Genomic DNA, 71535 nt, shown 5'->3' on the forward strand with positions numbered 1-71535 from the left:
CATCCTGTTGTTAATCCGTTGCCTTCCTTTGGTAAACAATGTCAAACCCTTGTCTTCTAGTAATATGGTATTGATGTGGGGTTTTTAATGCTAAATCCTAAGGGCTGAACGGGTAGTATAAGGTGGACATTTCCCAGAAAACTCACCCCTTGTTTTTCATCTGATTTTGATATTCAGTATCTAAGTCATGTCCAACTCTTTGTGACGCCATGGACTGCAGCATGACGGGCTTCCCTGTCCTTCACCATCTTCCAGAGTTTACTCAAACTTATGTTGAGTCGGTGATGCCATCCAAACCATCTCATCCTCTGTCGTCCCCTTTTCCTCCTGCCTTCAATCTTTCCCAGCATCAGGGTCTTTTCTAGTGAGTTGACTCTTCCAATCAGGTGGCCAGTTGTTGGAGCTTCAGCTTCAGCATCAATCCTTTCAATGAATATTCAGGGCAGATCTCCTTTAGGATTGACTGGTTTGATGTCCTTGGTTTAAGTCCCTAACCCAAGACTCAGAACTACAGCCCTGTCCCAGAAGGAAACACATGATTGACCTCACATAATTCATTCAGACCAAATCAAAAATCCATAGGCTTTTCACCTTTCTTAAGATGGAAGAGACTGCGGACAGGCAAGGAGGGAGGTGAGGAATGCACTGTTGGTGGGGACTGAAATTGTGAAGTCTTCTGGAATGCCTCCACCTTCTGACACAGACATTTCTCTCTGGAATTCATCCAAATAAACACAGATCCAAGTACACACACACAGATAGTCATCATGGAATTTTTTGTAAACCTCAATGTCTATAAATGGGACCAGTGACTAGCAGTACAGCCAGGACACTGAAATGCTATGTGGTTGTCAGGATAAAGTAGACCCATGTGAACTCTTACAAGTCCCAGGATCTACTGAGTGAGACAGGCAGAACAGAGATGCGCACCTGCTCAGAACAGAGATGCGCACCTGCGCAGAACAGACACTCTAGGGGGAGGGCGCTGGGGGCTGGGGCAGGCGGGGCTTGCTCTCACGGTCCAGCCTTTTATACTGTTTGAACTTTTACCTTGTGCATGTGTCACCTGAGAAAAGACAAAAAACCAAAACCAGTCCTCCTCCTCCAGAAACACAGGCTTCTGCACGCATTCACCTTCTTGCAACAGACCTTCCAGACCATCCTCTTCTTCCCAAGTTGTAAGACAATTCCAGGCAGCTCAGTTACCCAGTTTAGAAGGGGAGTTCCTGCATCTTATCTTCCTGCCCAGAATGGCAACAGCTCTGCCTGGAAGCAGGCTGTGTTCAGCACCGCTGTTGCTGGATTTAAACAGCAAAGTAGGAACACCTAGAAGTTGAGGCTAAAATATTTACGAAATTCAGTATGTCAGTTTCTAATATTTACGAAATTCAGTATGTCAGTTTCTGTGGGTGTCAAAGACAGTGAAGACGTAAGACAGTGAAGGTGGGGATGAGGAAGAACCTGAAGACAGCTTAAAGCCACAGTGGTGGAAAGAATGAGGGAGGTGCTGGGTTTTACTAGAAGAAAACAGACTGAGTTCAGGAGTCTCACCAGTAAAAGTTTATAGTATTGCATTTTGATTACAGGTGTGTAAATAAAAAACCTTGAGTATTACCCTCTGGTAAAAATGCAGAATCAGCTTCTATCTAGATGAAAACAGGAAGTTTGGGGACAAAAAATGGATCATACGCTGCCTGTGATGAGAATGAGCCAGACAGGATAGGAACTACCAGCTCAAGAAACCCCAAGACTCTGGGAGAATCTTCCGAGGAAGAGGTCAGGGCCTCCCTGGTATTTCTCTGGAACAGCCCTTGCCCAGGGGTGTGGTTTTGAGAAGTCCCAAGCCCACACATCACAGGCACTTCCGGCACGTGCACAAGTGGGCAGAGACCTTAACTCCCCTGTGGCCTGCCTCCCTCGCCATCGCTTCCCCGTCTCCTGCAGTCTTCACAGGGCGGCACATGGCCCCTGCTGAGCAGAGGTGGGCAGACGCTGGAAACACACTGAGAGGTCAGAATTGCGGGCCAGTGGGGCAAGATCATGGTTCTTGTGCCTTCAGAAAACCCAAAGTCCCCGAATAAAAGGGGATAAGGAGTGAGTTGGGGGAAATCGAACCAGAACTTTTCCAACGGCCATTACAGAAAACTCAGCGACTCTGGCCTTGGTCTTTGACCCTGAGTTGTTTGAGGACCACAGCAGTATGAGGCTGTGACCAGGCAGAGGAAGGCATGGCGTGCCCAGGGGCTCGGTGACCCCCTCCTCCCATCTGCCCCAAACCGGAGACCCTGACAGGGCGTGGTAGGGCGAACAGAGGGGAAGCAGGAAGAGCAGCAGCCCTCCCCAGGACCCTGCCACAGTGGCGGCCAAGGCCACCACCAGACCAGCACGGCGCTCCTCACGCACAGGACTCCTAAGGGGGCTCCTCTGGAACGCAAACGATGTGCTACCCACGTCAGCAGTCTGCCCAGTCAGACCTGTCCACGCCTTAACCTGGACTCGAGTTTTTGTGGCAGGAAACCTCGCCATCTACTGCTAGCTAAGGAATTATCCAGCAGGGAGAATTTAGGTGGTGGACAGGGAAGCTGAACAGGAGGATCTTTCTCCCCCGAGCTGGCTGACAGTGCCACAGCCAAGAAGACTGGCCGCTCAGACCACCACTCACCTCCCTGACCTGAGGCAGGGAGCTCCTCAGCGCCAAGCCGCCTGCTGATGGCAGCCCCATGGAGATCCCCTGGATTGGAGCTCCTGGGGGAGCACCAGCCTGGGAAGGGTCCTGTCTGCCCCCCAGCCCTGCCCCTGGAGCCCCTCCAACTTCCACACAGTGCTGGAATTCACCACATCTTGAGAAGCCAGGAGCCGAGAGAAGCAACTCAAGACTTGGCATCCTGGTTCTGTCCTTTGCCCAAGAGTCACCAAAAAAAAGTATGGTCTCACAGCAGGCACAGCATGTTGTTTCTTTCAAAAAATAAATATTTATCAACTTAGGGTGGAAGAGTCAAAGAATCAGTCTCTCTCCCACGAAAAGCACAGATATCCCGTGAGTCAAACCAAGGTAAGTCCATCAACCCAGAAATGAAACGCCACCCTCAGGAGCTCTGCCTTGAGGGGCAGAGGAGCTGATCTCTGGCTCCGGGCCCTAGTCCCCCTTGGTGATCAGGTCCTCGATGTAGGCATCCAGCTCGTCGTCTGTGTTAATGTCTAAGTCCTGGAACAGAGCAGGGCAGGGTCAGCCAGGGCTCACGGTGGTGGGAGGCCCGCCTCCCCAGCCTTCTTGCAGCCCAGGCCACGCCCTCTACTCTTCCCCCCTCCACCCTGTTGGGCCACCCTTAATCATCCATCCCCTCCCCGTCCTCCCACTCCTGCCCACCTCCCCCCACCCAGGTCCCGCCTGCCCCAGCCTCACTCGTAGACTCAATACATCCAACGGCTCGGTCCCACCACCCACCCCGGGTTGTTCCTATCTCAGTACAGGTGCCCCCTTCCCTCTACGCAGGGACTCAGACTCGAACAGTTGCCCTTGTTCCCTGTCCTCCCCCAGACGCTTCTCTCCCTCCTCACTGGCACCATCCAAGGCTCAGGCCTCCAGAATCTCTCACCCAGATAACTGGGAACCTCCTCAGTGGAGTCCTGGACTCTAACCTCGTCCTCTCCTACAACCAACCAAAGTAAGTGTCTTAGGCTGCACACGTCTCAGCACCACAAGGTCCAGGGACCTCCCACCTGGCCCAGGGCCCTGCCGTGGGCCCTGCTCTTCTCTGCCTGCAGCTCGCCCCCCCCCAGCACGTCTGGCTCTGCCTTGCGCCCAACCTCCTCCTCAGGCTCTCCTGACACTCTAGTACAGTCGCGCGCTCCTGCTTTTCTGTGGCACTCCCACCATCAACAGTTGTCTCCTCCCCTGCTGTGGCCCGAGAGCAGGGCCCCTGTTGGTCACCAGGGGTCACAGGACAGGGCTCCCCAGATTCCTGCCCAGAAGAAGGGCTGAGACCACAGGACATTCCCCGCTTGTGGGCTACCCACTCCCACCCAGGCGTCATCTGGAAAACCAAGAATGTCTTTGTTTCATGACTCCGAGGCGTCTCAAACCAGGTTGCAGGTCACCGTGTCTAAACAAGGGCAAAAGTCTGATACCGTGGGTGTGGCTGGGACGAGGCCCAGCAGCCGCACCACCTCCAGCCCGCCTGGTCAGGATGCTGTGCCGCCAGGGTTGGAACCACACATTCCTGTGAGTGGGGAGAAGGGAGCACGAGGTACCCAGGCCCCCCCCGCCCCCGAGACACCAGGTGGTCCGCTGCAATGAGAGGGTGGCCTGGCTCACCTCCTGCACCTTTTGCAGGAGTGCCACGATGTTGGTCCTCAGCTTCTGCAGCTTCTCCTCGGTCTCACGCAGCTTTCTCTCGGAGGTGCGCAGGCTCTCCTCAGAAGCCTTGGCCCGCGAGTCGGCACGGCTCTGGTAGGAATGGCACAGGTTCTGGAGCCCGACTTCATACTGCTTGAAGTACTCTTTCTGTTGGAAGAGAAGCTAGCGGTAAATGCGTGGGCTCACAAGGGTCCCCAGGGCCCTTCCAGACAGGCACTGGTGTCCCCAGCTGGCTCGGCACCAGGAAGCTCAGTCTGAATGGATACCACACCCAGGAGCCAGTGGCCCTGCAGCTCCAGAGAGGAAAGACCTTGAGGCCAGCCTCCCAGGGCTGCCTCGAGGGTGGAGACGGGCTCACACACAGAAAGCAGTTGGCAAAGAGCTCTGCAAACTGCAAGCCGTGAGTAGACATGAGGCATGATCCTCAACCCCTCTCCTTTTAACTCAACAACAGCACTAACGAGCGACCCACGTCCAGGTCACAGCCAACAAGTATGTGTCGCGCTCCTACCAACAGCAGACAGCCTCATGTTTGTGTAGTGTATTTACACAGCACAGAGCTTTTCACCATCTTCTCCAAGCACCTGAAACCCCAGCGGTGGGGTAGTAGTGTTAACCAGCAGCTTGCTTCTCTAGACAGGAGCTTTTTCAAAGTAGCAGAACACTTGTTTTGAGTGAAAGTTACATGGTATCTCAATATGAAAAACAATTTGGGTGTATCTCTTTATGTTTAGTTTATTTTCAAAGTTATTAGGATTTACTCATGAATCACGAGTGAGAATGAAAGGGCCATCTTGATGAACACAAACTTAGAACCAGCAGTGGCTGACCACCACAGTCTCGCCAACTGTAGCATTTACTTACTTCTGTGACGACCTATGAGCTACCCAGCACTGAGTGACTCCTCACTGCTGTTTTTAAAACGTGTTAGAATGATTTATTTACAATCTAGAATACTAGTAAACCAAGATGGCAACAGAAACTTCAAGTTCTGCACAGAAAATAATTACCACTTGGCAGCTCAAAATAAATGTTCAAGCAGGTGCCAAGAGCATTGAAATTTAACATACAATGTCATGAGCCTAACTATGATTCCTGTATGTTTTTTGCATTTTTTCACTTTTAAGCCATTACAGATTCACATGCAGTTATGGTACTGTTAAAGTACATATTTGAATCTAGTATTTGCAGGGCACCTGAGGGTTTCATGCAGCTCTTTTGCAGCATGATGAGAAGTAGGATGGTCATTTACAAACTGACACAGACACAGGGAACATTACAGTTTTGCTGTGTCCCGAACGTGAAAGAATTAAAAGTTTGAGTTATTTTAGGCATTTCTCTCAGGAGGCTATTAAGTTGGTGCATTAGTGGCACCTCCTTTCACAAGCATGAGCCGAAGGACTATTTCAGGCTCAGACACTCCTGCTGACCGTGCTTTGGCCTGGGTCATGCTCACTGTAGAAATCCCACTGCACCCAGGCTTTGCTTGTTTTGGCAACAGCCTGAAGCCAAAAGCAACAAAGCTGACAAGAGGATGGCAGGCCAACCCAGCTGGCCTATCAGCAGTTTGTTCCGAGGACCTGCAGAGGACGCCTGCAGCCTAAACAAGGGCGAGCACTGAGGTGGAGCAGCTGCCTGGGAACCCTGGGAACTCGTCACCCTGGAGAGCAAGACCCTTGTCCTCTCAAAGTGTCCTGGTTCAAATCTTGGCTCTATCACAGCAGGCTATTAACCTCTCTGAGCCTGAGTATCTTCCTAGCCTCATTTCCTTGAAGTGGAATGGAGATAAAACTCCATGCTTTTCTCTCTGACAGACTTTATGGAGCACACAACAGGCCTGGCAGTCACAAGAAGCACCAAGGTGGGTGGGCAGACTCACCAGAGGAAATGATATCAGCTCATCTGAGTTCATAGCACTCAGCTCCTTCTTAGAGATGGGGAAACTCGGAGGCAGGAAGTACCGTAAACAATTCCTGAACAAGAAGGAAGGTGGGACAGGAAATCAGAACAGCACAGAGGTGGTGGGGAGCCACCACGTGCCGGAGCAGGACAATGACACACCGAAGAATCTGGACGAGGAGGTCAATGGTCTCGTGGTTGGTGCTGGGGGCGGTGGTGTCAGGCTCGATAGGGATGCAGTCAGAGGTGGAGGGCTCCGCCGAGGCTACAGCTTGCTGGGCCACCGAACCCCCCGCCGGGGCCGCCGCTGCCTCTTCTCTGCCCTCCTGGTGTGTGTCTGGGCTCTGATACTCTGGGGACGGGGGCTTCATCAACCGCACATCGTCACTGCCTTTCTCCACCCTAGGGAGAACCCAGTGTTCGTCACACAAGTTCCAGGCTCCCAGGCGGGCTGCCTGCCCCTGCCCTGGCCAACTGTCAACCCATCTTCCTGGAAGGGGTGTTACCAGCGGTCTCTTGGTGTTGTGTCCGTGGGCACATAGTCAAATTTCACCTTCCACCGCACTGCATTCTTGGCCACCTCCACAGCTGTGACACGGCCTGTGTACCACTCCCTATTCACACGCACCTCCACGTGCAGCCCCTTATCTGAGAGTGGGAGCAGGGCTGGAGTCAGAAAAGTGGAAGCACTAGAGCCCCCCACCCAGCCAGGGCCACCCAGGCTCACAGGGACAAGAACCCCGAGAAGCTTGATCCCACTACGCCAGGGACGTGGGGCCCAGCCACCCTGGCCGCCTTCCCCCCTTCCCCCCAATGAGGGTGCCGCAGAGCAGCAGGATGAGTGACGGCCAGAGGCGAACACCAGGGAACTGACGCTAAAAATAAACATGAGGGTGTGCTCTCCTCAGAAGCCTTCTCCGAATTAATACTTGAAACCACTGTTGAATGAGCACCCAGAGCCAAGAAAGCCTCCAAGAGCCTTCGCAATGAGGTGCCGCTGACCAAGGGACCCTTTCCCACTGCCCCAGAGGCTCCAGGCCCCTCCTAAACTTACCTCTCTGAGCGCTCTTGAAGTCACCCGAGTCCTCTTCCCCAGAGCTGTCTGAGAGCTGCAAGGACAGTCTGTTAGAGACTCCGCCAGTGCCCCTGCAGAGCAGACCGTCTGCCCAGGGTCATCGCATGCCACCTCAGGCAGCCTTTTAAATGCCCAAGCTTCGTGGAGAGCCACTATCTCAGTATCTACACACCTGCCTCCAAAAACCTCGATGAACCAGAGGAGGCAAGGGGCAGAGTGGCACAGATCTGCGTGGCCGTCAGCTCAGGCCTGCGAGCAGAGGCAGAGTCCATCTCAAGACCCTCCCCAGGCACTGGGCTTCTAGTCGGGAGTACGACTGCGAGTCCCTCAGAGAGGGCCTGGGCTTCTGGTCAGCTCGTGTCAGGCTGCAGAGATGGGTAGGAGGCTGAGGACCTACCTCGCTCAAGTCCTTCTTTTCCTCCTTCACAGCCAACTTGCCCCGCTTGGACCTCTCCTTCCTCTTCTCAGCCTCTTCCTCTGCTTCTTCCTCATCAGAGGCCCCGAGGCTCCGCTTCCGACTGGGAGTGGCCTGCTGCAAAAGCAGCAGGAATGTCAGGGACTCTTTCAGCCCCTCAGGTGCTGGAAGAGCCCATGTGGCCTAAAGGAGCCACTCAAGAGGGGCCTGTGGGTCTCCGTGCCCACCAGAGCTGGGCACCCAACACTGCGAGGGACATGGCAACCCCCAGGCCCAACACCCACGAGGACCTCCGCTCAAAGCAGGGGCCTCTCGTCCACACCTCACGGAGCCACACCCAGCACTGCTGTGCCACCCTCTGCCCACAGCAGGAGAAGCCAGTGGAGGTGACTCAAGTCTGTGGGGTGCCAAACCTCGGAGGGCTACCAGAGAACTTCCTGGACAGGGGACCAACAGGCTCTGTGCCCCCCACCCAGTGCCTTCACATCCCTCTCCTTGGCAGGGGCAACAGGGAAGCCAGATTTCCACCAAGCACCGCCCCCATGCAACCAACACTGCCCCTCCATCCCTGTACCACTGTGGGCGGCGCTGAGGGGGTCACAGCAGCTCACCGGGGAGAGTTTAGTGGGCAGCTCTGGCTTCTTGACCACTGGAGTCTTCAGAGCTCGGGGGGAAGGGACCTCCCGAGGGCTCCTGGAGTTGGACTGGGGAGATGGTAACGGTGGCTGTACCGCTGGGGTGGCCCGGGACGCAGGCCTGACCAGAGCGTTGGCAGGCTTCCGGGGTGCCTCGGGAGGCTGGAGCAGCCGGGAAGTGCTGGCCTCCTCCCGGGCGGCCGGGGCAGCAGGCTTTGGGGCGTTACTGATGACAGGAGCCTTCCTGGGCTGGCTGGCTGGCCTGGGAGCTTGCAGGGAAGGGGGTCTGCTCGGGGCATTCTTGATCACAGCAGGTAAAGGAGGTGACCGAGGGCGCTGAGGTCTACGTGCAGGTTCCTGAAAGAGGCAGAGAGTGAGAATACCAATCCCAGCATGAGACACCCAAGAAGAGCCCCCACCACCCCAGGGCTTCACCTCAGAGGAAGGTCTGGTGGTCACTTCCAAAGGCAGTTTCTTCAGGTCAGCCTGGGAGCGAATGGGTGTGGTTTTCTGCAGGGTAAACAGGATGAGGAGGCTGTCTGGTGCTTGGAAGTCAATTCTTTTTGGAGCCCTCTCTATCTGGGACAGCGGGCAAATAAAGACCATCTGGACCACGGGCCTACTCTTACAAGCCTTCCATTCTCACTGAGAAGACAGAAACTCACAGAGAGTAAACCACCAGCAAATTACAGGATTCTACATGATTATTCCAGCAATCGAGAGACTGGGGAAAAGTATCAATGGACTAAATTCCTACAAAACAAGTCAAAAAAGATGGGAGATCCCTGATGGACAAAGCCAGAAAGGACCCATGGGATTCGGCAGACGGAGGAACACACACAATACGATGAGAGCACCTGCCTGACCAGAAGCCAGAAAGGAAAATGCTTTTGTAATAAACATGATAAAAGGTTGAGGCCACACAAGTATCTTAAAAACCCTGACTAATCAATTAAGGAAAAAACAATAAGCAGTTTTGAAAAGGAAAACATGAAAAAAATGGTTCAGTTTTAGAAATATGAAATTCAAATTATAAGATGTATATCTTTTTTCAAATTTTCAAAAACATTTAAAAAGTACTTGTAAAAAAGAAAACCTAAGATATAATACATCTTCTGGAAGATACCTTGGAAATAAATCCACAGAATTTTTAAAATCCTTTTACTCTTTCAAATTCACTTCTGGAAAACTATCCTAAAAAAATAATTAGGCATTAAAAAAAAAAGTATGGCTATGTGATTTGACACAAAAGTCATGATCTCCATATTTCTAATAAAAAATACATGTATTTATGCTAGTGGTCATAAAAAGCTGGATATGAAGTTAATGGTTACCTCTAAAATAGGATATTTCCTGAAGTTTCAAAACATCCCAAATGAATTGGACCTCTTTGTCCTATACAATTTTTTTTCAGAATAATCAAGGCATAGGAGAAGGGGGTCTTGGGAAGCTCGGGAAGTGCTTATGGGTTCAAAAGGAGAGTGAAACTAGCCTGAGGGGACAGAGGAGCTACTGAGAGGCCCCGCCCATCTGCCCATCTGCCCACTGCCCACTCACTTGCAGGGCCTCCAGCTTCTCCTGCTGCTGGCGAATTTTTTCTGTCAGTTGCTTCTGCTTCTCTTCCTGTGTCTTCAGGTCCTTTTTCAATGTCCCCAAGGGAAACTTCTGCTTCTGCTCTGAAGCCTCACACCTGTGGAGAGAAAGTGCTAGAGCAGGCACGGCAAGACGGTTCCAGGTAGGGCAGGGTCCTTCCTCCTCAGCCAGCCTGTGCTCTTTCTCATCAGAGCAACCTCAGACCTCCCAAATGCACAGAATTAATACTCACTGCAGGACACGCTTCTGTTTCTATTTCCAGGCACTTAGTATGCACGGCAAGACAGAGATGTAAGGATAGAGCAGTGACCTCAAGCAGCAGAGTGGAAGGGTGGAGGAAGCTCACGGGGTGCGGGGGGACGCCCCAAAACTCGTGAGAAAAAGCACTCACCGGTCCTGCTCAGGATCAGGGTTCATGGAGCAAACCCAAGTGTCAGGGTAATCTCTCTCCACAGAATTCAGCTGAAAGGGGAGTGTCCGCCACTTCAGACACAGATCTGTGACACAAAAAACACCCCCAAGTGTCAGCCATGCCCACCGATAACAGTCAGGCTCCTCCCAGCCAGGCCCAAGGCAGAGATGCCCCTGACTGTCCATGCAAAGATCCTCAACCTGGCTCCACCACTGCCTTCCTAACAGAACAGTCACTCTTCCCAGGGACAGTGATTCCAGCAAGGATGGAAACTTTATTCATACACCCTCAGCAGCCCCAGCCCTCTCCCACTTCCAGCAGGATCGTGGCTCAGTCATCACTCACACTTCTACCCATGTGGTATCAAACTGGGTTAGATGACTGCCTGCCTCATTCAGAGGGACACATGGGCAAGGCACAGTCCCAAGACTGAGTTCCCAGGGCCATCACCAGACAGACTGATATACCCGGGGAGACAGAAGTCCCTGACTGTCAGCACAGTGTGGAGACCAGCACGGGGCCACGACTGAGAGGAGCCGGGGAGAGGGGCTGCGTGACACCCAGCTCACCACACTGGATGGTGGTCGGGATCTCCATGGATCGCCGCCGTTTGTAGCGCAGGTCACTGGATGGGGGCTGGTTCCAGTTGGCAGAGAGGTAGCCAAACTCATCCCAGAACTTGATGATTCCCCGCTGGGCTGGAAGGCAAACAGCCAGTTGTCGAGTGAGGAGTCAAGTGAGGCGTCAGGCCCCCGGACGGGGAGGGCCCCGGCTGGCGGGGGGCGGGGGGGCGCGGTGCTACCAATGGCGATGTCCTTCCAGTACTGCGCCAGGTGCTCCCCCATGGCCCGCAGGAGGTGCCGGTACTCCTTGGCATCCGCAAAGTCCTGCTTGTTGTGTGTGGGCTCCAGGACCAGGTAGGGCACATCGACGACCCCGACAACCCCGCCACACGCCCTGCAGGAGACGGAGGGAGGCACCGTGCTCAGCCACTGGCCAAAGCCCACCCACCACCTGTCCACAGCGGAGCCCGCACCGGCAGCACTCACATGCCACCTTCCAGCTGCGGGCCCACTTTCTCGTACATCTTGATCAGGCGGCTACAGTTGTAGATGAACATTCCATCCAGGCCCCGGTGCTCAATGTTGACCCCAAAAACAAAGTTCAGCTCCTTGGGTTCCTTAAGTGCTCTGAGAAGGCGAAAGATAGACTGAAGCAGATCAACCCCTTAACACACCACCTCAGTGTTTACAATTAAGCTGAAACTCGAGACACTCAGAAGTTTTGCCTTTGCATTCAATGTGCAGCCTGTTAAGACTCAGTAAGGATACGCACTCTGCAGTCACTCTTAGTTTCCCCTAATTAAAAGCAAATGACTTTGGCTTTTGGTATCAAACAGGAATGGATTTAAGAATGAAGTAGATTCTGTGAAGCTGCTGCAAATCTCTGCAAAGATAGCTGTACTTTGGAATAAACACAAGGTAATCTGCAGACAGAGAATCCGCCTGCAATGTAGGAGACTCAGGTTCAATCCTCAATCTTCGGGGTTGGGAAGATCCCCTGGAGAAGGGAATGGCAACCCACTCCAGTATTCTTGCCTGGAGAATTCCATGGACAGAGAAGCCTGGTGAGCTACCGTTCACGGGATCACAGAGAGTCAGACACAACTGAACGACTAACACTTTCACTGCAGTCTGCGTGAACACTCCACCAAGGTGACGGTGGTTAATTCTAAAGAGACAAAAACTCACAAGAGCAATGAACATGTGAGAGGACAAGCATCTCTCGTGGGATGTTAACAGAATCATGGAAACTGAAAAGCAGATAGACAACCAGTGGACGGACTCAAAAGACAGAAACTGGACACCTAGGCCTGTGGGGAGGAGGTCAAGAAGCAAGCAGGACTCACATCCAGAGCCTGCAGAGGCTCCAGACGCACAGGCAGACACGGAAATCATGCGATGAGCATGACAAATGCCCAGTTTAGATGAAAAGGAACAAACTCAACCTACAGCATTATTCTATATCTGTAACCAGGGATAAAAATTAAGAGTCGGTATCACCAAGTGGGAGACGTACAAGGAACTTTACAACTGTATTTCTTACACATTCTACATTTTACAAGCTGTATATGATGAGCACTTCATCCATGCTTTCAATGAAAAGACAAAGTAAAAAGGAAAAGAAGAGGGCAAGGACAGGGAAGGTGGGGAGAGAGCAGAGGTGAGAGAGGGAAGGGGAGGGAAGGCGAGACAGTGCCCGTGAGGACAGGCTGGTGCTCCACTCACGGTGCTGGTTCTGCCCGCTGAGTCCTGGCTCAGGAGGGAGCTGAGCCAGGAACCCCTCCTCGGAATCACAGCGTTAAAGGCTTTCTCAAGGGAACCATGTGTGACAGAAGGCAACCGAGCAGGGTGGGGAGGGAGTCCTCGAGCTCTTTGTCAATCATCCACACAAAAGTACATGGTTATACCAGACCCGCGGGCAGCCGGGCACTCACCGCTGCTTGGCTTCCTTGATCCGCTTCTTGACATCGGCTTCCCTGCGCAGGGTAATGGCTGTGTTCTGGACCTGTCGCAACATCACCTGGAGACACATGCCAGCACCAGATAAGGAGAGGAAGGCCTCTGGGCCACAGCTGGGAATGCCACAACAGGCCTGAACTGCTCACTTTGAATCATGTGGACACCAAGACCAGACCTGGAAATTTAGCTTTCTGCAAAAAAGGGCCCTCACTAGGGACAAGTTCAAAAGCTCGGCTTCATGTGACTAGACTTGCTGACATTAAGGAAACAACCCCAACCAAAGCCACAGTCTACAGAGGCGCATATGGCAGAGAAGGGGCAGAGACTGCTTCGACCATTACTACTGTGTGTGACCTGGGCAACTGACCTTCTTCCGTTTCCTTCTATGAACTGAGGATACTATAACAGTGTCCTCCTCGTTTGGCGAGGTGCCATGAGTGTGCCAACAGTGACTACAGAAACATCAACATATCCCATTTTACAGCTTTAACGCAAGGGTTCGTGATTGACAGGAATGGAGCCAGGTCAGCAATGCTGAGTCTCACCCTGGAGTCCCGCGTGAGGTCTCCACCCAGGCGCACTTCCAACGTCCGAGCTTTGCTCTCTGCCTCCCGTGCCTTCTCTTCAGCTGAAATCCAGAAGAAACCATGATAAGGACGCAAAAGGTCAAAACTCTCAGTCAATTCCCCCTTAGTGTGCAGTCCCCATGGGACAAGATGTTCAATACTGTCCAGGAACACAGGAGTGCTGGAGCACAGACTTGCTTGGAAAGTCAAGGAGGATGCGAGGAAAACAGACATGTTTTCCCAACTCTACAAATAAATCAGATAAATAAAAAACCGCCTGAGGCAGCAAAAATTAAACCCTCAGTAGGAGCTGCAAGTTTCCAAGGTCCTCAGCAAATCACTCTCTGCATGCGGCCAAGAAGCTCTGCCAGCATGAGAGACCTTGAGATTTTCGCCCTGGAGTCAAGAAAACCAATTTCATGAGTATCTGCGCCAGAGGCCAGCATGGGATTCTTCACTTTGGGCAGATGAGCTCAGGAGTTAGTACTGCTTTAGGTAAGTGCAGGAGTGAAGGAGTAGCCTGGGGAGAAAAACTGCTGAGGCGACTGGAACGTGGAGGGAGGGTGCAAGAGGAGCCGGAGCAGAGGTTCAGGACAGCCCACCCCTGGGTGCTGGATGGAGCTTTTGCCTGGATCCCGCTTTTGCCACAAGTAAGTCCCCAGACAATCCTGCCAACCCTCCTGCCCAGGGGTTCATTACCAATCCTCGCCACATGCTCAGCTTTCTTCACCTCCTGCTCCGCGCGGGTCTTGAACCGGCTTGATGTGTACTTGTACATCCTGGGGGACAGGTGGGTAACCTCAGGGCCCAATTACCAGGGATCCAGGGCAGCAAGGGTCCTGGTTGCCCAACCCATGAGTCAAAGCCGGGTTTCTTTTAGCAAAAAGACTCAATTCCCTACTCCACTTGACCTCTGCCTCCTGCTCCATCTCAGAAAAGCAACCTTCCTGTACTGACTGAGACAGCCCCCTGTGCCCAGCTGAGCACCCTCCACCTCAGGAGGCACACTCAGCGAGCCCCCCCAGCCAGCTCCATCCCTCCCTCAGGACCCAATAAGTTTCTCCACAGTAAATCGCAAGCAGTTTAGAGGCCCCAATGCAGTCAACACTGGCAGCCGCTCATCCACCACGACTCCAGTGATGCCCCAGAGACACTTGGTCAGGCCCCATCCTAGGCCTGAGGGAGCATCAGGCCCGGGTGGGCAGGCCCCTACCTGGGCTTGTACAGGCAGCAGGAGAGCCGCTTGGTCTGCACCTTGTGCCCGTGGATGAAGATCCGCATCCGGGGGTCAATGTAGAGCACGGCAGCGTAGGCACGGAAGGAGCGGCGCTCCGGCTTCCTGAGGTGCGGGAACGCAGTGTCTGTCCCCGCCCCACTCCCGGCCACTCCAGGGCTGGCTGCACAGCCTCCCCTGAGGCTCTCCACCTTGCCACTTCCCACCTCAGCTTCTCCTTCCCCGTGTGGGCACGTGCTCACGACGTCCCCACTACAGACTCGGCAATTCCGTGCCCCTCTAAGGCCTCTGTCTCTTCCTCAGTTAAGGAGCTGGGGCAAGGATCTGGATTAGCTGAGGAGCCGTTGTCATCCTATTCATCCCTTCTGCCTTATGGCAGGAAGACGAGGCATTCTCAGATTTACCAGCTCTAAAGCTGGGGCATTCAAGGCACGTGCTCACCCCTTCCCCCTCAGGTCACCTCCCCTTTCCTCCCTCCCCAGCCACACTCACGTGCCCTCCGGCGAAGTCTCTGCCATCTGGATATCCCTTGGATTGGAGATTATGTCCAGCTCTGGCTCTCCGTTATCCATAAGTTTGAGGTTGAAGATGATTACCAGCGTTCCTAGGAAACAGAAATCCTCCTAAGGTTCTGCCAGGCAACCCCAGCCAAGCCCACACCACTCGGGGCTCTGGCACACTCCGATGCTAGAGATGCAGGTGCAAAGCTTCCTTACCGCTGTCCCCAAGAATCTTCATGAACTGAGTCATCACCTCCTCTTCATTGTGGAAGGGAGAATATTTGTAGATGAGTTCTGTCTCGATGGCAAACTTCTCCACGTTGTCTGTGACAGGTTCCCGGGTCCGAGCGTTCCAAGTGGGCAACGGGACTATCACCTTTGGAGTAAGCACAGCAGATGCTTTGAAGGAAGCCCCAGAACAGCCTTCCCCCCAAATATACATCCATCTTGCCTTTTCCCACAGTGGCTCCACATTGGCCCAGAGTCCCCAGCCAGGTGACAGAGGCTCTAGCTTCTGCCCCTTCCCAAGGCTCAGCCTCAGTTACTAGGTCCTCTGGGTACATACGCTGGTTGATGGCCCAGGGGCCTCTCCATGAGCAGTTCCCTGCTTGGGATGTCCTTGGTCACTCCCCCAATTTGGTAATAATTCGACTTTTTCCCCTAAGCAAAATATATTTCCAACTATCTAGTGAAACTCCAATACTTGGGCCACTTCATGCGAAGAACTAGCTCATCTGAAAAGACCCTGATGCTGGGAAAGATTGAAGGCAGGAGGAGAAGGGGACGACAGAGGATGAGATGGTTGGATGGCATCACCGACTCAATGGACATGAATTTGAGTAAACTCTAGGAGCTGGTGATGGACAGGGAGGCCTGGCGCGCTGCAGTCCATGGGGTCACAGAGAGTCAGACACGACTGAGCAACTGTACTGAAGTCAATCCAAAGGTACACACAGACACAACTTACACCTCAGCAATTCCACCCCCGTTATCTACCCTAGGAGAAATTCCTGTATATACTCACTGACATATGTGTAAGAAAACCAGAAATAACCCACGGAATGGATAAGCTAAACTATAGCGTATTCACAGAACGGAATTCTGGGCAGTGATGAAAATGAACCACCTACAGCTACTAGCATCAACAGGGATGGATCTCACAAACTCAACAATACTTGAAAGCAGCAGAATACAGAATCAAAAACAAACCCTAGGGAGGGAGGCCCGGGAGGGAGGGGACATGGGTGTACCTATGGCTGATTCTTGTTGATGTATGACAGAAAACCACAAAATTCTGTAAAGCAATTATCCTTCTGTTAAATTAAAAAAAAAACAATCCTACAGTATGGGTTCATTTATAGAAAATTCATAACTAGGAAACTAAACTACTATTTGAGAAGGCATACACAGGTGACAAAATTATAAAACAAGGAAGCGATCATCACCAAAGCAGCTTCTTCGGAGGTGAAGTCAGGAATGTGGTGGGTGGGGGGCACACAGGGACCTCCAGCCTCAGTCAGTGACGGTGGCTATGTGAGTACCTGCTTTATGATTTACAGTGTTAATTGCTGCTGTATAGCAAAGTAATTCGGAGAAGGCAGTGGCACCCCACTCCAGTACTCTTGCCTGGGCAATCCCATGGACGGAGGAGCCTGGTGGGCTGCAGTCCATGGGGTCGCAAAGAATCGGACACGACTGAGCGACCTCACTTTCATTTTTCACTTTCATGTGTTGGAGAAGGAAATGGCAACCCACTCAAGCCACTAACCCACTGAAGCGACTTAGGAGCAGCAGCAGCAGCAGCAAAGTGATTCAGTTACATATCAGTTCAGTTCAGTCGCTCAGTCGTGCCCGACTCTTTGCGACCCCATGAATCGCAGCACGCCAGGCCTCCCTGTCCATCACCAACTCCCGGAGTTCACGCAGACTCAAGTCCATCGAGTCTGTGATGCCATCCAGCATCTCCTCCTGCCCTCAATCCCTCCCAGCATCAGAGTCTTTTCCAATGAGTCAACTCTTCGCATGAGGTGGCCAAAGTACTGGAGTTTCAGCTTCAAAATCATTCCCTCCAAAGAAATCCCAGGACTGATCTCCTTCAGAATGGACTGGTTGGATCTCCCTGCAGTCCAAGGGACTCTCAAGAGTCTTCTCCAACACCACACTTCAAAAGCATCGATTCTTCGGGGCTCAGCCTTCTTCACAGTCCAACTCTCACATCCATACATGACCACTGGAAAACCCATAGCCTTGACTAGATGGACCTTTGTTGGCAAAGTAATGTCTCTGCTTTTGAATATGCTATCTAGGTTGGTCATAACTTTTCTTCCAAGGAGTAAGCATCTTTTAATTTCATGGCTGCAATCACCATCTGCAGTGATTTTGGAGCCCCAAAAAATAAAGTCTGACACTGTTTCCCCATCTATTTCCCATGAAGTGATGGGACCGGATGCCATGACCTTAGTTTTCTGAATGTTAAGCTTTAAGCCAACTTTTTCACTCTCCTCTTTCACTTTCATCAAGAGGCTTTTTAGTTCCTCTTCACTTCTGCCATAAGGGTGGTATCATCTGCATATCTGAGATTATTGATATTTCTCCCGGCAATCTTGATTCCAGCTTCTGTTTCTTCCAAGCCAGCGTTTCTCATGATGTACTCTGCATAGAAGTTAAATAAGCAGGGTGACAATATACAGCCTTGACGTACTCCTTTTCCTATTTGAAACCAGTTTGTTGTTCCATGTCCAGTTCTAACTGTTGCTTCCTGACCTGCATACAGATTTCTCAAGAGGCAGGTCAGGTGGTCTGGTATTCCCATCTCTCTCAGAATTTTCCAGTTTATTGTGATCCACACAGTCAAAGGCTTTGGCATAGTCAATAAAGCAGAAATAGATGTTTTTTTCTGGAACTCTCTTGCTTTTTCGATGATCCAGCGGATGTTGGCAATTTGATCTCTGGTTCCTCTGCCTTTTCTAAAACCAGCTTGAATATCAGGAAGTTCTCGTATTGCTGAAACCTGGCTTGGAGAATTCTGAGCATTACTTTACTAGTGTGTGAGATGAGTGCAATTGTGCAGTAGTTTGAGCATTCTTTGGCATTGCCTTTCTTTGGGATTGGAATGAAAACTGATCTTTTCCAGTCCTGTGGCCACTGCTGCGTTTCCAAATTTGCTGACATATTGAGTGCAGCACTTTCACAGCATCATCTTCCAGGATTTGAAATGGCTCCACTGGAATTCCATCACCTCCACTAGCTTTGTTCGTAGTGATGCTTTCTAAGGCCCACTTGACTTCACATTCCAGAATGTCTGGCTCTAGATGAGTGATCACACCATCGTGATTATCCGGGTGGTGAAGATCTTTTTTGTACAGTTCTTCTGTGTATTCTTGCCACCTCTTCTTAATATCTTCTGCTTCTGTTAGGTCCATACCATTTCTGTCCTTTATCGAGCCCATCTTTGCATGAAATGTTCCCTTGGTATCTCTAATTTTCTTGAAGAGATCTCCAGTCTTTCCCATTCTGTTGTCTTCCTCTATTTCTTTGCACTGATCGCTGAAGAAGGCTTTCTTATCTCTTCTTGCTATTCTTTGGAACTCTGCATTCAGATGCTTATATCTTTCCTTTTCTCCTTTGCTTTTCACTTCTCTTCTTTTCACAGCTATTTGTAAGGCCTCCCCAGAGAGCCATTTTGCTTTTTTGCATTTCTTTTCCATGGGAATGGTCTTGATCCCTGTCTCCTGTACAGTGTCACGAACCTCATTTCATAGTTCATCATGCACTCTTATCTAGGCTTAGAGCTGAAATAGATCTTAACTCTATTTCTCACTTCCACTGTATAATCATAAGGGATGTGATTTAGGTCATACCTAAATGGTCCAGCGGTTTTCCCTACTTTCTTCAATTTGAGTCTGAATTTGGTAATAAGGAGTTCATGATCTGAGCCACAATCAGCTCCTGGTCTTGTTTTTGTTGACTGTATAGAGCTTCTCCATCTTTGGGTGCAAAGAATATAATCAATTTGATTTCAGTGTTGACCATCTGGTCATATCCATGTGTAGAGTCTTCTCTTGTGTTGTTGGAAGAGAGTGTTTGCTATGACCAGTGCATTTTCTTGGCAAAACTCCTTTAGTCTTTGCCCTGCTTCATTCCGCATTCCAAGGCCAAATTTGCCTGTTACTCCAGGTGTTTCTTGACTTCCTACTTTTGCATTCCAGTCCCCTATAATGAAAAGGACATCTTTTTTGGGTGTTAGTTCTAAAAGGTCTTATAGGTCTTCATAGAACCGTTCAACTTCAGCTTCTTCAGCATTACTGGTTGGGGCACAGACTTGGATTGCCGTGATATTGAATGGTTTGCCTTGGAAACGAACAGAGATCATTCTGTCGTTTTTGAGATTGCATCCAAGTGCTGCATTTCGGACTCTTTTGTTGACCATGATGACATATCAGTTACATATACCCAGATTTTAATATGCCCTGTCATATGTATGAGCTTTAATCTTACATCTAAGTCATCTAAAAGATCCTACTCTTGTCAATTACACCTCAATAAAGCTAGGGGGGAAAAGTCCTACTCGTTCTTCAGAAACCCTGCAGCAAATGCCACTTCTCCAGAGGCATCAGCTGAACCTCCCGCAGCTGCCAGGGAGCCCTGTGGCCTGGGATTCCCTCCCCAGAGGGAACAAGTTCAGGCACCCCAGCAGGGTCAAAACTGATGCCCACCCTGTGGAGAAGGGGACTCTGTGTCTTAACAAGCTCTGTGGTGATAAACTGTTAAGAGTTCTGAGGCACTTCACTGGTTTCTAAGAACCAACCCTGGGGCTGGTTTGGACACATTCCTACCCAGCTGAAAATGATCTTATTTTAAAATCTTGGCTGAGTTCACACTAGGGTACAATCCAAAACAGTGACCTTCTAGCACCAAGTAAGGAAAAAATTTCAACCTAGCTTTTTGGCCAGGGGAATTGAGCTCCACTTGCGTTCTGAATCTGTGCCTCTCGCCACACCTCCCATCCTTTTCGGCCTTCCCAGGTGACAACCGTGTTGCTTTCACCTGCGGGCACTTCACCACTTCTGGCATCGCCTGCCATGGGGACACAAGCTCCTTTTCTTTCCATGTTGCCACTCTCTTGGTTTCCCCTGCACACCAGGGCCTCAGCCGTACACGAGCCCTCCTCCTTCCCCTTCCCGTCTCCAACCAACTGGCCACCAAGTATGAGGCCCCGAGAGACGACGACCACTCCTATTGATCCAACCTCCTGCTGGAGTCCCGCCAGGTTACAGACAGCCACGGCCTCTCAACACCAGTACCCTGATCTTTCCAATCCAGCCACCAAATAGCCAAACTGATCTTTCCAAAGAGAATCTGACACTGTCACACCCTTGCTTAGATTCCCTTTAGTGGCTGCTGTTAATAGTCTCACACACTTCCCAAGGCCGGGAGATCAAGTCCAATTTGCCCTCTCTGTTCTTCAGAGGCTTCTACCATCTGCCAAGCCCCGAACCCACTCTCAGGACCAGGACCACTAACGTGCACCCCTCCTCCTGCCACCCACAGTCATTCACGAAAAGACCTGAAGAGCCCAGCAGGGGCTGCATCCTCCGGCCCCTCCTTCCCAAGAATGCTCTCCTGCTGCGGCACCTGATTCACTGAAAAGGCAAACACGCCCTCTGGCTCACCAAGAAAACACACATGAGCTCACACGAGCTCATCTACTGCAATTCAGCCTCACTTCTAAACAAGGCCAGGGCCCGTCTAAGCACAGCCAGCCAACATAGGTGAGAGCCACTGAAACTCTGACCAAATCCACCTGCTTACATGACAGACATGTTCTCTGCAGACCCTCTCGGCCCCCGTTCTCAACCTCTCGCCTCCATTTCTCACAGCAAAGGAGGTGAGAGTCCAGCCTGAGGCTGGGCAGGCCAAGGCTTTCCATGATCCTCCAGTGAGCGGGTGTGGACCTCACCAGACACTCTGCAGATATCTGAGCCACTAGGCCCAGAACCAGCTGGGTAACGTATGCTTTTAATTACCAAAAGGTTTCAAAATCAGAATACTCTAGAGTTATTAGGCCTTCCTTTTAGCGTAACAATAATCAGCTGGGGCTGAGTGTCAGCTGCCACTTACCAAAGAACTTATACTGAATTCCATGTGTTCACTTGCTTCACCCAGGCCCCTGCGGGTAATCAGACTGCCTCTCTGATACCGACGGTGAACAGAAAATGCACTCAGGGCACATGCCACAAAATCACCATCACACCGGAAAGACAGCGCTCTTCCTATTATCATCACCAGCTGTGGTCTCCACCCGTAGTGGGGGAGGCCCCAAACACTCCCCTTGATGAAGCAGCTCACTGGAGGGACACCCCCGGCCCACACCCCAGGGCCAAACTCAAGCTGCAGACCTAGGAGAGAGAGAAGCTGCAGGCCTAGGGGAGAGAGAAATGCACTCCTTGGCTCCTGCCACGTGCAGCCTCATTCTTAGAACAACTGTTCCTGAAGCTGTGAGATGACACCTGCCTTAACCCCTTAACCAATGCATCCAACTAATCCCCTAACCGGGGGTGTGGCTGCAATCCTGAAACCCCAACAAGCCCAGCATACAAGTGACCTGCGAGAACAGCCTGGACAGAACCGGGAGACATGGGATGGTGCCTGGGAATGTGAGGAAGGGACCCACCTCATCAATGCCTTCCTCCTCATGAAAGGTGCGTGACAGGAAGAGGCAGGTCATGGTGTCTTCCTTCTTGGTGAAGAGGATGAAATCCTTTCCGATGCGCATCGAGCCCCTGAAAGGGAAGCAGACAAGGATTACTTTCCCAGGGAATCAAAAGCTCAACTGAAAGAAGAGCAAATCCCTGCCCTGGATGTGATGAGCTGCCTTTGGAGGATTTCCCCGAAGGCGCCCCTGGGGCCCAGGGCCCCCCGCTGAGCACCACAGCCTCAAGCCCCTTCCTCGCCTGGGACACCCCTCCTCCTGCCCTTCACGGGCCCAGCTCTCCTTACCACCCTCTCCACAAGGCCCCACCCCACTAGGCTCTCTCCTCTCTCACCACCGAGCACCAGCGCCAGCCTGTCGCTTCTGTGCTCTGGGCACCTCCCAGCCACACAGGCTTCACTCCAGTAACACCTTCAACACGTCGACTTCCACGCTGAGCATATCCAGCTCTCACCCTGTCCTTGCTCCGCTGACACTAACTCCCCCATCCACTCGTCTAAGGACAGCACTGTCAGGAGAAAGGAACAGCTTCACAATGCCTGTGCTCACAAGTCCTCCAAAAACCAGGGTGACCTCGAGGCTCAGCCGAATACAGGGCTAACCAGGCAAGGCATCATTGCTAAAGAGTTTCAAGGGGGCCTACCACTGGCTCATGGCCTATAACCACAGCCAACCTGGGTCTTGAATTGTTATATCTACTTATGAAGCCACAGGTCCCTGCTGTAGGACCGAGTGGTTTCTGAGAAATATGCCTCGAGGCTGCCTTCCAAAAGGCAGAAGTCTGAACGGAATCAACTGCTCCTTCCTCAGCTTGGCCGAGTTAATCCTTCTGAGGAGGAGGCAAGGACACACCTTTCCCAACAATATGGAACAGGGTAAAAGCGTGAAACACTGGCGGAGGGGTGCCCACCGAACAATGGCCACGCAGTTCCTATCTCCTGAGCAGCTTCTGTTACCCCATTAGTCCTCTAAGACCCCAGGGCGGTGATGGTGGTGGGAAGCCTTATTACTCTCTTCTGTGTACAAACACAAGCTGGGCTGGCATGCCAAGCACACGAGTGAGTGCCACGACCCATTTCCCCAAACATTCGGGAAAACTCCAGGACACTATCCAGAGACACCCTGGGGGCTGCCAAGTTCTGTCTCTCCTTCTCAGTTTTCTGAGGCGCTGGCAATGCTCCCTCCCCCAGACAATCCCTCGGTCCTCCTCCTGCCTCCCTGCTGCTGCTGCTAAGTCACTCCAGTCGTGTCCGACTCTGTGCGACCCCATAGACGCCCTCCTACCAGGTTCCTCTGTCCTTGGGATTCTCCAGGCAAGAACACTGGAGTGGGTTGCCATTTCCCTCTCCAATGCATGAAAGTGAAAAGTGAAAGTGAAGTTGCTCAGTCGTGTCCGACTCTTAGCGACCCCACGGACTGCAGCCTACCAGGCTCCTCTGTCCATGGGATTTTCCAGGCAAGAGTACTGGAGTGGGGTGCCTTTGCCTTCTCCTCCCTGAAGCCTACTGGAGGCAAAATGGGGCCCGCTCCAGTGTTCTTGCCTGGAGAGTCCCAGGGACGGAGGAGCCTGGTGGGCTGCCGTCTATGGGGTCACACAGAGTCGGACACGACTGAAGTGACTTAGCAGCAGCAGCAGCAGCTTGCCTTCTGTCAAAGCCTGCCCATGCCCTAATTTGGCAAAACCTCACTTTTGTGCCTCTTCCCTCTATCTTTGATCCTGACCTTGGAGGGGAAATAAATAGCAACCACTCAAAAATGCCACTTCTCTGCCGACTTCTCTGCTTCTTACCCCTCTTCTCACCACAAATCACTTCCTCCTGAAACTCTCAATTTCTAAATTCATCTCAAAATGAATTCAGTCTGAACACTAGATGGCCCCATCTCAATGACTCCTCCCCAAAACACATTCTACTAAAATATGCTGATGACAACACTCCCAACGTCTGTGTGTTTTCCTTCCTGGTCTTCTAAGTACTTTCAGACTCACATTTCATCTGCTCCTGAAACTTGCTCAGCAAGGAAGAATGTCAGAGATTAGAAACCCATATTCTACAGCAGGAAACAGACATTCAGAGAGGTGAAAGGGCTTGTCTGCAGCCACAGAGCTGAAGGAACCACATAGGGGGAGGCTGCCTACCATCAGAAGGGAAATCAGGGCTTCTTACATCTGACATATCAGTGGTTGGAAGCTTAGATGACCACACCAGAATCACCTAGGGAACACATCGGGGGAAAAAAAAGGTTCCCAGACCCTACCCCAGGTCCACCAAATCAGGCCAAAAATTTAGCATGGAAAGATTAAAGAAGGAGAGAGAAAATCAGAAGTGAGAAACCAGGCTAGGGCACCCACAGCCCTGAGCGACAGCACGTATTTCTTAACCCACTCACATGTGTTACACCCCAAGTTACAAAGGAGGACACTGAGCCTCAGAAGGGTAAGTGACTGATGCCACATCTGAACCCTGGTTCGTCTGACTGAAGCAAGGCAGACAGCAGCTCCGGCCTTGCCATCAGAAAGACGTGGTGCACACCTCAGCTCTACACCTGGGCATTTTCACACCTTTGGGCAAGTCACTTCATCCAGATAAACCCTGCTTCTCGCATCTGAAGCTGAGAATCATGGTACTTACACCTCACAGGGCGTGCCTAAGGACTGAACTAAATCACCCAGGCGAAGTTTGCAGCAGTGTCCAGCACGTGCTAAGCGCCTGACACTTAGAGACGAGTGGGAAGTCCAGGTATTAGGTCTGTGCTGTCGGGGGAGGCATCGTCTTTCTTCCGCACAAGCCTGAGCCTGCTGCACAACTGATGCTGCTGCCCGGCCGAACACAACACGTTTCCACAGCAAGACCAGAACCATGACTCAGAACTCCATCTGCACAAACTCTAATCCCAATAAATCTTATTCCATCCAAAGGTATGTACAGCTGGAAGTGACCATTTCAGAAATAGAAACCTTTCTCTTGGGGCTTCGCTCAAAACCAGAACAACACATTCCACACGCCAAACAAGTGGGAACCAAGGGGCTGAGAAAGAAGTCTCAAGGGATCTGAAGACATTAGGTAAGTTCCTGCTACAGGGCCTGGCAGGACATGTGAGCAGCAACCAGGCCCTCCATGTTGGGGAGGCTTTGGGTCTCTCTCTCACCCTGGATCCCCAGTGCCTGGCACAAAGCATGACAGGTGCTCTGGAAACCACGCTGCACTGGGGGACCCTCACCATCTCAGATGCATCCCCAGCACACAAAACCACGAGCATCCTCAATCACAGGGACAAACGAGAATTTCCAACCAGAGGGGAGGCACCGTTCCAGAACACAGTGCTAAAAGAAGCCTACAGATTCTCCTTCCTCGACAGTTCTGGAAATTCACACTCTTTCATCTGTGGCGTAAAGCAGACTGAAAGTTGGCTTAATTCACGTTTCTGGCGATCAGTTACTAAGTCCCTAACCATCACCCCTTCCTGACTGTTCTCCTGTTCCAGAATTAAGGTGATGGAGTGACAAGGAGAGCAACGCTTGATTTTGTTGAGTCCTGTGACGGGATTCTGGTATACTTACGACTTTAACCCGTTCCCGTACTGCCCGATCTGGGTGGACTCAGGCGTTCGCTTGGCCGACTTCCCGAACTGGATCACGCTGGCAGCATCACCTGAAGTGGCAGGCGAGAGAGAAAGGGCAAAGTGTGTTCTCTTTCCCAGGCTCTCAAAAATCAATCCAAGCGGGGCTGTCTGTCTACTGAAAACCTCTGCCAGGAAGTTCACAACTGGGAGGCAAATGGAGGAAACCTCGCCTGGCCTGTCAGTACCCCCATCACGAGGTCCTAGTTCTATTACCACGACGCGGTAACTCGGCCGGGGCAGGCCACCACAGTTCCAGCTCCAGGATGTTACGCAAGCCAATGTCAACAGACAGGTAGACTGACGGACTTAAGGCTGCCATTCAGATCCTATCTCCCACATTAGGACAAGACCTGGCAAATCCGTGAGTGGAATTAAGCCTGAGATGTTGCAAGAGACTGCCCTTGCCCTTCTAGTCACAAGAGTGAGGCAACAGAAAAACAAATTAACACAATAAGCATTTTATAAAAACGCTTAGTTACATCCTCCCCAAAAGAAGCAATCAGCCCATCACTTACTTGGATCCATTCCCGCTCCATCATCCAAAAAACAAAGCATAAATCCTCCTCGAAGGTCCTCTCGCCTTTCTGTAAAAGAAGGAGCTGCCATTACTAGGCGGTTACCCACCAGAGGGGAGCAACTTGGGTATGACTGGAAGGTGGGATCACTGTGGAGCTAGGTTCAAAAAGGTCTTCTCCTCCTAGCAATGCCAGCAGGGGAAAGGGAAATGGGAAAGTTTGCTTTTCTTTCCCAGGTTCTCAAACATCAAAGGTCTGAGCCTCATTCAACCCAAGATCCCCCACCCCAGGAGCGAGACCACACGGCATGCAGTGAGAGCCGCCTGGTTTCCCCCTGCACCTGCTCAAAGGGCCTGGGAGGAGGGGCAGTCACTGGACAAAGAGATACGGCGCAGCTGCGGCCAGGCGTCCTGGCTGACGGGAAGGAAACCCCACAGACTAAGGTCACCAATCCGAGGGAAAAAAGAACCCCCCCGCAGCGCCTGTAGCTACAGCAGCAAGTGGTCCCTCAGAGTGGTCTGGGTCCAAGTACACCACGAATGCCACAGAAGAGTCTCCTAAATAGGGAAAGGGCTGCTAAACGAGAGTTTCCAAGGTGCCCTTCGCCTCCAGTGATGAGGCTGACATGGGCAAAAGAGGAACAGTGCAGGTCTTGGAATCAGGAGACCATGTGCACTAAAAGGAGGAAGGCCAGTTTACGGCGCTACAGGGATAAGTCCAAACTGGCTTTGGAGTCTAGTTCCTAACTGAGGACATTTCTGTCTCCACCAAGCTACAGTTTACCAACTTTATACAACTACCGAAGCAAGGGAATCTCAGTCTAAAATGCTCTCTGTCCTCCCCTCAGGCCAAAGATTCAAGTAAATTATAATTGCCTCTTAAATGGGTTAATGTAATTTGAAATGCTATTTCAAAAGTACAACAAGCCACAGAGATTTTCAAGTATCACTTGCTGTTCAGCAAGCTGAACTTCCAGTTCAGTTCAGTCACTTAGTCGTGTCCAACTCTTTGTAACCCCATGGACTGCAGCATGCCAGGCTTCCCTGTCCATCACCGACTCCAGGAGCTTACTCAAACTCATGTCCATCAAGTCAGTGATGCCATCCAACTATCTCATCCTCTGTCGTCCCCTTCTCCTCCCACCTTCAATCTTTCCCAGCATCAGGGTCTTTTCAAATGAGTCAGTTCTTCACTTCAGGTGGCCAAAGTACTGGAGCTTCAGCTTCAGCATCAGTCCTTCCAATGAATATTTAGGACTGATTTCCTTTAGGATTGACTGGTTTGATCTCCTTGCAGTACAAGGGAGTCTCAAGAGTCTTCTCCAACACCACAGCTCAAAAGCATCAATTCTTCGGCACTCAGCTTTCTTTGTAGTCCAGCTCTCACATCTATACATGACTACTGGAGAAAGCATAGCTCTGGCTAGACTACCTTTGAATTTGTTGGCAAAGTAATGTCTCTGCTTTTTAACATGCTGTCTAGGCTGGTCACAACTTTTCTTCCAAGGAGCAAGCATCTTTTAATTTCATGGCTGAACTTTGCTAAAACAGTAACAAATGCTTCTTGATAGTTCAAGCATAAGGACCTTCCTGGAAGCCTGATTGGTAGATAAGAAAATTCCTCCTTGTGGCAGAGCCTTTTATCAGTCTGGAGAATCCAAATGAGATCTAGTAAGCAGAAGCAAGTACAGAAAAGGGTCAAAAGTCTCCAAAGTTTTCTTCTGGAGGAAGCAAAGTGTCAGATGGAGACTCAGCTGGGTCAGGGACAGAGCATGGTACAGCAAGTGTTCTAAATGTAGCCAAGAGCCATTTGCTAGATGATTTAGCCTAAGATGCACATGAAGACTCTGCTTTGGGAGCTAGAGAGTGGTTCAAGCCAAGTGCATCTGAAAAATCTCCAAGGATTACTGGTATTTCTTGAACACACCTAGGAAGTTGCTTCCAGGCCCTTGCGTTTGGTAGAATAGGACTCACAAGCTGTTTTAACACATAGCCATCTCTTAACACTGGGTCTGAGATCCCTTTCTTGCTCAAAGACTTCATTTTAAATCTTTTTCATACCGTTTAAGACACAGACCTACGGAGGGTCCTCCTGGCCATATAAACGACCCACAGCCTGTAAGCGTCGAGCAGTGTTCACGTCCACGGTCATATCAGCCAAGACAGACTAGCTGACATAGCAGTAACTCCTTCAGCTTCGTAAAAAAAAAAAAAGGACAGGCAGCATGGCATCTTCACAACGCTTCACAATCACTCATCTATTTGATGTGCTTGGCCCTGTAATGAAGGTAATAGCCGAGAACAATGCCACTATGACCACTGCCTTCAGGGAGCCTCCAGTCCAGTGGACACTATCCCTTGCAGCACATGGTTAAGGAGGAGAGTTTAAGCAGAAGAAGACAGAGAAGAGGGCCAGCTCGAGCAAAAGCAGTGTGCGTTTAAGAATCACCTGAAGAGCTTGTCACAACAAATTCTGGGCTCCACCCTGGAAGGTCTGAGGTCTCCATCTGCATTTCTAAACTGCTCCCAGGCGATGCCAACACTGCCCACTACTGGGCCACTCTTTGTGAACCAGAGCTAGAGTTCGCAAGAACTAGAGGCGCCCCTGCCTGCAGCAAAGCCCCAGACATTCCAGCAGTTAGGACGTGCACTCCTCACACCATCTACTCACTTTAATCAATCAACTGAATGACATCCGAAGCCTCGAGGAAAGGATTTTATGAAGCTGGTGGGAGTTCTGGACAGAGGAGGGGGTCTGGGCAGCTGGGGACTGTCTGCTCCCCCCTCTCAGCATACCTCCTGGAGGATGACAGAGCCAAACTGCCTTCTGTGCAGTTGTGCCTCAGGCCCTAGGGGCAGCTTAGGACGATCACAGAACCATGTGGGAGGCTGCCCATCTAAGCTTCCCCTATATGACCAAGTCTGGCTCCTCCCAATTACTTCAACATTCCTCCCTCCAGCTCCCACTGGGGAGAACGGGAAGAAGAAGCTGGAGGAGATGTAAAACGGAGCTTTCAGTCAACCGTCAGAGGTGACAAGATAACGCTGTCCTCAGCAGAGGCTGTAACAGAACGACCGTCAAGTTCTTCATCATACTCTGCAATCTGTTTGAACAGTATTCATTTCAGCGGCATTTGCTCTTAAGTTTCCATTTACTAACCACTGACCTGGCATCACAAAAGGAATCTTTCTTTGAGGCACAGCAGTCCCTATCGAAGGAAGTCCAGAAAGTCAATAAAAACAGTCTGACAGGCGTGTTCTAGTCTGGCCCCATCTAACAGGAATGCGTTGGGTACCAGAGTCTGGTTTCTTTCTCACCCTTCTTTAAGCTATAATGTGAATTTGTGGCAAATTCAAACTACAGTTGATGTTTGGGAAGATTTCTAAGTTCAGGATCAAGCTACTTTCAGAAAGGGAGAGAGGAAAATACTTTCCCTGATATTTTAACAACAAAAACTTCATAGTATATTGTAATTCTATTATCCTCTATACAGTTTCTGTCCTTTATGGACTAAACTAAAGAGCCTCTTGATGAATGTGGAAGAGCAGAGTGAAAAAGCTGGCTTAAAACTCGGCATTGAAAAAAAAACAAAAAAACGAAGATCATGGCATGCGGTCCTATCACTTCATGGCAGATAGATGGAGAAACAATGGAAACAGGGACAGACTTTATTTTCTTGGGCTCCAAAATCACTGCAGATGGTGACTACAGCCATCAAATTAAAAGACACTTGCTCTTTGTAAAACTATGACAAACCTAGAAAGCATATTAAAAAGCAGAGACATTACTTTAGTGACATAGGTCCATAGAGTGAAAGCTATGGTTTTTCCAGAAGTCAATGTGAGAGTTGGACCATAAAGAAGGCTGAGTGCCAAACAACTGATGCTTTTGAACTGTCGTGTTGGAGAAGACTCTTGAGAGTCCCCTGGACTGCAAGATCAAACCAGTCAATCCTACAGGAAATCAGTCCTGAATATTCATTGGAAGGACTGGATGCTGAAACTGAAGCTCCAATACTTTGGTCACTTGATGCGAAGAACTGACTCCTTAGAAAAGACCCTGATGCTAGGAAAGACTGAAGGCAAGAGGAGAAGGGGATGACTGAGGATGAGATGATGGGATGGCATCAGCAACTTGACGCACATGAGTTTGAGCAAGCTCCGGGAGTTGGTGATGGACAGGGAGGCCTGGCCTGCTGCAGTCCACGGGGTCACAAAGAGTCAGACACAACTGAGCAACTGAACAACAACAAATTCTATTATCCTACTTGTAAAATGAGGTAGCTTTTATTTCTATTGAATGTGTGAATATAACACTGAGGTGTAAGAGTGTGAAGTTGGGGCACCTCAGTCAAGATTCCCAATCTTAAGGTACTTTGAGTAAATTAAGTCTTTTCCTAAAATGCTAGAGTGCTTAGTGCTTATCATACCATTTAATCCGTAACTACCTTGACAGTTCCCTCAAGATCAACTGATTGTTCCCTAATCATCTGTGGAGTGCTAACTGTCTCCCATTAACAACTGAATTCTCTAATGGCAATTTAGCAAAGGCCCCACCTCATCCTCTCTGGACTCCTCCCAAAGTCCTCCCAAAGCACAACAGTTAACACTGAGCACACAATAAAAGTACACTGGGCCATTTTCATTTAAATTGAAATCCAACTGCTCTGTTGCATTCCAAGTGAAAGTACTGCATTTCTTTGCTGAAATCCACCCACCAAAGGTGGTAAACGACTTAAAGACTGAACTGAAAGGTGAAAGGCGGTAAACAGGAGCAGAGATGATCTCTTTTAAAAAGCTTTTTCCATGAATTCCCTGGCTATGCAGTGGCTAGGATTCCTCGCTCTCATGCTGTGACCCTAGGTTCAATCCCTGGTCAGGGATTCTTCCAAAATAGGATGATTTTTTCCCTTCCACATCACTTGCAGTGGAGGCCTATTCTCTGCTTTGCCATCTGTGTGATGATTTAAACAGCTCTGACTTCTTCCAGAGGTGGCAGTTCCTGCTCCTCACTGAAGCACTCTGGGGTGGAAGACCTGCTGTGGTGCAGGAATGATACCTCCATCTGGCCTAAGGGTTATTAAAAACCATCTTCTAACTTTCTTATGCTATGACCCATTCTCCTGTTATTCTTTTCTAAAAAGAAAAGAAGTCTTATTTTCACCACTTGGCAGAGCCTTTTGAATAGAGGTTTTTAGACCTTAAGCAGGATAGCTGATTTTTAACTGTTCTGAGTATTTTCTTTGCTCCAAAGTGTATCAGGCAGAAGGAAATCGTATCTGGGAATATTCTTTACAATTATATGACCCTGGAAGTTCTAAGAATTACTTTCTATTGAGGGCTAATTCCCATTGATCAAAATGGGTCAGTAAAGTGAAAGAGGGATTATATGATAACCATATATTCCCATAAAAACTCACTTTTTCCAAAGTGAGGCAATGCCAGCCAAATTGGATTTAAAAGCCATCTTTCTCTGTTCCACTTCCAAATTTCTAGCACTCAAATGAGAAAAAATGTGCTGGTACGAACACTGAACAGGCAGAAAGCAAGCTGTTTATTAAAAGGGGGGTAGGGCAATGACATGACTGAGATTCCTGTCACTGCTGTACACACTCCGTAACAAAGAAAGGACCTCACTGCCAAAGAGCAGAGCCAATCAGGCGAAACCAATAGACGTTGTCAGTATTTTTAAATTCTAAGCAAAGCAGCCCGATTTCCTACTTGACTCCTTTGCTGAGAACATCTCTGCAAATCTCAGTGCCAATCCAGTTACACAACTGTTTTGTACAACTGACACCAGCAGCTCTTGAAGTTGGGATTTGTCCTCACCAAGATTGCAGAGGGCTAAGATGGCCTTCAACAAGATCTTTCTTTGGATGCAGAAACCACCAACTCCATAACCCCTGGCCACCTGCTAACTCCAATCAAGAAAATCAGTGGTACTTGCTCATTTCACTCTGCATCAACCCAAGTAATCTCCTACTGGCTTTCTTTAAATAGATACACAGATCTGGAAAAGCTCTATACAGTCAGCAAAAACAAGACGAGGAGCTGACTATGGTTCAGGTCATGAACTCCTTATTGCCAAATTCAGACTTAAATTGAAGAAAGTAGGGAAAACCACTAGGCCACTCATGTAGGACCTAAATCAAATCCCTTATGATTATACAGTGAGAAATAGACTCAAGGGATTAGATCTGATAGACAGAGTGCCTCAAGAACTATGGGTGGAGGTTCGTGACATTGTACACAAGGCAGGGATCAAGACCATCCCCAAGAAACAGAAATGCAAAAAGGCAAAATGGTTGTCTGAGGAGGCCTTATAAATAGCTATGAAAGGAAGAGAAGCAAAAAGAAAAGTAGAAAAGGAAAGATCTACCCATTTGAATGCAGAGTTCCAAAGAATAGCGAAGAGAGATAAGAAAGCCTTCCTCAGTGATCCATGCAAAGAAATAGAAAACAGTAGAATGGGAAAGACTAGAGATCTCTTCAAGAAAATTAGAGATACCACGGGAACATTTCATGCAAAGATGGGCACAATAAAGGACAGAAATGGTATGGACCTAACAGATGCAGAAGATATTAAGAAGAGGTGGCAAGAATACACAGAAAAACTATACAAAAAAGATCTTCAAGACCCAGATAACCACAATGGTGTGATCACTCACCTAGAGCCAGACATCCTAGAATGTGAAGCCAAGAGGGCCTTAGGAAGCATCACTACGAACAAAGCTAGTGGAGGTGATGGAATTCTGAAATCCTGAAAGATGATGCTGTGAAAGTACTGCACTCAATATGACAGCAAATCTGGAAAACTCAGCAGTGGCCACAGGACTGGAAAAGGTCAGTTTTCATTCCAATCCCAAAGAACGGCAATGCCAAAGAATGCCCAAACTACTGCACAACAGTACTCATCTCACACGCTAGCAAAGTAAAGCTTAAAACTCTCCAAGCCAGGCTTCAACAGTGCATGAACCGTGAACTTCCAGATGTTCAAGCTGGATTTAGAAAAGGCAGAGGAAACAGAGATCAAATTGCCAATATCTGGATCATAGAAAGAGCAAGAGAGTTCCAGAAAAACATCTGCTTTATTGACTATGCCAAAGTCTTTGACTGTGTGGACCACAACAAACTGTGGAAAATTCTACAAGAGATGGGAATACCAGACCACCTGACCTGCCTCTTGAGAAATCTGTATGCAGGTCAAGAAATAACAGGTAGAATTGGACATGGAACAACAGACTGGTTCCAAATCAGAAAAGGAGTAGGTCAAGGCTGTATACTGTCACCCTGCTTATTTAACTTATATGCAGAGTATATCATGAGAAACGCTAGACTCAGTGAAGCACAAGCTGGAATCAAGATTGCTGGGAGAAATATCAATAACCTCAGATATGCAGATGACACCACACTTATGGCAGAAAGTGAAGAACTAAAGAGCCTCTTGATAAAAGTGAAAGAGTAGAGTGAAAAAGTTGGCTTAAAACTCAACATTCAGAAAACTAAGATCATGGATGGCATCCAGTCCCATCACTTCATGGGAAATAGATGGGGAAACAGTGGAAACAGTGAGAGACTTTATTTTGGGGGGCTCCAAAATCACCGCAGATGGGTGACTGCAGCCATGAAATTAAAAGACGCTTGCTCCTTAGAAGAAAAGTTATGACCAACCTAGACAGCATAAAGCAGAGACATTACTTTACCAACAAAGGTCCATCTAGTCAAAACTATGGTTTTTCCAGTAGTCATGTATGGATGTGAGAGCTGGACTATAAAGGAAGCTGAGCGTCGAAGAACTGATGCTTTTGAACTGTGGTGTTGGAGAAGACTCTTGAGAGTCCCTTCGACTGCAAAGAGATCCAACCAGTCCATCCTAAAGGAAATCAGTCCTGAATATTCATTGGAAGGACTGATGACAAAGCTGAAAAGCCAATACTTTGGCCACCTGATGTGAAGAGCTGATTCATTTGAAAAGACCCTGATGCTGGGAAAGACTGAAGGTGGGAGGAGAAGGGGGAGACAAAGCATAAGATGGCTGGATGTCATCACCAACTCAATGGACATGAGTTTGAGTAAACTCCAGGAGCTGGTGATGGAGGGAGGCCTGGTGTGCTGCAGTCCATGGGGTTGCAAAGAGTCAGACATGACTGAGCAACTGAACTGAACTGACTGATAGATCTGGGTACCTCGTAGTAGTTCCCTTAGTACCGATATTCTTGATTTCTATTTCACACCTCATCAGGGCTACCCTGTTCTGCCTAATACCTGGAGTAATCAGGTTGTCTACCCAGACTCCAGAAACCAGTTATCTCCCACTCATTTATTTTTAGGCACAACAGTAAATTCTTCTGGGAACTGGGCATGAGGAGGAAGACTGGTATCTGTCTTACCTGCATAAATATCAATTCTTGTGGCATCAGCATCTCTGCAAAGTTGGGAAAAAAATGAATATTCAAATGAGAATATGAAGTATAACCATCAAGATGCACAGTATTGAGTGGGATACATACTATTTTGAATCTATTTTCAGGAAATCATAAAAGAAATTCTATATACATTAAAGATATACTTTTACATTTGGTAACACACTTTTCCTTATATGTCTGTGAAACACCTCTGGAGCTTCAAATTATTTAAAACCACCGCAAGATACACAGGGTCTGCATACACTTTTTTAAATAAAAATTTCACAGTGAAAACAGCTAGAGGATAAATAAGAACACTCCTTTACACACTAATTGACTCCAATCACTCGTTTGACTGCAATCATAAACAATGTTCCAATATCTCATCCGCTGTTCTTCCTCACCAAGATTTGAGAAAAAAAGGAAAACAATACTCTGCCACAAAGCCTAAGAAAATCAGGTCTTATAGTATACACACTACCGTCAGTACACTGACTCGTGAGCCCATAATTTTATCCTCCCTAAACCTGAAAGAAGTTTGGGGCACCCCATTAGGCTCCAGTCAACAGCTGAAATGAAGGCTCAGTCATCAGTGAAGTCTTCCATAAAGGCTTGAAAGTCATCTAGCCCAATTCTGCCAACTGCAGGCAAAGAAAATGAGGCGCTGAGTTTCACTGCTTTTAAATGCAAAATCCACTCAAATCCATACAACTCTACAGGTACTTATTCCCCAAAACATAAAAAAACATTTCAAAAATAGAAGAGATTGGCAAAGTATGTGTATGAGCAGGAACATACACTCCCAGGCAATCTCCAGTTCATCATATAATATATAAAAAAGCAGCCTGCCAAAACCCACTGTAGTATCACTAAACAAGTGGCAAATTCAAACACAGTTCCATCAAGCTACAACATTTTTAAATATAAAAATTATGAGTCAACCAGGATTGAAACAATTGAAAAACACTGATCTACAGTATAGACATAGGTAGACACAATTACCATTATGTCATTAACTAGAGATCTGTTTAGAAAGTACTTTTGTCAACTCTTATCTTCTCCTTCATTAGTCATATTGGTCAATAAACACCATGTCTGAATTTTACATTTGCATTCAGAAATCTGTGATATAATTACAGGCAGGTTTTTGATTAGGGACTTCACTATCCCTGAACCAACCCAAACTTCTCAGTCTTGCACAGTAACATTTAGAGGCTTATATCACTAAGAACTCATTATAACACTGTGCTGAAGAAGGATTTCTTCCAAGCACAGTTGTTAACAATGGAAGATGCTCTGATCAACTAGTCTCATCTGACAACAAAATACCCTCACTCCTTAGTATCCGCAGGGGACTGGTTTCAAGACCACCAAGGACCACAATATCTGCAGATGCTCAACTGCCTTCTATAAAATTGTGTAGTACTTGCATATAATCTATGCACATCCTCCTGTTTACTCCAATCATCTCTATGTTACTTATGATAACTAACACTATGTAAATGCTATGTAAATAGTTGCAAGCCAACAGCAAACTCAAGTTTTGCCTTTGGAACCTTCTGGAACTTTTCCAATACTTTCAATCTGTGGTTCCTTGAATCCACAGATGCAGAACCTGCAGATACAGAGGGCTGACTGGACATTTTGGGAAGACACAGAACTCTGAAATAATTTCAAAGACATTAGATGGTTTACTGTCCTGGTAGCACAAATTAAAACACAGTCTATCCTAGTAATTAGATCCCTCAGTTTTTCTCTTAATTCCCTGTGTTTCACAACAATCATCTTGTTCTAATACAGAGGGAAGGTAGCTTTGGAGGTTGTAAGTTCACTATTTTTAGTCTGCAACATAGAAATGAATGGATTATCAACCAATGTGCTATTTAAAGTGCTTTTTTGGGTAAGATGCCTCCTAGGAGTGAGTCACACATGCAAAAGAACTACCTTCCTCCCAAGTCTTCAGAGATCACAAAAACCCAAAAAGTTTTCAAGAACAGACTGCACACCTGAAGACTACATACCTTGCATTATCAACTAGTTCAGCAAGAGCACCAAACAAGAATTCATGAGTGGTTCTGAAATGATAAACATTAAGAATCAGCAAAAGAAATTATGAAGTAAGCTATAGTTCCTAATAAAATGTTAAGGTTATAAAATATTTAAAAGGTTTTTTGGAGAAAAAACTAAAATTGCTACTTGCATCAATTTACACTATTCAAGTTTTAAACTTCTCCACAATTCAAGTCTTTCTAGAGCTCAGATGTACTGGTGCTAAAGCAATGTTTTTCACTATTCATATTCTACCTGGAAAAATATCTATATTTTATTTATCATTGCCTTTACCGGCTGTCAGTTTCTGCATATCTCTAACAACACTCAATGGAGAACTCATTACCATTTAGCTTTAGCAATACCTTTTGTGATGATTTACTGGTGAAAAACCATTCCGTCTTGTGCAATTTATATGAAAAAAATGCTCCACTTGAAGGTGGGGAGAAAGGAGAAAATAATCCAGTTTTTGATGCTCCCTGATTTTGGGTAAAACCAAAACTTTCTCCACATAAAGGAATCCCTAATACTCTTGAACAACCCCTTCCTAAGAAGAAAAAGGTTTGGTGTGGTCTCCTAGGATCCTTGCTCAAGTCAGTCCCTTCCAGAAGGATAGCCAATGGTCATCTTCTCCTCTAGGAGGCTGCTCAAAATTTAGGTAGGATAAATTCACAATTACCATATTCACAGCACAATAAAGATGGTATTTATGCATGTTTTCCTCTATTTACACCTTTAATTTGTGCTATTTCCCGTAACAGTCCTCATTAGATAGAAAACTAGATGCATTAACCTAGAACCACCTGGAAATTTTTTTTTTCTGGCCCTGTGGTGCCAACATGGATCTTAGTTCCCTGACAAGGATCAAACCCGTGCCCTCTTCAATGGAAGAGCAGTCTTAACCACTGGACTGCCAGGGAAATAATGAAACTCTTACTTTCGTAAGCATTAATCCACATAATATATTACTATCATAATGTAAAAAAAAAAAACATATTATTCCAGTTAATTTTTTTGTATACAAAGTTTCAGTCAATAAAGTGAAAATTTCTATATATATTTAGAATATACCAATATTAAATAGCCAGCATCTAGGATGTGTGAGTACTTACTGTATTGTTCAAAACAAATTGTAAAACACTTGTTTATAAAATAAATACCCAAAACTCAACTGTCCAGGAACAGTTTTTTCCTCAAATAAATCTTCAAATGTTTATAAATGCAATTTTTTAAATTAAAACTACTAGTCCTTGGAATTTTAGGAAGAACATTTTCCCATGAGAACAGTGAATACATCTGTTGCTGATCCAAATGAAGAACCATGTTTTAACAAAAAGTAGAAATTTAATCTCCAATTTCCCTGAAAAGACCTCAAATTCCTCTAAATCTAATTCTTAATTATTTTACATGAAATAAAAAAATTTTAGCAAGGAAAAAACCTGCATAAAACATCCATATCTTTAATTATTCAAAAAATTTTGTCTCCAAAATTATCACCCTAAATTCTTCAAATTATCTACTGAAGAAACAAAAAATTTTCTGCATGTTACTCCATGTATTAAATTGGGAGAAATGAGCTGGAAGATTAAATAAACTGATTTGCTGAAAGTAATACAAGTTAAAAGTAAAAACTAGTATTTGCTCTAAAGCTTTCATTTTCCTGTCTTTGTAGTGACTAAGTAACTTATGAAGTGAATTAGTTTTCTATACATTTAAAAAATTTCTGAAGGTTAAAATGTAAAATAACAAATTCCACTGCAATACTTCTCATTTCCTTGAATTCAAGCAATCTCAGAAATAAGCTCCTAGGGTAGGGGTGGAGGACACGAGAATACAATCTGAAACTACAATTTGTGTGTAGAAATAAAGGAAGAATGAAGTATCTGGCCTATGGTAGTGACAGTGGTGAATATGAATAATCTGGAAAACTAATTCTGATACCTCTGCCATCCAGGCAAAGAAATAAAAAAAAAAATCAGATATAGCAATGGCTTCTCACAAAACCTATTTTTGTCACTTCACATGAAAATTAAAGGCATTCAGAATCCAGTAAGATCTCAAAAAGGAAAGGACAAAGCACTTCTGGCTAAGTTTTCACTGTTTTCTACACAATTAGAAAACTGCTTTGTATATTTAGAATCTAAAAACATTCCAAATGTCTTTGTTGTTCCACACAGTATCAATGCTGTTCCACAAAACGGATTTCAATGTATCTTTAAATGTAGCTAAGTGAAGTGAAGTGAAGTCACTCAGTCGTGCCCGACTCTTTGCGACCCCATGGACAGTAGCCTGCACCAAGCTCTTCCGTCCATGGGGTTTTCAAGGCAAGAGGACTGGAGTGGGTTGCCATTTCCTTCTCCAGGGAATCTTTCCAACCCAGGGATCGAACCCAGGTCTCTCACATTGTAGACAGACGCTTTACCGTCTGAACCACCAGGGAAGAGTCTTAAGTGTAGCTAAGGGGTGCTTTTATGATAGGCATTGACACATCATAAAAGGGGCCTTTTGCGACAACTGTTGCTAAGGTCAGAGACACTCAGAATCTTCTCCAAACCTCCAACTGATCCTACTAATAAGTGCTAAAGTTCTAAATATCTCTCAAATCATAACCAAAAAAAAATAACGACTATAAAAGACCTTCCCTTTTTTTCAAATAATATTCAAAGAGATGCACTCATTGCTAGCAAGCAGTTTAGAGTTATTTATATAAGGATCAAAAGAAATCCTTTTCTTCACAGACCTAAAGATTCTTTACATGTAATCCAAGAAAGATCAACCATCTGGAAAAAGACAAAGATTTTTAACGAACTCTCACTCTCAACTGATTGTGGCTTTTATACCAATTGTGCCACAATCAAAATAGCTTTGCATCTCAGCATTTCCAATGACAAATTCAAGTGTAAATCTACTCATTATGTAAGGAAAACGGTCTATTTATATTCAGTCTGAATTTAAAGCAATAGAATATTTATAACCCCATCACACAGTGATAGGTTCTACTGAGTTCTTAGATACGCAGTCCAGAGTTAATTGCCTTAACTGCTAGAAAATAAAGCTGAAAAATTCCAGGGCAACCATTTTACATTCAAAGGCTTTAATATATTTAGTGTGAACCCATAGTTCAACAGGATTATAAATCACAAGAAATGTAAAGTTGAAAGCTTCCTCTACCTTCACTTCCGATATCAATAAAACAACTCTAAGATATCAAATGGCCGAGATAATAGGCTTTTAAATATGCCGACAATAGACATACACAGCAGGCATCTTACACATAAGCACCCTGCTCAATCCAACCACTTAGCGATACTGCAAACAGAGTGACTTAAGATATGTACCTTCTGCCAAAGGAAGAAGGCACCACTATTACTCCATCTTGAATCTGGCACCTAGACTGCTCATGGACTTTTCAGCAGCAGTCACAAAACCCACCACACCAAACAGCAGTAAAAGCATAAGCTATTTTTATTCAAAAATCCTAATTTCAATCATCTCGTATCACCAATGTGCAGTTAAAAGAAATTCACCTAAGACTTCCATGTTAGAATTTCCCAGACCTGCCTCAAATCCTAATGCTGATATAATAATCAAGTTAATGTAGAACAATACCAAAACAATTCCAAGCAGGTGTTTATTATCTTCAACAGATGCTCCAGAATTTATTAAAAATTAATCTGCCTAGCAAACATCAAGCTGCTATCACACTGACCAACTTTTGGTTTATGTGACCTAGTATTATAACTAGAACAAACAACTGTCACTATTTGATATTTACTATGAACTATGTGCAATCTAATTATCTTATAAATATTATTGTATACAATCCTCATAAACATTGTCAGATTAGTCCTGTTTTGTAAATGATGAAACTGAGGCTCAGATAAGTAGACCTACCCAAGAGCACAGCCAGGAAGCAGACAGAAGCCTGGCTGGCTCCCAAGCCCGTGCTGTTTTTACTGCATCACGCTGATTTCCACCCTTCTATTCTGGATTCTGCTAAATGGGTGCTAAGGAGTCATTTCTTCCACAATATACACCATGGCAATTTATAGATATCAGACACCCTAAAATGGTCTTGTGTTTTTTTAATTATAAAAAGGGAGAAGGAAAACCCTCCCTTCTCTGAAGGTTAACACCATACCACTTAACCCAGTGGACACATCTACCATCACTACCATTAACAAGTCACATTTTCTGAAAATTTTAAAATTTGTTTCCTCTAGAAATGAACTTCCAGTCAGGTCACAATAAAGGTCTTGAAACTGGTTACAAACCAAAAACTTATCTAGGTGTTCTGGGCTTCATATTTTCTTCTGGTAGAACTGGATACATTTAAAAGCAAACAACTTCTAAGGTCTGATCCAGATAATAAATTCCAGCGCTTCCAAAATGATACATCCAACTCTCAAAAACATTTATGGAAGCAAGTGGTTCCAGTTCAACACAGTAAGTCAAATTCCCAGAAAATTCTCCAATTTCAAACAAGAGACTTAACTGAGGTTCAATTCTTTCCCTTTGCTCTATTTTCAATAAGCCATAAAATAGCAACAGAAATGAAATACCCCAGAATTCTCAATTTAAGAGGTTCACTGAGATAAACTAAAATTTATCTCCTAGCCAGAATACTGGAGTGGGTAGGGAGGGGGTAGCCTTTCTCTTCTCCAGGGGATCTTCACAACCCAGGGATCAAACCCAGGGATCAAACCCAGGTCTCCCCAAATTGAAGGCGGATTCATTACCAGCTAAGCCACAAGGGAAACCCAATCTAAGATTGAAGACTTTCAAAATGGAAAGTAAACCTTCTGGCATATATACAAGGAAACAACCCTTTAAAGGTAAAACTGACTACAGCTGGTGTTGCCTAATGGTTAAAAGCACTAATTATGTGGCCAGAAAAATCTTACCGCTTTGAAGCGGTGCCTTGGTGCCTTGAAGCTGTGTAACCTCTGGCATGTAATAATCTTTGAACTTCAGTCCTCTCAAATGCAAAACAGGAATAATCCTTACTCTAGTAGGATTGCTAAAAAGATGATTTTTGACCATGTTTAAATGTGACTGGCAGAAGCCACAGTCCCTGGTAGCTCAGATGGTATGGCTCAGAGATGGTGAAGAATCTGCCTGCAATACAGGAGACCCAGGTTCCATCCCTGGGTTAGGAACATCCCCAGAAAAGGGAATGGCTACTACCCACTCCAGTATTCTTGCCTGGAGAATTCCACGGACAGAAGAGCCTGGTAGGCTACAGACCATTAACACTTTCACTTTTCACTATCATTTTATTATCAAATACAATCTTTGGGTAAGCTAAAACAAGAACCCAGAATCAAAAGTCTCCTTCAATGGTCTTCCAAGATGATCACATAGTCTGTCATCCCCAATTTACCCCTCACTCCAAAACTCAGAACTCAATTTATCAAACACAACCTGTGAACATCTAAGTGGCCTTCAACTGCTTGTTCTTAATGTGGCAGCTCAGATACAAACAAGGATACTAAAGGTTCTGCTCATGGCTATGTTACGAGCAAGATGGGTATAACTTTTGATCAGAGGCCTTATCTAGTTGGATTTCAGATTCATCAGGCTGCAACATGAAACTACACCTAGGTGACCTCTACAATCCCTACTCTAATACTCTAGTTCAGTAAGAACCTTCCTAAACAAAACCAGGCTCTCATTTGGCAATTCACTACTCAGAAAAATTTTATTTCCTTCATAGTTAAAACAGCAAAACAAAAAATTACAGACATTAGCACAAGTACGTGGTTCTTTTTTGTAAACGGTTATTGTATTATTGTACTATTACTTGACAACTAAAGTTACTGTACTATTACTTGAAAACTAGAGTCTATATTCTCAATCCTGAAGGTGGTTCTTCTGATCTCTGGACCATTCATTAAGCTGCTCAGCACTTCTCCAGTACTAAAATGAGAAACTTACCTTCATCTCAAAAATGCCAAATCAATGTACTAAAAGACTAAACAAGGATGCCCTCATTGCATCAACTCCAAGAAAGTGGGAGTAAGGATTAACCTTGAAATAGTCCAGATCAATGGAGTGATGGCAATCTCTTCACAAACTCAAAGAACTATGGACACAGCATTTATTTAATGATTTGTGAAACTTCGGGGGAAAGGCTATTTAAATCATGGATTTAATCAAGTTATCACTTCCTGCTTAATGTTAAAAACTATATTGGATGAGGACAAATTTCCCAGAAAAACAAAGCAAACTGTTTTCTAGGGGGAAAACTAACTTCTTCTCACAAGTTGTTATTTAAATGTCTTCATTCTTTTTTCCTTCTTAGAAAAAAAAGACTTGTTATTACCCAACTGTATTGGCTGTTGACACCAAGGACAAGAAGTTGAATAGAACAGTCCAATTTTTGGCGATCCAAGAAGAGTACTTGCTGGATTCCTATCAAACACTTGAATGAAACTCAATACACAGACTCCAAGGAATTAGTTTGCCTTCTATCAAATAAATTTTGATCCAGTAAAGGAAGATCATATTCTTCTGGATTAGCAACAAACATTTCACTGATCTCAGTTCTTCCTTACAGAGCTCAAGACTCCTCCAGTGACACATCCCAAAAAGTAAAAATGCGAGACTTCCTGGGAAAAAGACTTCCATATGAATATCGAGTAATGAGTTATCAGTGACCTCAGAGGCACCTACAGAATACTTACGAATTTGTGTGTAGATATTCAAAGGTTAGCTGAGCTCGATTCAGACTGCTGTAATTCGTGAAAGCCATGAGTGCGGTGATGTCTCTCCAGTTCTTTAACCACTAATTGGGAAATACAAGCTTACAATGGAATAGATTTTTCAGGACTCCTTCCAGTAAAGAGTTGGTAAATCTGTGCTCCTCAGTTAACAAAACTGTCTAGTTATCCACCTAAAATATATTCGAAAAGACGTCTAAAACAAAAACTGATTTCTTCCTTAAATTTTTTTATCCTCTCAATGACTACGATGTAATACTTTGGAATAAACTACGTCATAAATCTGTAGTCTTAAGGAACATTAGCATGAATTTGCGATAATTCACTGAGTGGAATGTGGTTCGTCCTAGAGTAGCTGATACTGGAGTTGGCGATTTAATTACTGCTCCATCTTCACGTTCTTCCGAGTTGTTTGTTGTTGTTTCTCTAAATTTCCTATGAGGAAATTCACCAATCCGGAAACTTACCAATCCGGAAGTCTAGCAACTTCAGTCATAAAACTGGATAGCCACGCATGTCTTCGCCATCAATGATCCCAGGATCCTTAAATAAGCCCCAGAGTGGCGATCACGATGTTGCTCAAGTGCATATGGCGTTAGTTCCGGCTTCACCACCTACCAACTGAAAGATTTCCTAAGCGCTGAAGACCGATTTCCGTTTTCAAAGCCCAGATCAAACCTAGCTTGCTGTGCGCCCCAATTTCCTCAGGGTAGTGAGTCAAATTACCTCACAGTGGCCCACTACGTCGCCACAGAATTGACCCACCCAATCAACTCAGGCGGGCCGCGCCCCTCCCCCTTTCCCTCAGACAGCGGCCTCAGCCTCTCAGGCCCTCCCTGGGCCTCGGTCCCGTGGTCTCCTCCTCACGGAGACAAGTTAGTCCCAGTTTTCAAGGCCCGGATCGAGGGCAGTGGCGAGAGCACCACCCGACCGGGCGTTGCCCGGCGCTCACAGCTGCCTTTGTCCCTCCCCACGGAATTGGAACCCAATAACCGCAGGGCGCTCTTGGAACCATGTGCTGCCGCCACCTCCGCGTCCGCCGCCGCCGCCGCGAGACCAGCCGCCCTCGCGCCGCGCTAGATGAGATGGTGACAGGACTCAGCACTACAAAATTCGGCGTCTAACGCTGCTCCGCCACTGCCGCCACCGCCACCTCTTTGTCTCCGCCAGTGCACACAAGCCGGGCCGCCTCGCGCACTCCCCGACGCCCCAAGTCCCCGAGGCCTCCGCGGCGCATTCCGCCAATCACAGAGCCGCAGCTCCTCCCGCCCCCGCCCTGATGCGACGCCTACTGATTGGTGGGTAGCGTGTCTCCACGTGACCGGATTTTGTTGCCGGGCCCGCCCCTGTCACGTGAGTGCGCGGGCCTCTCTTCCTGCTTTCTTGACCCTCTCCGCCATTTAAAGAAACAGTACCGGGGGCGGGCCGAGCGACGCAGCCGGGACGGCAGCTGCAGCGCGGACCGGAGGAGCCATCTTGTCTCGTCGCCGGGGAGTCAGGCCCCTAACTCAAAGAAGCCCTGGCGCGCCCTCCCCCCCTTCCCGGTCTGGTAGGGCGAAGGAGCGGGCGCGCGGTCGATCGAGCGATCGGTTGGCGGCTCTTTCTCCTGCTCTGGCATCCAGCTCTTGGGGCGCAGGCCCGGCCGCCGCGGCGCGCGCCCGGTGGCCGTTGGCGCTCGCGCCGCGTCTTTCTTCTCGTACGCAGAACTCGGGCGGCGGCCTATGCGTTTGCGATTCGACGAGGAGTCGTCCGGGTGGTTGGCGGCGGCGGGCAGCTGCTCCGCCCCGCTCCCGGGGAGGCGGCGGCGGCGGGATTTGGCGCGGCCGGGGAAGCTGGGGTGGCCGGGGCCGGCCTGGAGGCCTGGCGCCACCCTTCGGGGCCTGCAAGGACCCAGTTGGGGGGGCAGGAGGGAGCCGGGGGATGGTTGGTGGTGGGCTTTCTACTTTGCCTTTTCCTCCTTATGCCGCCTTAGTGAGGGGCGGGAGCTTTGGCGGCAGCTCCGGGGTGGAGAAGCGAGCTCCGGAGTCGGAAGAGCTGTGTTTGCTTCCGGGCCTCGCCACCAGCTGGCCGAGTGACCTTAGGCAAGTCACTCAGTAATTTGTCTGCGCCTCAGTTTCCTCCTCTATCAACGTTTGTGGGATTGAAAGCGCTTTGTAAACCATAAAGCGTCGGTGGATGAAAGGAATGATTATTGTTCGTTATGGTTGGCTTTTTTTTTTTCTTTTTTTTGGAGTTGTAAGAAAACTTAGAAATCCCCAATCCTTGGATATTGAACCTGGAAACATTGGATTGGAGATGGAGATCCCCAGACTCCCTGAAATTGTGTGCAGAAGTTAGTGGGAATATGCAATTTAGGGAAATGAGAATCCATCGCCAGCAAGTTTTCAGAGGGGGCTGTGACCCGGAAGAGTTAAGAACCACAGTTCCTTTGCCACAAGGAGGAAACTGAGGCTTAGATGTCATTTGGGACCCGTCACAACCAAGCTGAAGCCCCTGTTGAATCCCTGGGATATGTGAGCTGTTCTGTGCATAGTGGATATTCGGGGTAACAACACTCCACTGCTTGGCTTCTGTTCTGAGTCCTTTCACTATGGGTTGCCTGAAAGGCGGCTGATGCTTATGGTACAGTAACACCCAGTATAAAGCAGCTGAAACTAGGAGTGGATGTGTTCTCTAATGTCAAGAAGCCTATTCAGTCTTTGGCCCAACAACTTTTTATTTTCTGGTGCCTGACTACCTTTCTGACTCTCTCACTGATTATTTTCCATGACCATCGTTGCCATCCGTTACTTGCTCTTGTTTTACATTCTTAGCTCCGTGTGGTTGGTAGTGAGCAGGCTTCTTTTTAAATGGTGCTGCCAAGTCCAGCTAATTAATGGTGCAGGTGGGTTTTTAGCAAGCTGTCTCACATGTAATTCCTGAAGATGTTTGTTTTTATTAATTGAAATTGACATTCTCTGAGAAGTTTTGTTAGAACTTTTTCTGAACCTCAAAGTCAGTAGTTTGGAAGCGTTTCAAACCTTAACCTTCCTCCCCGCCTGCTTTGTATTCTCTTTGCTTGCAAGTGTGTTACTAAGATGGCCAAAATGCCAGTTTTTGCTTCTTTGTTAATCGTCAGCTGCTTTTTATCAGATTCCAGGCCATTGTCCAGCAAACACTATAGAAATGTTTGAACACTTGGATTTCAAACATTTTCGTTTTGTGGAGTGGTGCTTACCGTGGTACAGCTCTAAGTAAGCAAATGCAAACACACCTAAGTGTTTGTCTGTTAGGTGTTAGCCGGTTCTGCTATTTCTTATAAATGTCTGGAAAAAATCAATTGACTGTTCCCTTTACCTGGAGGACAGAGACAAATGATCTCAATTCCAGAGAAATGACTGTTTTGGAGACAAATGTGTTGGTCTTTTAGCTCTTTTGTAATTAAATCTGGATGTACCTCAAAAGAATCTTGAGACTGTGGTGATACGATGCTTTCCTCAGGAGAAAGGAGGAGAAAACCAACTGGAACTCAAAGCTTGAAATTCTGTGACAAAACATGAACTGTCCAGAATAGGAGGTTGAAAGGGTTTCACTACAGCGTTCTGCACTCGCTGGAACCGATGTCTTTCAGTGTAATCACCACATGGGCTCCAGATTTCCAGAATTTCAAGAACTGGATCTGGGACCTGGAAGAAACTACCAGGGTGTGACAGGAACTCGGAAGCTGGACGTTTTTGTTTTCAAATTTGAGGAGTGTTGTCCTTGTTCTGAAAGAGACAATGACTGAGCAAGCACTGCCACCAGCGCTGTTACTGGAAATTCGGAGACCTGGGTTTTCACCAAACCCTCAGTGCAAACTCTGGCGATGCTCCATCCAAAGTGAACTACGGTACTTGCCATTTTCCAAAACGCCTGTTTCTTTACCATCTCTGCACTTTTGTTCATGCTCTCTTTATCCTGGAGTACCTTCCTCTGCTTCTTCATCTGTCAAAACTGCCATTTCCTCAATATCCAACTCAGATGCTGTCTTCTCCATGAATCTCTTAACCTTAGGCAGAAATTAACCTTTTTTAAGTTTTTTAAATTTTTTGTGTGTATCTTTTATTTATCTTTATATACAGTAGCTTATAAAGTACTTTTTTGTGTGCATTGCATTAGTTCTCTTTACAGGTAACAGTTCCTTGAAAGCAAGGGCCTTGTCTTGGGAACTTTTGTCCAGACATGTTAACTACATAGGTGAAGCTTTAGTAGAAAGAAGAAATTTAAATGAGACCAGGCTGTCGCCAAATAAGCAGTCAATAAATATTTGCTTAGTTGCTGTGTGATAACCTAATTATTATTGAAAAAGTCACTAATTATGGGCCATGTCTCTTCCTTTACTTCATGTTTTATTATTTTTTAATTCTAACTTTAAAAAGATTTTAGGGACCCCTCAAATGTGAAGAGAAACAGCCATATTGCATAGGATATAATAGAGGGGGGCAAGGGTTTTATTCCCTGTATACCTTACTGTCTCCTGCTCAAGATGGAAGCGTTAAAGTTAAGGATAAGTTCTACAAGTATTGATATGAGGTTATAAGACAGTTTGTGAAAGGCATTGGAAAAGGAAGAACAGCAGTGTCTCCTTTGCTTTGGTGTTTGTATATGAACTTAAATCCAGTTCTCAGACCACCTGGGAGACACTTTGTTCTCCCCCACCAACCACTGCCCAGGAATCTGAATACAGATAAATTACTCCCCCAGAGTATGAGAATTGGAGCCATTCCTGTTTGCTGCTTTCCTGAAACAGTTTGTCCTCAAGAGTCCAAAAACAGTCTTTGCCTGAGAACTCTCTGTTCTTATCATCACTGATTATTAATCATAAGCTTCCCCCCCTCCCCCCAGCATTTGTCAAGAATCAGTATCCATTAGGCAGTGGTTGTGCTGACAGCAGCCCCAGCCCAGGGTCCTGTGTTTCTAATTCCAAGCATTTGTTATCTCATGTTTTGTCACTCTTCTCTCCAGTCCTGTGCCTCCTGGTTGCCGAGTGTTCACCTGGATCTTCTGATCACCTTTGTGCTATTCCATCAGCCTACAGATCTGGTACCTGGATTTTTGCCTATGGTGATGGATTCTGCCACCTCAGTACTGAAGAAGACATCATTCCAGTGGACCACTGTGATCTAGGAGGCGTATCCAGCGAATCATCATGATGTGGCCTTCACCTCCACTCCTGTCCTGTTCTACCCAGATTCAACACAGCCTTTTGTAGTGAAGTTCAACTTCTCAAGCCAAATAGCTGAAGCTGTTTTATCACAACAAAGGTTCAGCTTGTTCCATAAGTGTGCATTTCGTTTCTCCAGTTAAAGCTTTCAGAGACACATAATAAATTTGGACCAGGGGATTTTTAGTTATCAGCACTGTCTGAAGAATGGCAGCATCTTTTTGAGAACCATATCGAACCACACCCCACTGTCTCAAATGATTGAAATTCAGGAATTGTCTGATCTGGACCCCATTCTTTTTCCATTTCAAATCTGTAGTAGCCTACTGAATGAGCGAGCAGATATTCTGACCCGTTGGGATTAAAACAAAGGCACAGTGAACTCACAGCATCTTCTTTGGGATTACTCAGGAACCAGAACTTTTCACACAAATGTAAGAAATTCTACCAAGGAATCCCTTTACCTAACAGCATCTCACAAAGCTCCAATCAGATTCCAGAAAAGGCCTCTTGATACATCCAGGTAGAACCTATATGGTAATCCCTTATATTTATATAGCACTTTACAGTTTCAAAGCACTTTCACTGGCATTAATCTTAGTTACCAAATAACACAAATTGTAATCCCTTTTTTCAGATAAGGAAATGGAAATTTAAAAGTTATCCAAGGTTACACAGCTGCAAAATGGTAGAAGCCAGGCCTTCTGACTCCCAGTCCAGTTCTCTCTTTGGAATTAACTTAGCCTCTATTTTATGTGCTGTGTTAAAATAACTGGAGATTGGGAACCCCAGAAAAGTTTTCAACTTCCCGGTCTCAGTCGGTGCCCTCAGTCAGTTAGGATGCCAGAGATGTGATTTTGCAATAGTTGTACCTGGACCTGAAGTCATCTCTGAGGTTTGGCAGTAGTAGACTGTCTACCCATTAGAAAACACAAAGCTGCTTTTAGATCTTCATCCATCTGTGTGGTCTTCCCAAAGATGGCCTAGTTGATCGGGGGTCCCTGTTGATTCCATGTCTTCCTTTTTCTTATTTTTTTAATTCTTATTAATATTCCCAGACACCAACTCTGTGGTCCTCTATCCCCAAATTAATATTTACATAGAATGAGCCATCATTTTTTTTAGAATAGTACTGTTCATATGTATGTGTGTGTATGTATATATTTGATATACACATGTAATATGTATCATATATAAAGAGCTTCTGTAGTCCAATAATGTGATAAAATACTGTAAAATGTGTCCCCTTCCCTGATTGTTAATGCAGTGTAGTGTATTAAAGGATCTCAAAAGGCTTACAGTAAAGAGCCTCTTTTAGTTGTTTGGCCCAGTGTGTCCTAATTTAATCAAATACTAATGTTATTTTTGTAGCATTTCTTTTAATGGAATGGGAAAACTTCTTTAAAGCAATATAGCCAGTGTTTCCTGATTGCCAACATAATTGCCCTGGAGACCTAGGAATAAACAGTATCTTTGAAACTCTTCCCCCCTCCCCCTTTTTTTTCTTACCTTGGCAATAACTTCTTGAATTAGTATGTCTTCATCATCTGAGAACCCTACATCTTGACAGTTAGCTTTATTTTCTGTCAAAGAAACCTCTAGAAGATTTGTGGGGATATATGGGAGAGGAGTGTGGGGAAGTTAATTCTGCCAGAAAGATAGATTAATTTTATGATGTTTAGCAATATACTTCTCTCATAGAATTGTGCTGTAAGTCTAGTTTAAGGGAACTGCATCTCAGGTGAGTGAGGAGGGAAAAGGAGAAAAATAGAGTAAAAGGGAATGGGTGAGAAGGAGATACTTTCTTAGGATTTAAGTTGTGGCCCATTGAAATCTTACAATACTTGAAGTCATCCAGGCAAGGACTTCTTGAAATAATATTTACAAAGAAACTAGTGCATTTTGCAGCCATTTGCTGACTGCAAAAAATCCCAGCGCTATTGTCACTTAAAACCAATAGCCTTGCCCTGATAGTCACTTAAAGCCCAGTCAGGCAATCTGAGTTTGTAGCAGACTGGAATGTTAACTTTTTCATTTTGTAATGTGGCCCACATTAGAGAAAGAATAAATAGAGAAACGCTTTGGCTTACCACAGGCTTTGCTCACAGTTTCTGGTTTCTGTGACCTATTTTTTTTATTTCAGCATTTTGTGAACAACTTACTCTTAGATCATTGGTTTTCCAAAGGCTTTGTGGCCATGAAGCCCTTTGAATGAAAACTTTATGGAAGCCCAGAGTAAAAGTGAAGCTGCTCTGATGGAAGCAGAAGTGGGGGGCCTGAAACCTGCCACAAGCATCTTACTTTACCATCATGGTGACACCTAAGGAGACTTCTTTACAACAACTAGAATTCTTCAGAACACAGTTTGGAAACCACTGCCCTAGACAACGATATATTCGACCTGAATCGCATTCTGTTCTGTACATCTACTCAACATGTCGGTGTTCAGTTGATAATCAGCATTCTTAGGAATACTCAGAGAAGTGCAAGAAGATGGACATATCTTTGCCCCCAAGATTAGTCGTGTGGGCTGAAAGTAACATCAAGTGGACCTAGAATAATAGCCCTCTAACCACAAATAGACTTCCAGTGATTCCTGAATGATACAGCCAGAGAACAGTTTGTGCATTACACTGACAAACCCCCTTATTCAACTTCTTCCACAAACACCGGATGCTCTAGTGGTACTTAAAATGCATGACCTTGAAGTCTTGATCCTCCTTGAATACAGTAAACACCAAGTATTGAAGCTGATGTTAAAGTTGATGCCTCATTGAGACAGTATTAGACCAGCTATACATTGGACCTCCCATCCTCAGCCATGGTACTCTACTTCGTGTGCAAGAGATAACCATAAACTATGAAAGCAGAATTCAGAGACTGGCAACATTACCTGAAAGGGCACCAGATGATTATTCATCTTCTCAAACTACATCACTATCACTCAGCCATTGGCAGTTACACTACTACTTGGTTTTTATTCAGTTTAACTGCTGTTTCCAGAATAAAGAAGCAAATAACCTTTGAAAAACTGCTAAAACAATTCCTTCATCACTGGCATATCTGCCTGTTCTGCTCGAAAATTAGGAGTACTCAGCTCTACATGTAATACCTGATCCACAAGAGACAGTCTCTGAGCACCCTTTTCTTGTGTGTGTAATTTAAATGTGGCCATTGTAAAAATTTTCTTCCAGCCAATGAGAGAGTTTAAGATGAATCTTTTGATGTCTGATACCATCAGTTGTTGATGTTAAATGATATTTAGAGGTAGGCCTTTGGATCAGGCCTTGATAGCTTCCTTGGTGGGCATCTCAAATTGCATATCTATCTTTTTCCTGGAAATGTAGACTAACGTGGAAGGAAATCTACAAAGCCTGCAGCTAAAGAGTTTTATCAATAGACTCAAGCTTCTTGAGTCTTCCTAATGTCACAAGACCACAGTCCCTTATCCTTGTGGATGTTTCCATGGAATTTCATCTGTTGTTTTAGCTGAATCACAGTGGCTGACTTCATTCCTTGTCATGAAATACTCTCAGGCATTAAGACAACTTGTCTGTTCAGGAGGGATTTGATACATGAACTCCCAGACCAGATCACGTAGATCAAGTAGACTTTAATCCATGCCCTGAGAAAAAACCTTATTTCTTCAGAATCGACGTAAGGGCCAGCTGTCCTCAACTACTTTAATGAATGCACTGCTTAAAAGTTGGGAATGTTTCTTTATATCTTTGTCTCTTATCCTCTACACTAATTGTGATTATGTGACTCAGTATACAAATCATCAAACAAAGCCTAAGTCTGGTTATTCTGTACTGCTCATCTTCAACAAAATCTGATGACTAGCCTGCTTGTGTATATACAACTATTATTTGTAAAGAAGAAATTGTCTACAAACTCGGTTTTTTCACTACCTTCATAATGTCAACTCGATTTTCTTTTTCTCCTGGACTTGACCAGAAGATACATTGATCTATCACTGCCAGTCATTCCCTTTAACCCTGTTAACATGAGAGACTTAAAAGGTAAAGATGATTATCTGTTCAAGAGTCTAATGTATGCTGTGTATAAGAATTGATGATGGAAAAAGCCTAAAACTCAAACCTAGTAACAGCTATCTGCATGCCTCAGATCTCATCTTGCAGCACTACTATTCAACCAGTCTGAGGCCTTGACTTGTTAATAAGATGATTCTCAGATGAGCTGAATTACAGAAGATGGAGACTTGATTACCAAAGAAAATAGGGCCAACCTTGATGAATGTGGCTCTCCCAACCCTGTCACTCCCAGATGTAGCATAGACTCCTAAACAGAACCTCAAGTCTGGATTTAAGAGATACCCTTCTCCTGAGCTGAAAGTTCTTGGGCAGATCAGCAGGAAAGTGAAAGTTGCTAAACTGACTGGCCCTTTAAGATCATAAAATTGTATCTAGAGTAAACTGTATGGATTAACCCTGGAATACTCAGGGTTAAAGGTAATTTACAGAACTTCAACATTAAACTGCCTGTTTTTCCAGATCTTAGCCTGGCTACTGACTGGCCCTGCTGAAGGTACCTTACTTCCTGTCTATTTACCTGACTCAGCCATTGCCTGCCTTTCTGACATGTTGCTGCAATCAGATGTTGTCCTTCAGAAGACTACAGCTGATCTCGGCTATCTTATATCCAGTTCCACCAAGAAGTTTTGAACAGAAGCAATCTGTACTTGTGTACTCTACAGGACTTAATGTTCACAACAGGAAGGAGCATGCTACATACTCCTTGACCAGCAGCTTTTTTTTTTTTTAACTGCAGAGTAAGCCTCCATGCCTGTATATATATCATTTTCAGCACTTGGGACCCTTTCTGCCAGATCTGAAGGAGCAGAGCAGATTGAAAGCACTGTCCATTCCTCCATTCTGTCTTCATACAGAGATGAATCTGATTTACCAGTATTCACAGAAATGTACCAGTTCAACTTGGAAAAGACTTAAAGGAACGTAAAACTTTCCCACTGAACTTAAAATCCACCATTGACTTGAGGAAGTCTCACAGAACTATTTGTCAGCAGGAGGCTGGTTGTCCTGTTTCATGTCAGCAAGACAGTTGGGCTCTCAGACTCGTGACGACTGAGTTTGCTTACATTGAAACTCTTGTATCATCCAGATATGCTGTTGGACATGATTATTCCATTCAGATGGATTACAAGCCTCCTGAGTAGAGGACAAACTTAACTACTCATGATTTTTTTTTGAGAATACTTTTATCATCAAGGAAGGAACAGTGCCAGTGATTACCATTCAACTTTATGAGCAGAGATGAAACTTCTTCAGTATCTGGTCTTACCACTGACATCAGTTTTTTTTGATTGACCAGCCTCCATTCCATTCCTTTGTAACGACTCCCTGATGTTTCTTTGAACCTCCTCTCCCTTTCTTCAGTTCACATGGTTCAATCTGACCTGATCAATCAGCACAGCCCATCTCCTTGACCATAGTGATTGGTTCAGGATTGGTCGTGTGATTCAAGTTGGTCCAGTGATTCTCAACCCTAAGAGTTTTAGTGAACTACGAAAGAGAAGCTCTTGACTGAGATTGCTTAGCTCTGTAGGATGAAAAGCTCAAACCAACAGGCCCCAGCATTTCAAATGAGCCAGTTGGAGAATGAAGCCAGTACGGAGGAAAATGGAGCCAAATGATGGAGAGACTTGAGTCCTGATGACAATGTTTGTGCCCCTGGATCAAACCGTGCCTGAAGCTAGTATATCCCCTGGACTTTTCAATTATGTGAATCAATAAATACCCTTCTTTGCTTAAGTTACTTTGAGTTGGGTTTCAATTACTTGAAATTGAGTCCTAAGGTACTTGTCTACCAATAGCAGAATCTTTAAGTATTAAACTAGAGGTCAAGGCTACACTGATATTATTTTCCAGTTCAGAAGATAGAATGGAACAAGAGCTGACATATTTAAGTTACTACAGAAGCATAAAAATTAATTACATGGTAGAAGAATATAGTAAAAAATCTAAATGTTTATCAGCGAAGAATTCGTTATAACCACTATAAAACACCTGGATCAACCATATAAGAACATTTACATGTCTGTTGTAAAGAACAAAATACATTTATTACATATTGGCATGGAAAAATGGCCATAATTTATTAAGTGAAACAAACCATTGCTAGAAATATGTGTAGTATGAATTCATCTAAAAATCTGTGTTTATGTTCATAATGCATAGAAAAGTCTTAAACAGTGTAGATTACATGACTTTCAACTTTATACATTTCTGTATTTGAATATTTTACACTACTCAACATTTAAACTCATTTTAAAATAAAGAATTTTTAAAATACAATGCTTACTGTTCGACCTTGACAAGTTACTTAACACTGAGCCTGTTTTGTCAAGTAATTTAAAAGACCTGCCTTTATATTAGTGAATATTTAGATAAATATATTCATCCATTACTCAATCTGATTACTCTTGAACCTTTCTGAGCTCAGTAACTTCCTTAATTTTTAATGTCTGAGTGTATTTGGCTTATAAACTTTATAATTTCGGTGTTCAAAGATTATTCCAGTTCTCAACCAGCATTAGTCTATTTAAGACCTCTTGCAGTGTTCACACTAGGCAGAGAGAAGGATAAAGTCACATTTTCCTTGAAATCTTTGAGTATTCTGATCTTCCTGCAAAGTCAAAGTCAATAATGGCCTTCTACTGCTAAATCCTTTACATAAACATCTGAATGTTCAGCAGCACAAACAACTCCCACCAGCATCCTGACTCTTGAAGTGTCATTTTCTTCCTTCCCTGCCGGCTATTGCTCCTTTGTAGGTTCAGTTCTCAGTATTGGTATAGCAGATATCCATTGATTTTTGTCTCCTACCCCCACCTTTTTTTAGTGATAGATATCCATTTTTCCTTTGGAATACTACTCTTTGCCATTCTGTGGGGATGCTGTAAATGACAGTATTTTTGTGTCATGCCCCCTGTCTGACTGAGGTTGGACTGTGTGATCCACGCTTGTACAATCTAAATTCCCCTCCCACCAAGACTTTGAGTCTTAAGAGAGGTGACACAAAATTATAGGAACTGAGTCCTGATTGTGGTGTCCCAAGGAAATCATAGCAGTTACGTGAAGACATCCCCAAAGATGCCCTGGTTTCTGTTGTCAAACCTGATTATCCAGATTTTCCATTGTTTCTGAGACCACCGTATATCTTCACTGTTTTTGTCAAACAAAGTGGGGGTTTTTTTGCTTGTAACCAAATGACTGGTTACAGAAATTGGTAACAGTTAAATAGTAGGCTTCAAACCCTCAGAAGCATGGGGGATCTGGAATTGATTATTGCACTGATTGAATTAAAGGAAGCAGGAACACTTGCCGTCTATGGACTGGGGTAGGGGTGGAGGGCAATGAGCCATTTACAATGGCGAAGAAGCTAGCAGAGATAATCCCCATGTCGGTGGAATCTTGTACCTCTTGAGAAAACATCTGGATGACCAGGTAGCTATTGATAGTAGAACAATCTGAAGTGGATAAGGGAGGTTAAGACCACTTGAGTTAGGCATGCTGAATTATAAACTAAAACTTGGAGATTGATTCCACAAGTTGCAGAATTATGAGGGTAATTTGCCATATTAGATCTTTTGTGAGAAGACAGTTTGAATAGAGACTGACTTATGTAATATTGGTATCTGGGAAAATTCAAAAGACTTGGAAATTTTCAGCCCACGTATATCTCAGGAATAAAAATGTAGGTCTTCCCATTAGTCAGAAACTCCTGAGTGAAGGAAAAATACAGTGTATAGGCAAGGAAAAACAATGCGCAGTTGGCTGTCCACAACCACAAGTTCTGCACCTGGATTCAACCAACATGGATCAAACTTGACAGTTAAATATGGGGATGTGGTACCCATGGGTGCAGAGAGCCAACTGTAGAATGCCATTTACCTAGGAGACTTGAGCATCCTGAGATGTCGGTGTCCACTGGGGTCATGGAACCAGCCACCTGTGCATACCTTAGGAGAACTACCGGCTCTAGCTCTGTGACCTGCGGAAATAAGTCTGTATAGTTTCTACCCATATTTCCTACCTTGTCTTTTTATCCCTCTCCTCCATTTCAGTACTTTGCCCCTCACATTTCCTGGCTGAAGTTTGAGCATGATCCAAGTTACCCCAGTCAAACTTTCCTCCGTTGGAACTGAGCTATTCTGCTGGCAGTGTTCCCCCAAAGTACTACGTATGGGTGTGCTGGTGATGATTATATACCAGTAACTCCATAGATTGTAGACTGTCAAGATGGGGTTAAGATCTGGGGGAGAATGACTATCACCCAGAAATCTAGATTTGACACTGAATGTGATAACTAGAAATCATTTTAGATTATTTCCCCTGGGAAGATGGAATTCATTTTCTCCAGTATGTTGAATGGATTCATTTATAAAACTGTTCTAAAGAATGCATGTACTGGAAAGCCAAGGGTAGACAGCTGCGTTTGCCTACTCTGTACTTTTCCCCCCTTTTTCTGAGAAGAGCACCTCACCTTTCCTTTGGGAAGCTAGCCAGCAGATGATATGTAAGAGGTGTGTAAGTTCCTGTTACTGAGATTTCCTCAGTTCAGGTTCTTGATTTTCTTGAATGTTAAGCTGCTCTGGTTTTTGAGAGCTGCCTCATATCCTTCCAATAAATTACACTGCCTGAGAAGACTGTTAACCTATCACTGTACAAGGTACCTCCTGTACAACCATATGCAGAGGCTTAGTTGCCGGAGTTGAGTTTTGTCCTTACAGTCCAAGAGCGCAACCAGAGCAGTGGCCTTCCTGTGCCTTAGGTCTTCTTGCCCTATAGACGGTCTGAGAAAGCTCATCCAGTTTCACGGCTCTGTGGTTTCTGACTGTATGTTGATAAATTTCAGATTCCTATCTTAAGTCCAGGCATATTCCCTGAGCTCCATGTCTGAATGACTACCTGTCATCTGGATATTCCCCCACTTTGTTTAGCATCCAGATACCTTGCAGAGTAGGAGATGGCAACCCACTCCAGTGTCCTTGCCCGGAAAATCTCATGGACCGAGGAGCCTGTCGGTCTACAGTCCATGGGGTCACAAAGACTCCACATTAAGCATACGCACAGGCACACCATACAGCGCTAACCCTGCTGTTTCCCTTCAACCTGCTGTTCTTGCACTGTTTCCTTTTCTTGATAAATGGCACCCTCTTCCACTGTTTCTCAAACCACAACACAGAATTCTTGACGCTTTCTTCTCTCTCACCCCAGATATCCCAGTCAGCCATTAAATCCCGTGACGTGTCATTTCAGTACACCCCGCCACCATCTCCATGCCATCGCGTTTGTCCATGGGAAGCGTCTGTTGCTGGGACTTGGCACCTTTCTAGCGGTGTCACTCCCAAACACTTGTCTTCCTTCAGCCCGTTCTTGGAAGAGCTGATTGTGTCACTCTTCTGCCTAAAATCTTTTAGTCATTTCCCCCATTATTTCACAATAAAATCTAAACTTTTATTATAAAACTTTATCCTTGTTTACAAGGCTCTTGATTATCTTACTCTTCCACTTTGTAACTTCATTATCTTTCACCATGTCAAACAGTAACAGCCAGTTTTGTATGTTGGAGTTTCCTATAATATTTCATGTGAAAAAAGAGAGAAGGGGAAGAGTCCATTAAGAGAAAAAATCAATTCCATTAAAACTCAGAACTACCCAGTTACTTACTGCCGCAAATACTGTAATTTATTTTCTTCCAAATTTCTCTTTTCATGAAGTTTCTCGATTAAATGTGATATGTGGAACTACTATACAAACAGAACTCCAGTAAGGTGCCAAGAGAACAACCAGATCCATACCTCGCACCATACACATAAAATACCAGAAGGACTGCAGATTTAAATGCTGAAATGAAAATTATTGGAAGAATTTTTAGGAGACTATAATTTTATAATGGGAGATCATAAGTGAAACAACAAGCCTAGAAACCCTAAAGGAAATTACATATTTGACTGTATAAACAGAAATTTGGGGAACCCTTCTGTAAAAGATGCATGATAGACTGGGGAAATATTCCCCACATAAATGACATGAAGATTAATATAGCTAATATACAAAGAGTCACCACCAATTCATCCCTACAAAACAATCACACCAGTAGAGAACACCCAATAGGCAACCCAACAGTAATAGTCAGCAACCATTTATTTAGTACTTGCTGTGGAGTAGCTAGAGTTTTGGATACTTGACAAGTATCTCTCTCTGAATTCTCATAAGTTACCCTATGAAGTAAATAATATCCCTGTTTTTCAGCTAAGGAAATAGGCTCAGAGAAATGAAGTAACTTGCCCAAGTCATACAGTGGGTAGTCACACATCTTAAACCAGGACACAGACTTGGGTGGAATGACTCCAGAATCCTTGACCCATTATGCCTGTCTGCATTCCAGTGAGCGTATGAAAGAGGATCCAGTGCACATGTGGTCAGTAAGATGTAGAGCAAAGCAGCAAGGTTCCAGAAGTCACTTGTCAATCAGATGGCAACAATCTGTCAATCAGAAGAGCAGTGACCTCTGGTACTGGCAAGAATTAGGGTTAGTGAAAACTTCCGTACATTATGGATGGGAATGTGATTTGTTGCAGCGTTTTTTAGAAGGTAATCTCATCATATTGATTAAAAATTTTTAAATGTGTCTTGTGGCTCAGCTGGTAAAGAATCCGCCTGCAATGCAGGAGACCTGGGTTTGATCCCTGGGTTTGATGCCTGGGTTGTGAAGATCCCCTGGAGAAGGGAAAGGCTACCCACTCGAGTACTCTGGCCTGGAGAATTCCATGGACTGTATAGTCCATGGGGTCGTAAAGAGTCAGACACGACTGAGTGGCTTTCCTTTTTTCTTTAACCCAACAGTGCTACTTCAAAGACCCCATCTCAAAGAACTAAGAGCACTGAGATATAAGGACATCCATACAGTAGGTTTACTGCAACATGCCTATGGTAACAGAAGAATGGAAATAGCCCATCAAAAGGAATGCTTGAATCACTTATAGAAGAGCTATATTCTGGAGCATTATGCGACTGTTAAAATGAGTGAGATGTCTAGCTCTTAACCTCTGGCATATCGATGATGTATTTCTTAAGCAAAAAGAAATTTTCAGAGTTATGTATATCAGGATAACCCAGTTTTGTGAAAGTGAAACGTACAGATGTGTTTAAATGATCATGAAAGAAAGCTGGAAGGACGTGCAGCAGGCTGAACAGTGAAAGTCACTCAGTAGTGTCCAACTCCTTGTGAACCCCTTGGACAATACAGTCCATGGAACTCTCCAGGCCAAAAGACTGGAATGGGTAGCCTTTCCTTTCTCCAAGGGATCCTCCCAACCCAGGGATCAAACCCAGGTCTGCACTGCAGGAGGATTCTTTACCAGCTGAGCTATAAGGGAAGCCCAAGAATACTGGAGTGGTAGCCTATCCCTTCTCCAGGGGAACTTCCTGACCCAGGAATTGAACCAGAGTCTCTTGCATTGCAGGCGGATTCTTTACCAACTGAGCTATCAGGGAAGCCCTGCAGCAGGCTGCTATGGTTTAAAATAAAGGGTTTGGAGAAAGTTAGTACTTTATACATATTGGCATTGTTTTAGTACTTATTGAAAACACTTTTTTTTTTAAAATTTAAGAACATACTCATTTCTAAGAAAAATAATGTATAATTTTAAGAAGCAGCTAGAACTTCCCTAGTGGTCCAGTGGTTAAGAATCTGCCGCCAATACAGGAAACATGGGTTTGATCCTTGGTCTTGGAAGATTGCAGATGTTGCAAGGCAACTAAGCCTGTGAGCTACAACTCCTGAAGCCCATGCTCCCTAGAGCCTGTGCTATGCTAGCGAATCCACTGCGGTGAGAAGCCCACACTGACCACAGGTAGAGAAAGCCTGTGCGTAGCAACCAAGACCTGGTACAGCCAAAGATAACATTTTTTTTAGAAAAAGAAGAAGCAGTTGGATTGCAACTGGACTTTTTCATATTAGAATATGCTAATAGAGTGACGATCAAAAAAGAGAGCAGCAAAGAGTGCCGGTTGCTTGCGTCCTACATGTTGAGGGTCGCCCTTGGAAGGTGCGTGGCTTCCAGGTGACTAGTCTTCAGCCATTGGTTAGGCCACTGTCTGTAGCAGAAAAGGGGCTATCCGATGCAGCGCCCTTCTGACAAAGACCTGCTGTCTCCATGTATCTGCTCTTCCCAGAGTAAACACCACATTTCCCAGCCTTCCTTCAAGATAGAACCCGTTGATTCAATTTTTGCTTGTGAGGTGTGAGCAACTTCTGGGATCGTCCTTGAAAGAGTATGTGCCCATCTCCTCCATTCTGCAGGGTAGAATGTGGGCTCGATGGCTGGAACTTGAACACATCACTTGATCCATGAAGGAGAAGGCGCTATGTGTGAGTGGTGATGGAGCCACAAGTGAGAAGGAGCCTGGGTGAATGATGAACATGGAGCCGCCACACCAGGCCTAACCTGTTTACCTCTGGACTTGCTTTAACTAGAAATAAATGTACATCCTCTTTAAATAATTGGTATTTCAGGTTTTCTTTTCCTCACAACTGAACCAACTTGCCCACAAATGCTTTGATGGACATATTTCTTGCTCCTCGGAAGTAAGGCTATGACAAACCTAGACAGCAGATTATAAAGCTGGGGCATCACTTTGCTGACAAAGGTCCATATAGTCAAAAGCTAGATTTTTCCAGTAGTCATGTACAGATCTGAGCGTTGGACATTAAGAAGGCTGAGCACTGAAGAATTGATGCTTTTGAACTGTGGTGCTAAAGACTCTTTCTTGAGAGTCCCTTGGATTGCAAGGAGATCAAACCAGTCAATCTTAAGGAAATGAACCCTGAATATTCATTGGGGGGACTGATGCTGAAGCTGAAGCTCCAATACTTTGGCCACCTGATGCGAAGAGTTGACTCATTGGAAAAGACCTTGATGCTGGGAAAGATCGAAGGCAAAGAGAGAAGAGGGCAGCAGAGGATGGGATTGTTAGAAAGCATCGCCAACTCAATGGACATGAATTTAAGCAAACTCTGGGAGATAGTGGAGGACAGAGAAGCCTGGTGTGCTGTAGTCCATGGGGGTCACAATAAGTCGGACTTGACTTAGTGACTAAACAACAACAAATTTCTTAGAAACACATAATTCCATTTGTTGTGATTTTATACTACTAAAACAACGTGCTCCTAGCTGGACTGATAGCGGGCAGTGCTCTAGGTGGACGTCTGGTTGGGTCATGAACCAGGCATATATCTCCCATCATAAATTAGGAATTTGGCCCCTTGCTTTGTTAGTTAGGTGCCCCTTCTTTATATTCTCAGAGCTCCCCACTGTTGCCTTTGCCTCCCCAATATCCATCCCCACTTCTTTTGATAACTGCACATCAATTGCCTGCTGGGTTTTCAGCCCTCCTCCAGTTTTATCCCGCTGCTGACTACCCATGGCTCCAAGGTGAACACACGATGCAGATTAACCTACCAGAGCCCTGCAGCCCCTTGGCCAGGGTGGTTAGAAAGGAATGAGTATATGATCCAAGCCACACCAGTCTTACACAAACCGAATTTTGGCGGGGTGGTGAGCAAATGTTTTTTTGAACAACAGCAAAAGGCATTTCCTTTTGCTTTTAACTTGCTGAACTTAGAACTGTAAGGTTGCAAGCCTGGCACTGTTGGCAACCATCTTGCTACCACAAGATTGCCTCTCTGAGAATGGAACCTACATGGCAACTAAGGAACAGAATCCCAAAGACATTTTTGTTTGCTGGATCCAGCCATGCCTGAAGCAAAACCAACCCTGGACATTTTTTGTAAGTCAACAAATCTACTTTCTGCCTATTCAGGTTGAGCTGTCATCTCTTCATGAAGTGGACAGAGTCCTGACTAAACCATTCCAATTCACCTTATTGCCAGCACCTGCCACACAGAACATATTTAGGAAATATGAGATCACCTTGTAAAAGGCAAGCTAGAACCTGTTAACTAGCAGACTGAGCTGCGGAGTTTCTGCACCGGCAAAGCTGAGGATGCTGGCGAGCCACTTAACCTCTCTAAGCCTGCTTCTTTATAAAAAGAGGGATAGCAACAGTCCATGCCTCAAAGATTGAGCATTAGGAGAGAATGATGTGCACACAGCACTGAACAGAGGGCGAGGTACCTAGTAAGTTCTCAGTAAATGTCAATAATGGTGTTACTAAGGCAACAATTCCCTGACAGCCTCAACTCGGCTAGACAACCATTCTCTTGCTATCTTTTTAACCTCAACGTGCCAATGTTCACAGAATACACTATTACTCCGACTCTTTTATAAGGAAAATCAATTCCTTATTTGCCCCATCACCATTGGGGTGCTGGTATCAGCAAAACATGTCACATTCCATTCCTCTCATGGGCTGAGGTCTGTGGACGACACCTGGGCCAGTTGGCCTGTTAGCAGATGTGGTAGGAAGCCTGGATGAAGGAGGTCCAATTCCTGTTCATAGAAATATGTCCTCCTTCATCTGTATCAGATCAGACAGACGGCCTGGGAGCCTGGGCACATTCCAGAGGGTTGGTCAGATCAAGAACCAGCACTGCCACTGCTCCTTGTGTTTAAAATATGTATATTTAATATACAGAGTTAAGACCCTGATCCTTAACATAAATAAAAATACAAGATGTTTTCCTATTCAGGTCTAATTCTGAATATCTCAGAAGCCCTTGCATCTCCTGCATCGGTAGGTGGATTCTTGACCACCAGCAATGCCTGGGAAGCCCAGGAGATGCAACAGACCCGGGTTCAATCCTGAAGATCCCCTGGAGTAGGAAATGGCAGCCCACTCCAGTATTCTTGCCTGGAAAACCCCATGGAGAGAGCAGCCTGGCAGGCTATAGTCCATGAGGTCGCAAAGAGTCGAACTTGACTGAGCATATGCCCTGAAGACCTTATGACTTTATCCCCTTGCCATCCTTAACTACCTTTAAGTCTTAGGGAAAGTAGGTGATATCAGACCTAGTTGTTAGGCCTGGGAAATAGGCCGAAGCTGACTGCATCAATTGGCTAGCTCTGTGGGCCTTGGGGCACCCCAGGCTCATCCTCGTCACTCGCTGAGGCAACCGCAGCAGAACAGAAACACCCCAGTCATTGACTCAGCGTCTGGCCTCGCCCCTCTGGACAGGAGCTCTGACTTCCCGGGTTTGGAAGGAGCCTGGGACTGTTTGGAGCCGGGAAGAAGACAGTTCGCCCAGAGAAAGTATTCAAGTGCAGACACTGTTTTAGGTGGTCTAGGACTTCAGGCATACACAGATCAGGGTTTCAAAGCCTTCACAGGTTGGTAGGGAGGGAAGGTGGGACAGGGTGACCAAGGAGCCCAGACTTTGCTGCCATGCTCAGAAGACAGCGGCAACAGTCCTCACCCAGGTGGCTGTGGTACAGAATCCGCCTGCCAATCCAGGAGATGCAAGGGATACGGGTTCAGTCCCTGAGTCGGGAAGATCCCCTGGAGAGGGAAGTGGCAGCCCACTCCAGCATGCTTGCCTGGGAAACCCCACGGACAGAAGAGCCTGATGGGCTACAGTCCATGGGGTCACAAAGAGTCAGACAGGACTGAGCACACAAAAAGAGCAACAGCAGTCCTCGAAACACCCCGTCTTCAGAACACGTCGTTCATAGTGCACTGTGAGTTGACTTTTTAAAATAAATACTCCATCTGCTTCTCCACAACCAGCACAATTATACCACAGTATATTCTGTGTATTTTACAGCATTCGTTTTCCAGTGTGATCATTTGTGTTATACCACAAGTTTTGAAGAGAATATGACAAAGCAAGCATGAAATCAGAGTCCAGGGACACACACACACACACACACCCCACCACTGCGCTGATAGCCCAGGGAGCCAGCCCCAGAGGCAGGGCCTCGCTGGGGTCTCCATGGCAATGGGAGGGGATGGCCCTCTTCAAGAGCCCTACAAAGGAAGTAGGTAGTTACATATCTTCTTCCCATCACTTCCTGACCCAGAACAAGCCCTTCAACCACTTTGGGCAGTTTCATTATCTCTAACTATAGGAAAACCTGCAATAATCAAAAGTTGAAGAATTTCAAGAAACCTCAAGTCTTTAACAGGCATCCTTGGCTTGGGCCGAAAAGCAAATCGATACCAAATTGTTCTTAGCACTTTGCCAAATGGGATGCAGTTTCCTTGTGCCTGGGGCGCCCGAAAAGGGAACGAGCGCTCAGGCTGTGTTTATGGCTCTCCGCCTGGATACCTCTCTGAGTTCCCTCTTCGAAGGCGAAGAGCTCTGCTCTAATGGCATTCTGTCCCCCAGAGCCTGGCCTCGCCTGCGTGAACCTGTTTCATGATAACTAGATACTGTTGGCTTCACTTTCTGTACTTGCCCTTGGGCCTACCAGCCTAAGAAGGGAAGCGGAACCTGCTTTTGCCCCTCCTCCCCTGCTTCTCTTATTCCGTGCTCTACCTTCCACTCAGAATTCGAGTCAAGCCTCCACGTGCCCCACACATGGGTCTTAACGGGAAACCACGTCCTTTCACGCATCTGCACGTGTCAGGACTACGCTGAGGGTATCTCGAACACTGTCTCCAGCCCCGGCTCCTTCCCCCTTCTCTAGTCCCCGAGTGTCCACCTTCTCCTAACCCCTGCCTTCTGAAATGTCATATTCAGGGAGGCACTGAAGATATATCAAGACTCATACAAGATAATGACTTCCCTGGCAGTCCCGTAGCTAAGACTCCTCACTCCCAATGCCCAGGGGGCCCAGGTTCGATCCCTGTTCAGGGAACTAGCTCCCACACACCGCAATTAAGTATTTGCATGCCACAGTGAAAATCAAAGATCCTGCGTGCCACAACTAAGACCTAAAATAGCCAATTTTTTTTTTTTAATTTTAAGTAAAAGACTCCTACAAGATAAAGGGATATAAGAAATTTGCAAACTTCACATGAAGATGGCTCCTAAGAACCTGAGTCAAGATGTAATATGACAGGACCAGTTACATAATTATGGGGCCCAGTGCAAAACAAAAATTAAGGGGCCTTTGTCAAACCTTAGGAAGAATTTCAAGATGGTGACACCAGAGCATTGAGCCAAACTTGAGGGCCTCCTGAGCGTGGGGCTCTTTGAAGTATGGGGCCCTGTGACTGCACAGGCCACATGCCCAGGAATCTGGACCTGGTGATATATTTCACCCAAATGCCCTTTGGTTCCCAGACTAAAACACATCCATGCCACCCAGTCTGCCACCATTTGGGGTCCTTATTACAACACATGGTAATAACACTTACTAGAGCTGGGAATGGAGCTAAGCCCTCTGCCTTTAATCGCTCAGTTAATACTCAGAGTACTCCAGCCATCACAAAGGAGGAAAACCAGGGTCCCTCAGTTTGTGGAGACCAAACCTCATCCTTCAAACCCCAGATCTCTCAGCCTCAAAAGGAATGGGGCCCCTGACAGTAGACAGTATGAACAGAGGTGTTATAGGCACCCAAACGCTCCAGGAGATTCTGATATAATAGAAAAATAACTTCGTTTAGCAAACACGTAGTACACACCAGGCACTGGGCCCTGCGGTTTACAGGCACCTTCTCATTTGACAAGATTCTGGTGTGAATTATATTCTATAAACCTGGTACAAGAAGCTTCCCATACTTTATTTCTGTAGGTCACTTAATACTCTCGAGTCAACTAGCCCACACACAGCCCTACGCCCAGCCATGCTGTCCTTGTGATGCCAGAAAAAGGAGGCCCCTGCTTGGCAGGCACCACATGGAGGCCACTCCACCTGCTCATGGACAGCCTGGCCAGAGGCCGCTTTCCCTCCTGGTGTCCAGGAGCACTGCCCCTCACCTCAGATCTATCTGGACCTTCACCTTCTCCAGGCCCCCATGGTATGGTTCAGCATTCCCCAAAAGGAAACATGAGAACAAGCAAGACCTAAGTCACCTCCATGTTTGAACAGCCCCCAAACCTTGTACCCCTTCTGATTTTGAACTTCTCCATGACCTAGACAGGTGGGCAGAGGGATATAAGGCATTCTAGCCTCCTTTTGCTGAGGCTGGACTGGGAAGAGGAGCTGCTAACACCAGGGGGTGGGTTGGTTTGCTTTTTGTTTCAGGGGCAGTTTTGGCCACTCTTTGTGGCTTACAGGATCTTAGTTCCCCAACCAGGGATCAAACCTAAGCCCATGGCAGTGCAAGTGCTGAGTCCTAACCACCAGATCACCAGGGGAATTCCCCAGAGGGTGTTTTTTATTTTCTTTGAATAACTTGACAGGTTTCAGCAGATGAAGGAACATTAGCTGGAAGGAGGAGCCCCTGATCTAAGGTCCCATAGCCCACAAGTGGGCTGGAATTTGAAGCTGCTGGACTCGAACCATCAAACATGGATGACATGCTTCAGCATTGGAATCACCCTGGAAGGGATCATGGAACGTTCTCAGGCCCCACACTGGCCTACAGAAGGATGATCTCTGGGAAGAATCTGTATTTTTACAAAAATATCCATGTTACTAGAAGCTTCTGGAATTTCTGCTTGGAATTCCAGCCACCCTCACAATGTTAAGTGTGGCTGATGGACTCTAAGCTGCCCTTACCGTGGTCAGTGGCCCCTGGCATTGGCACGAAGTCCAAGTCGGCTCAGGCAGCCATAACAATACCACAGATTGGACTCTAACACCGCAATGTATTCTCTCAAAGTGCTGGAGGCTGGACGTCCCAGATCAGGGCACCAGCCCACGTGGCTTCTAGGGGGGCTCTCTTCCTGGCTTACAGGTGGCTGCCTTCTCGCTCTGTCCTCTGTGTGTGTGAAAGGAGAGAAATCTCTGGAGCTTTTTCTTATAAGGACACTAATCCTATTAGATAAGGACCCCACCTTTATGACCCCATGTAACCTTAATTACTTCCTTTGAGAATTCATCTCCAAACACAGCCACTCTGGAGGTTAGGTCTTCAACATGAATTGGGGGGCAGGATACAGACATTCATCTCATAACACCACCTTCAGGTAATCCTTTTCCCTGAAGTCAGACATCCCCCTGAGGTGGGACTTGCAATTTACTTCTAACCATTGGCATCTGGCCAAGAGGATGGGACATCATTCTGTGACTGTATTACATTGTATAAGACACAGTCCCCCATCTTGGGGACTTGCCTGGTGGTCCAGCAGTTAAAGACTCCACCCTCCCAATGCAGGGAACACAGGTTCTATCCCTAGTCAGGGAACTAAGATCCTACATTCAGTGCAGTGTGGCAAAAATTAAAAAAAAAAAAAAAAGATAACACCTTGCTTGCTTCCCTGGTGGCTCAGATGATAAAGAATCCGCCTGCAATGCAGCAGACCCAGGTTTGATCCCTGGGTTGGGAACATCCCCTGGAGAAGGAAATGGTAACCCACTCCAGTATTGTTGCCTTGAGAATCCCATGGATAGAGCAGTCCATGGAGTTGCAAAGAGTCAGACATGACTGAGCAACTAACGCACACAACATCTTGCTAGCAAACTTGCTCTAGAGGCTCTTCTTGCTGGTTTGTTGAAGGAAGTGGCCATACTGGGAAAGCCCATGTGGCAAGAAACTACACTTGGCCTCTAGAAGCTGAGGGCAGTTTTGAACCAAAGAAAGAGCGAGAGACTGGGGCCCTCAGTCCTACAGACCTAGGAACTGAAATCTGCCAACTCCCTGAGTGACCTTGGAAACAGGTTCTTCCCCATCCTAGCCTCCAGATGAGAAAGCAGCCTGGTCAACACCTTGATTGTAGCCTTGTGGGCCCAGAGAAGGGGAGTTATTTAAGCTGTGCCTGGACTGCCAACCCACAGAAACTAAGATCATAAATATATGCTGCTCTATGGCGTCCAGTCCCATCACTTCATGGGAAATAGATGGGGAAACAGTGGAAACAGTGTCAGACTTTATTTCTGGGGACTCCAAAATCACTGCTGATGGTGACTGCAGCCATGAAATTAAAAGACGCTTACTCCTTGGAAGAAAAGTTATGATCAACCTAGATAGCATATTCAAAAGCAGAGACATTACTTTGCCGACTAAGGTCCGTCTAGTCAAGGCTATGGTTTTTCCAGTAGTCATGTATGGATGTGAGAGTTGGACTGTGAAGAAGGCTGAGCACCAAAGAATTGATGCTTTTGAACTATGGTGTTGGAGAAGACTCTTGAGAGTCCCTTGGACTGCAAGGATATCCAACCAATCCATTCTGAAGGAGATCAGCCCTGGGATTTCTTTGGAGGGAATGATGCTAAAGCTGAAACTCCAGTACTTTGGCCACTCCATATGAAGAGTTGACTCATTGGAAAAGACTTTGATGCTGGGAGGGATTGGGGGCAGGAGGCAAAGGGGATGGCAGAGGATGAGATGGCTGGATGGCATCACGGACTCGATGGACGTGAGTCTGAGTGAACTCTGGGAGATGGTGATGGACAGGGAGGCCTGGCGTGCTGCGATTCATGGGGTCGCAAAGAGTCGGACATGACTGAGCAACTGAACTGAACTGAAGCCACTCACTCGGTGGTCTTTTGTTACACAGCAATGGAAAACGAATGAATGCATCAGACAGTCCCACAATCTCCCATAACAAGGCTGCTGGATTGTTCCTCTTCTTACTAATTCTATCTAGAAGCAAGTCCTAAACTTACCAAGCAGGACAAAGGACATGTATCAAACCGCCTGGGGTTTTTTTTTTTAATTTTTTAAAGATTTCTTGATTATGAAAAGTGATAGATGTTCACTGTAGAAGTTTTGGAGGCTCACCAAAAAGAAAATAAAAATTACTGGGAATAATTTCCTCCCACCCCCTGAGATAACCACAGATAACACACTGCCAAACAGCCTTCCTTCCCCAACTTGGTTCTATGCAGAGAAGCTGAATAAAGTTACAGAGAAAGCTCTGTACTCTCTGTACAGACTGTTTTGTAACTTGCCCTTTCCACAGCGTCAGCCCATGTTTTCTAAAGAATCTGAAGCATCAGAAGGGTGAATTTTTTCCTGGTATTTTGGGATGTTGCCAGATCCCACTTCTAATGACTTCAGGTTTTTCCCAGGCTGGGCTTTGGCAAAAGAGACTCATAAAGGAAACTGAGGCTACACAGCCTGTTGTCACCCAGAAATTTCTGCCCCTCCAACCTCCTCAGAACATTGAAGTTGAGCTGCTATTTTCCCTAAGCTGTTACCTTTGGAATTATTGCCAGAGGTCAGTTCATGTAAGCCGCAGTCTCACTCATGATGAAAGGGGCCTAGAATAGGGGAAACACAGCACCCTTCTGCCTGAGACCTGGGCAGCCCACCACCATGGAGCCTGATTCTCCCTGGCTCCCACAGCAGCTGCAACTCGATTCCTGGAGCAACATTCTAGAACTTTAAGGGTTTGACTTCTTTTAAATGTGAATAGGAAGATAGCGAGATGGGAAAAGGAAGGCAGGAGTCATTCATTCATTCAGTGAGCTTTATCAAACCTCTGAAATCCAGAGCTGTGGAAATAAGTACAACACGGTCCCAATCCTAAACCATACTTCTATATTTGAGTGTGATACAATGAACAGGTGTTACTTCTGTAATGGAAAAATAATGTTTAATGAAGATTTTTAAAAAAGGATGTCTGAGTTAGTTAAACATTTATAAACTGTGTTATTGTTCCGCTGGTCCGAATGGCCATTATCAAAAAGGCCTACAAACAATAAATGCTGGACAGAGTGTGGAGAAACGGGAACCCTCCTCCACTGTTGATGGGAATGTAAGCTGGAGAACCTATGGAGAACAGGATGAAGGTCCTTTAGAAAACTAAAAATAGAGCTGCCATGTGATCCAGCAATCCCACTCCTGGGCATTTACCCAGAAAAAAACATGACCCGAAAGGATACGTATACCCCAGTGTTCACTGCAGCACTATTTACGATAGCCAAGACATCAGTTCAGTTCAGTCGCTCAGTTGTGTCCGACTCTCTGCGACCCCATGAACCGCAGCACTCCAGGCCTCCCTGTCCATCACCAACTCCTGGAGTTCACTCAAACTCATGTCCATTGAGTCGGTGATGCCATCCAACCATCTCATCTGTCGTCCCCTTCTCCTCCCACCTTCAATCTTTCCCAGTATCAGGGTCTTTTCCAAGGAGTCAGCTCTTTGCATCAGGTGGACAAAGTATAGGAGTTTCAGCTTCAGCATCAGTCCTTCCAATGAATATTCAGGACTGATTTCCTTTAGGATGGACTGGTTGGATCTCCTTGCTGTCCAAGTGACTCTCAAGAGTCTTCTCCAACACCACAGTTCAAAAGCATCAATTCTTTGGCACTCAGCTTTTTTTATAGTCCAGCTCTCACATCCATACATGACTACTGGAAAAACCATAGCTTTGACTAGATGGGCCTTTGTTAGCAAAGTAATGTCTCTGCTTTTTAATATGCTGTCTAGGTTGGTCATAGCTTTTCTTTCAAGGAGCAAGTGTCTTTAAATTTCATGGCTGCAATCACCATCTGCAGTGATTCTGGAGCCCCCCCAAAATAAAATCTGCCACTGTTTCCATTGTTTCCCCATCTATTTGCCATAAAGTGATGGGACCAGATGCCATGATCTTAGTTTTCTGAATGCTGAGTTTTAAGCCAACTTTTTCACTCTCCTCTTTCACTTTCATCAAGAGGCTCTTTAGTTCTTCTTCACTTTCTGCCATAAAGGTGGTTGTCATCTGCATATCTGAGGTTATTGATATTTCTCCCAGAAATCTTGATTCCAGCTTGTGCTTCATCCAGCCCAGCGTTTCTTATGATGTACGCGGCATATAAATTAAATAAGCAGAGTGACACCATACAGCCTTGACATACTCCTTTTCCTATTTGGAATCAGTCTGTTGTTCCATCTCCAGTTCTAACTGTTGCTTCCTGACCTGCATACAGATTTCTCAGGAGGCAGGTCAGGTGGTCTGGTATATCCATGTCTTTAAGAATTTTCCACAGTTTGTTGTGATCCACATAGTCAAAGGCTTTGACATAGTCGATAAAGCAGAAATAGATGTTTTTCTGGAACTCTCTTGCTTTTTCGATGATCCAGAGGATGTTGGTAATTTGCTCTCTGATCTCGCCTTTTCTAAATCCAGCTTGAACAT

At 46.0% G+C, this 71535-nt stretch overlaps 2 protein-coding genes across 10 annotated transcripts; one reads left to right on the forward strand and one right to left on the reverse strand.

Annotated features, from left to right (window-relative positions):
- Positions 1–1843: 1843 nt before the first annotated feature.
- MORC2 (MORC family CW-type zinc finger 2) lies at positions 1844–43949 on the reverse strand. Of its 9 annotated transcripts, XM_068989460.1 has the most exons (28): positions 43196–43949; positions 36482–36535; positions 34446–34480; positions 26057–26125; positions 25480–25570; positions 21882–21990; positions 15425–15584; positions 15201–15312; positions 14688–14813; positions 14174–14253; positions 13454–13536; positions 12884–12969; positions 11436–11576; positions 11189–11343; positions 10956–11084; positions 10366–10471; positions 9939–10071; positions 8817–8891; positions 8358–8738; positions 7729–7863; positions 7311–7365; positions 6763–6904; positions 6419–6658; positions 6237–6330; positions 4316–4504; positions 4129–4220; positions 3597–3650; positions 3169–3205 (listed from the first exon to the last, which is right to left on the reverse strand). In XM_068989460.1, exons 1-27 carry the CDS (start codon positions 43261–43263, stop codon positions 3635–3637), a joined length of 3156 nt encoding a protein of 1051 aa, XP_068845561.1. In that variant the 5' UTR covers positions 43264–43949; the 3' UTR covers positions 3169–3205; positions 3597–3634. The 9 variants fall into 9 exon arrangements, with proteins under 9 accessions (XP_068845565.1, XP_068845563.1, XP_068845564.1 ...); XM_068989458.1 differs by having other exon boundaries at positions 4129–4504; XM_068989464.1 differs by lacking the exons at positions 3597–3650; positions 4129–4220 and having other exon boundaries at positions 1844–3205; positions 4325–4504; positions 7729–7860.
- Positions 43804–45203, forward strand: TUG1 (taurine up-regulated 1). Its single transcript, XM_068989634.1, has 4 exons — positions 43804–43825; positions 44040–44301; positions 44402–44529; positions 44746–45203. The coding sequence occupies exons 1-4, from the start codon at positions 43804–43806 to the stop codon at positions 45201–45203; spliced, it is 870 nt and encodes a 289-aa protein (XP_068845735.1).
- Positions 45204–71535: the final 26332 nt, after the last annotated feature.

This window comes from Capricornis sumatraensis, chromosome 17, assembly GCF_032405125.1.
Source record: "Capricornis sumatraensis isolate serow.1 chromosome 17, serow.2, whole genome shotgun sequence".
Lineage (NCBI taxonomy): Eukaryota > Metazoa > Chordata > Mammalia > Artiodactyla > Bovidae > Capricornis > Capricornis sumatraensis.

Bases quoted from the DNA above. Each gene is read 5' to 3' on its own strand.
- MORC2 (XM_068989456.1), bottom strand. From the start codon at position 43,263: ATGGCTTTCACGAATTACAGCAGTCTGAATCGAGCTCAGCTAACCTTT. The intron at 26,126-34,445 runs GTAAGACAGATA...CTTCTTTTACAG, and splicing joins AAGAATTGATATTTATGCAG to AAAGGCGAGAGGACCTTCGA. The intron at 8,892-9,938 runs GTGAGTGGGCAG...TTTACCCTGCAG, and splicing joins AGAAGCTGGAGGCCCTGCAA to AAAACCACACCCATTCGCTC.
- TUG1 (XM_068989634.1), top strand. From the start codon at position 43,804: ATGTTGCTCAAGTGCATATGGC. The intron at 43,826-44,039 runs GTTAGTTCCGGC...CCTTTCCCTCAG, and splicing joins GTTGCTCAAGTGCATATGGC to ACAGCGGCCTCAGCCTCTCA. The intron at 44,530-44,745 runs GTGGGTAGCGTG...CCTAACTCAAAG, and splicing joins GATGCGACGCCTACTGATTG to AAGCCCTGGCGCGCCCTCCC.